Raw genomic sequence first — 72089 nt, 5'->3', positions numbered from 1 at the left:
CTCTGAAAGTAGATCTTCCTGTGTCCTGGAACAGAGATATTGCCTTCTTCATTTGGCCATTGCATGGCCTCAGAGCAATTGGCATGGCCCTCAGTGGATTTCCCCACCTGACAACACTTTACTAAAAGGTAGGCATGGATTTTTTTGCATCGTGTAATTTAGCCTATTAACTGTGTTTCTTTCTCTGTGGATGCTGCCAGACCTGCTGAGTATTCCAAGCTTTTTATGTTTTGATTTCAGATTCCCAGAACCTGAGGTATTTAAGTTCCACAATAAATGTGCAGCACAGAAGGTGGCCGTTCAGCCCCTTCATGTCTAAATTGCATATACGTGGCCATCCAACGGTGGCACATTGGTAATGTCACTGGACTACTCATCCAGTATTACTAAAGTTCTGTAAACATGGGCTCAAATCCCAACAGGGTTTGGAGGGATACGGGCCAGGCACTGGCAGGTGGGACTAGATTGGGTTGGGATATCTGGTCGGCATGACATCTCTATGACTCTATGGGTCTTTCAAGACATAGATGCTGTCATACCGGCTGAGCATTTCCTGTACAGGTACTCCCCACTATCCGAAAGTAGAGCATTGCTACGAAGCCTTTCGTAAACCAAAATGGCACAAAGCGAAGAAGCATTAACTTATATGGGAACAATTTTGCCTTTTCTCGTAAAAGTGAAAATCATCTTTAGATTTTTTTCGGTTGCAAACACAGGAATAATGTGGGTCTTTCGTAAAAACGAAGTGGCGTAAAGCAAACTTTTGAAAAACAGGACATACCTGTACTTTTATTATTGATCAATCTGTTCAGAGTTGTCAGTACACACCACTGGAGCAGGTGGGGCTGACCATCTAACTCAGAGCCCCCTCTTCCTGCTTTCTCCCCATACCCTTTGATCCTAGCTCTAAGAACTGTATCCAACTTCTTGAAAACATCATCGTTGGCGGTCCCTCGCAGACGAGGTGACTCTCTCCCAATCTCAGGGTGAGTCTGTAGGTGGCGGTACAGTCCAATGTAACTTCTGCAGACTCTGCCACACTTGGGCAAAAGGTGTACATGGGAAGGGTAGGGTGGGGTGTTGGCATAGCAGCACACTCTTTATGTCTTCCTGGATGCTCCTCCTCCACTTGGACGGTCTTGAGCCAGTGATTCACAGGTGTTGGTGGGGATGCTGCACTGCACCAGTGAGGCCTTGAGGGTATCGCTGAAGAGCTTCCTCTGTCCACCTGGGGCTTGTCTGCCATTTCGGAGCTGGAAGTAGATCACCTGCTTGGGAAAGCTTGTGTCTCGTGATCGAGGAAACGCTTCTTAAAAACATTCAGTATTTTGACCTTAACCACTTTCTGTGGCAGAGCGTGGAGCGATGTCATCTAGTCGTTTCATGGTCAAGCTTCTGGTTCAGGCATCTATGTATCAAGGGTCACAGACTCAGGATATGGGACAGTCCATTTAAATGTAGAAACAAAGAAAATAGGAGCAGGAGTAGACCATTCAACCCTTTAAGGTTACTCCACCTTTCAATATGGCCATGGTTTATCTTCCAACTCAGTCCCTGCTCCCACTTTCTTCCCATATCCTTTGATTCTTTAAACCCTAAGAACTATATCTATCTACATCTTGAAAACAATCAGTGTTTTAGCCTCTCTTTATTGAAATCTTTCACTGGGGAGAGGCAATGGCCTAACAGTTTTGTCACTTGACTGATAATCAGGGTAATGTTTGAAGGACACAGGTTCAAATTCCATCCATGGTGGAATTTGAATTCAATGTAAAAATCTGGAATTAAGAGTCTAATAGTGACCATTGTTTCAAATGCCCATCTGGTTCATTAGTGAACTTTAGGGAAGGAAACTGTTGTCCTTTCCTGGTCTGGCTGACATGTAACTCTAGACCCATAGCAATGTGGCTGACTCTTATGGATGAACTAGTCAGCAACCCACATCCTGTCAATGAACAAAACAAAAAATCCCAAGGCATCTGCCAACATTTGCCTCCCTCTCTTGTTTGAGATGGTTCTCTACTGACTGACTTGGGAACGTTTCATTGTTTTCAAACCTCTCCAATGGTCTCAGCCCTCTGTTACCTCTTTACAAATGCTCAAAGACCCCAGTTTTCTCCCCCCACGCTGGTGTCCTTGAGCTCCCTGGATTTTAATCACCCCACGATTGTTGACCTTGCCAACTCCTGCTAAACACTCAACTCCCTCCCTAAATCACACCTCCTCACAATCTCACTCGCTACCTATAAGATGCACTTTGTGACCTAGCTGTTTGCTTTCTTACACCAACCTGAAGTCCTCCTTAAATCATTCGATGTTTCATCGTGTTAATGATGTTATTTTATTGCAAGTTCCTAAGTGAATTTTCCAGTTCTCAAGCAGTAGCCCATTGGCAACTGGAATTCAATGGTTCTGGAAATGGAGATGCCTATTACAGAAATTCAGTGAACTTTTTAAGATTTGACATTTCCATTGGGCAGGTCATTGGTGAAGGGACTGGCATTGTTGATGCCTGCAATTCATTGCTGGGGGGCACCTGCGGCTTTACTTCTGTATCGTTGCCTATTGTGACAGCTCAATGAATCCCTCTCATGTGAAAAGGAAAGGAAAACTCCTTGATGTGTTTGCTGTACGTTGATCTATTTTAATTTCAGTTGTGCATGTGAATGAAGACTGAAAAGGCTTGAAGAGTAAAATGAAATCTGAATGAACTGACTATTAAACTCAGCGTCACTTCAAGGGCAGAGAGGGAATGGATAAAAAGAAGAGTGTGATTCTTCAGTTGCCCAAGTAAATAAATGTCACTTAATTCAATGATCTTTGTCATGTTTATTTTTAAAAATGACCTTGAATGTGCTCTGAACCCGAAGTAAAATCTAACCATGGATTGGAATCAGCGAGGCTGCATTGTTGATCCATCTTGGCAGCTGCTAGAGATGTTCTGTGTATCTTATCACAGAATAACAGAATTGTATAGCACAGCAGGAGGCCATTTGGCCCATCGTACCTGCACTGGATCTTGTGCTGATCTCCTGCCCTTTCCCCATCTCCCTGCACACCATTTCTAACTAAATAATCATCTATTGACACTTGAATGTCTCAACTGAACCCACCTCCACCACATGTCCATTACCTTTACTACTGTAAATGCAGGTGTCCTTCACTCAGGTGTCATAATTCCCATGAAAAGTCATCAACCCGAGATGTTTACTCTGTTTGGCTGTTCACCATTGCTGACTGCTGACCAGCAACACTTTCTGTTATCTCCAATTTCCAGCTCCACAGAATTTGTTTTGCTTTTGAACTCAGACAGATTGAGATCTCATCAACACCAACATTGATCTTGAGGACTGGAATGATGCCTGAATGAAATCACCTTTGGAGGTTCAAATCAGAATGAGTTCTGAAGATTGAAATGCACTTCTCATTTCAATTTTCTCTGGTGCTAACCTGTTCTCCATCTTATCTCTTTGCACATTCATTCTTTTAATATCTTCCCATTGCTTCACTGACATTTTCTTTCCAATGACTTCTGACAATGCTCCACTATCTCTTCTATTCTGGGCCATCACGTGTTCATAAAGGAGTTTGTATTAATACAATATTTTTCTTTATTTGTGTCATATCATCCCACTTAAATGTTTTTGTAATTCAATCAAATAATAGGGAAATTTAAGAGATCTCAATGTGTTGATACTTAATTAAAGATGGATTGAAAAGTTTACTATCAACTGAGCCAAAGCGATATTCCCAATTTGTAGGTGACTAACACATGATTTACAAGATTAAGATTGTACGTTGCATATCAGTCTTCTTCATATTTTGGAAAAAAAAAATATTTGAAATAAAGGCTTCTTTACTACCATTAGTTTATCATGCTTACATGATTTGGCTTTGGAATTCTAGTGTTTTTTTTATTTCAATAGCGGGGTTCGAACTTTGATACTTGTTCCATGAAGGAAATAATTAAAATACATTCCATGATTCGCACCTTTCATGAAATTGATCACCATTACCTCAGCACTTAGTACAGAAGTTACATCAAAGAAGATTGATATAGTGGGTGTTTGATATAGTGCTGCATAACAGATCTGTGAGCTAAATTAGAGTTCATGGAATAAAGGGGACAATAACAATGTGAATACCTAATTAGCAGAGTGATAGGAAGATTTTGAGTCACATTCTGCTACAAATGTTTAATTTATGTTCCAATCTTCATGTGACTTCTATTCCACTGACTCCATGATTCATCACATAAACTGGAGTATTGTGTGCAGTTTTGGAATCCACATTACAGCAGAGATGTGATAGCACTGGAGAGGGGCAGAAGAGATTTACCAGGATATTATCTGGGCTGGAGAATTTCAGTTATGGAAAGAAATTGGACAGACTGGGTTATTTTCCATAGAGCAGAAAAGATTGAGAGGGAACCTGGACTGAGCTGTATAAAAATATGAGGGGTGATATTTTTCAGGCTGGAAGAATGGAACAGCATCTCCAATACCATCACACTGAGCACAGTGGCCCCCCCAGGGCTGTGTGCTCAGTCCACCACTGTTCACCCTGCTGACATACGACTGTGCGGTGATGCACAGCTCGAAACACATCATCAGGTTTGCTGATGACACGACCGTAATTGGTCTCAGCAGGAACAAGGAGTCAGCATATAGAGAGGAGGTGCAGCGGCTAACAGCCTGGTGCAGAGCCAACAACCTGTCTCTGAATGTAGACAAAACAAAAAAGATGGTTGTAGACTTCAGAAAGGCACAAAACAACCACTCGCCAGTGGACATCGACGGCTCCTCTGTAGAGTCCGTGAAGAGCATCAAATGTCTTGGCGGAGAATCTCACCTGGTCCCTCAACACCAGCTCCATAGCCAAGAAAGCTCAGCAGTGTCTCTACTTTCTGCATAGGTTGAGGAAAGCCCATCTTCCAGCCCCATCCTGACCACATTCTACAGAGGGTTCATTGAGAGTACCCTGAGCTGCTGCATCACTGCATGGTTTGGGAATTGTACTGTTTTGGATCGTAAGATAGTGGATAGTGGATAGTGAAGACAGCTGAGAAGATCATCATGGTCTCTCTTCCCTCCATTACAGACATTTAAACTACACGCTGCATCCGAAAGGCTAAGAGCATTGGGGAAGACCCCACACACCCCTCACTCAAACTCTTTTTCTTCCTGTCATTTGGCAGAAGATACCGGAGCATTCAATCTCTCATGACCAGACTGTGCAATAGTTTCTTCCTCCAGGCTCCTGAACACTGTATGATCACATTTTATTCCTTCTGAAATTTGTTGCAAGACTTCTCAAGTTTTTTATTAGTGTTCATTCATTATTACACTGTAGTTTCTGTTATTGTTGTTGTTGTTGTTCATGTAGCACCTTGGTTCTGAAGGAACATTGTCTTGTTTTTACCATATTAGTTATATATGGTAGAAATGACAAATAAAACTACTCTTGACTTGATATTAGTGATCTGCTCTTTGGTGTGCAGGGGACAGTTCCAAAGTTTGCGAATGATATGAAATTTGGCAGCATTGTGAACAGTGAGTCCGATGGATTACAGCTTCAAAGGAACATCAACAAATTGCTGGAGTAGGCAGATAGATTGCAGTGTAGTTCAAAGTGGAGGATTGTAAGGTGATCCATTTGGTGTAAAGGATGTGGAGAGACAGAATAAAACAAAGGATACAACTCTAAAGGATCTGCAGGAAAAGAGAGATGTGGGTGGATAAGCACATAGGTCGGTAAAGGTATCAGGGCAAGTTGGGAGGGTCGTTAATAAAACATATGATGTACCCTAGGCTTTATTGATAGCGGTACGGAATATGAGAGTATGGAGGTTATCCTAAACTTATATAAGACAAAAGTTAGACTTCACCTGGAGTATTGGGCTCAGTTCTGGGCACCATATCTTAGGAAAGATATGAACATGTTGGAGAAAGTGTAGATGAGGCTTATGAGAATGGTTCCATCAATGAGAAACTTCAGCTACAGGTTGGAGCAGCTGGGGCACATTGTTCCTTGGTGAGCAGAAAGCAAAATAGAGATTTGATAGAAATTTTCAAAATCACGGAGGGGTCTGGTCAATGTACATCAGAAAAATATGATGAGAGAAAAGACATTTCAGGTCACAACGGGGGAAATATGTTGAGGAATTCAAGAGAGCATTAATAAGACCAGGAGATGGTGGGAGCCGAAGTAGGCAATTCAGCCCCCAACTCCTCTACCATTTACTGAGATCATGACTGATCTGATAATCCTCAGCTCCATTTTCTGGCCTTTTCCCCAAAACTCTTAATTTCCTAACTGATTGAAAATGCCTGTTTCAGACTTGAATACTCTACCCAGCCCTCTGCAGTAATATCTTTCTTCAGGTAAAGAGCCCAAAACTGTTCTCAGTATTCCAGCTCTGGTCTGACTAGTGCCTTGTAGAGTTTTAGCAAAATTTCCCAACTATGATTCTCCATTCCCTTTGAAATAAAGGCTAGCATTCCATTTCCCATCCCTATGACATGTTGAACTTGGAAACTAGTTTTCTGCAATTCATGGTGAGATCTCCTAAATCCCTCTGCTCCGTAGTTTTCTCTATTTAAATAATATATTCAGCTCTTTGGTTCTTCTGGTCAACATACATGACTTCACATTTCCCCACATTATACCAGGTTTCTGTCCACTCACATAACTCTGTCTGTATCTGCAGACTCTTTACGTCATCCTTAATACTTGATATCCCACCCATTTTTGTGCCATCTGCAAACTTGGCTATAGAACATTCATATTTCTCATCCATGTCATGAATATATATTGCAAATAATTGTGGCCCCAGCACTGACCCTTTTGGTATTCTACTAGTTACAGGATGCCATCCTGAAATTACACCCCCACCCTTTCAGTTTTCCATTAGTTAACCAGTCCTCTGTCCATGCTAATATATTGTTCCCAACATCATGGGTTCTTATTTTAAGTAGCTTACTCTGAAGGACCTTATCAATCACAAATGTTTCTAGATGGACCATGGAAAGTATTCTATCCAGATGCATCACAGCTTGATACAGCAACTGCTCTGCCCAAGACCATAAGAAAGTACAGAGAGTAGTGAACACAGCCCAGTCCATCACACAAGCCAACCTTCCATCCATTGACTTCATCTCCACTTCCAGCTGCCTCAGGAAGGCAACCAACATCATCAAAAACCCTTCCAACCTTGGTTATAATCTCTTCCAACTTCTTCCATCCCGGCAGAAGGTACAAAAGCTTAACCACATATGTCCCAATAGAGTTAGGAACAGCTTATGCCCCCACTGTTATTAGACTTCTGAATGGGTGTCTTAAATTTTAAATTTACTGTTGATCTCACTCCTTGTGCACCTTCTCTACAGCCATAACATTGTATTCTTGTATGACTTGTTGAACTGTTTTATCACCCTAATGCAGTACACCCAGTCTGTCTGTACTGAGGAAAATTGCTTTCACCCAGAGACTGGTGAGTTTCTGGAATTCACAAGGTGGTAGAGGCAGGAACCCTCAAGATATTTTAGAAGTATTTAGATGAGTGCTTGAAACACCATTGCTTACAAGACAAGAGGCCAAGTGCTGGAAAATGGGATTAGAACATATCAATGCTTGATAACTGGCATGGAATAATGGGCCAAAGGGCCTTTTCCCATAATGTTAAAAACTCTGTAACTCTATGACCTTAAGCACAATGCGCCACACAAGGATTTATTAGAACAGTCTGCTAAAAGCTTAGTCAAAAATGTGAGAAGTTTCTTATGGAGTGGCAAAACCAAAGAACAGGTATGAGAACATATTAGGTCATGCCAATGCAATTACAATTGGGGATGTACGTGTGTCTAGAATTGGAGAATGTAGGAATCTCAGAGAGTTGTTGGTTACAGAGGTAGTGAGGGGTAAAACCCTGGAGAAAGCCACAATTATGTTCCAACTGGCACTGAATCTGGTTTTTAAGAAAGAATAAAGTGAACACAACTATCTTGTTAACACTGCTTTGGTGTTTCAGTCTTTCTGTTTCTAGTACAGTTGGTACTATTCTTCTGAAGAGGGAATTGAGACAGGTTGTTGCGACCTTGTTAGGCTAATTAAACCAGGCCAGTAGCGCACTGATCAATGTGCTGCAGTGCTATCACTGTGCAATTTGGTGTTGAGTTGCGTGCGACAGCATTGTCTTGATATTCCGATCACCTCATGAAAATTGTGTCTCTGGATTAGCAAGTGTGCAGCAGGGTATTGATTTTCTTTGTGAAATCTTGCTGAGCTTGTTAAGTGGTTGTGAAAAGCCTATTGAGAATCAGAAGTTTCCAACTTTTTAATGTGCGTGCCAAATAAAACTTAGTGTTAGAGAAGCTGCTTGGTTATTTACTGTGGGTCAATTGAAGGTGTCTCACCTCTAAGGCAAAAGGTTATGAGTTCAAGACTCACTCTAGATATCTGAATACAAATGTGCAGTGTTGAGGGAGTACTGTACTGCCTGGAGTGCATTTTGCTAAGGGAGGCCCAGTCTGTGCTCTCAGGTTGATGTGAAAATGCCGCTATTTCTAATAATACTGGGAAAGTTATCACTGTTGTCCTGGATAATATTTAACTCTCAATCAGCACCACTTTGCTGTTTGTGTACTTGCTGCATGCAAATTAGTTACTTCTTTCTGGTTCTCATTCTTCACAATTTGTGCGTTGTCATATTTTGTCTTTACCAGTTACTTTCAGTGTAGTGACTGTTATGTGGATAAATGCTGTGCCTGTGCCACGTAGAAGCAGTCTGCTATTGAGAATGAGATGCATTATCTTTCGCAATGTTGGGCGAAAGAGAATAAGGTGATGATATTGGTTGGGGGCAGTCGTTGATTATGTTAATTGAAGGTGGAGTAGTTCGTGATAATAATTTCAGATGGAATTTTAATTACATGATCAAGAGAATTCTATATTTGCCTCCAGGCAATACAACTGTAACATTGAGTGTGAACTGAAAAAGTATGGACAATACCACCTGAGACAGAAGGCATTTGGTACACTTGCCTTTATTGGTCAGTGAATTGAGTATAGGAGCTGGAAGGTCATGTTGCTGCTGTACAGGACATTGGTTAGGCTACTTTTGGAATACTGCGTGCAATTCTGGTTTCCCTGCTATTGGAACGATGCTGTGAAACTTGAAAAGGTTCAGAAAAGATTTCTAAGGATTTTGCCAGAGTTGGAGTGCTCAAGCTAAAGGGAGAGGATGAATAGGTTGGAGCTATTTTCTCTGCAGTGTCAGAGGCTGAGGGGTGATCTTACAGAGATGTATAAAATCATGAGGGAGTGGCAAAACCAAAGAACAGGTATGAGAACATATTAGGTCATGCCAATGCAATTACAATTGGGGATGTACGTGTGTCTAGAATTGGAGAATGTAGGGGAAAGGTTTCCTCAGGTGAGGGAGTCCAAAACTAGAGGGCATAGGTTTAAGGTGAGAGGGGAAAGATATAAAAGGGACCTCAGGAGCAACTTTTTCATGCAGAGGGTGGTGCATGTATGGAATGAGCTGCCAGAGGATGTAGTGAAGGCTCATACAATTACAACATTTAAAAGGCATCTGGATGGGTATATGAGTAGAAATGGTTTAGAAGGATATGGGCCAGAAACTGGCAAATGGAACCAGACTTATTTAGAATTTCTAATCGGCAAGGATGAGTTGGACTGATGTGTTAGTTTTCATGCTGTACCTCTGACTCTATAACTTTATAAGTGAACACTTCAGTTCATCATTGCTAAAGAGGTCCTTGAGGTTCAATCTTTTTGTCTTGTGCTTATTAGGATCAAAATGGGAGAGACCCAAATTCTGAAAGGAACTAAAGATACAGTGAGAGAAGACAGTGCTAATCGATTGAATGGTTAGCATAGCAATATAATAGGAACTGTTCACTGTTTTACTGTTTCTGATCTGTAATTCTGTGACTTATAAAAAACATTTAGAAAACTGATTAAATTTAAACATGGCAAATTGATTAAGTATCGCCACGGAGACACAGCAGAGATTAATTGCACCCATAGCCCTTTCCTCTTTCTTTGAAAAAGGTGAATGTGTGGGCGCATTCCTTTTGCCCGCAAAATAAAATTGTTCCACGTGTGAATAAACATTGCTTCAAAGCACATGCCAGTGAACCACCCTGTCAGCCCAGCTAATAGTTGCTGATCCCTTCTGAGTTTGATTTTTTTGTGTTTTCAGTCCTGGTGAGTACAAGACAAAAAGCATTGACTTCATTTCTCTTTCTAACAACATCAGTTACACTTATAAAATAAAGCTGACAGCATTATTTAAAAGACATAGCCAAATCCAACGTTGTTTTGATAGTAGCCTTATAAACAAACACTTCTACACCATTTATTGGCCATCTGCAGTACGCACCATTTAAAAGTTTTATTAAATTCATGTATAAAATTTTCTTGTGCAATTATTTCTAACCTTAACAAATGGAAGGAAAAGGAAAACAAAATCAAACATTCCAGGGTTATAAAAAGGTCAGGATAAACACTAATGATCACATCAGAAGAAAATATATGCAATCTATTTGAGTTGACGAGAAAAATCCATCAAAAAATTCGACAAGGAGAACAAACATTTATGGCACTAAAAATTAATGAGAGATTGTACAATTAATGTCTATGATTGGGGAATAAAAGAATGTGCTTAGTGTTAGCCTATCCTGAAGATGGATTGCATACGGAGTGCTGAATGACTGAACTCTAGCGTTGCTGAAGGATAAGTTGCATTGATTCAATGTGGATAAAAAGAACTAATTTACCGGTCCCCACGCACTGATATTAAATTTGATTTAACCCTACATGGGAGACAATGAGGCTATAGAATTCATGCTTAAATTACTTTGCTATGATCGCTATTGTAAGCACCAGACTTAATCAGGCAGCAGACTGGGAAAATAATAATCTGTGTCCTGTTCTCATTTTATCTTTTAGGAAATAAATGAGCTGGTGGAACAATTGCAGGGAATTAGTTGCTTGTGTGCACCCAGGGCATATCTGCTAACATAATACAAAGAGCTGGTGATTGCAGCCCAGTGAATTTCTGAGTAAATGCACCAACTCGTGAGGGAGACAGACTAGGAGGTCTCAGGTTCAATCTCTGCTGAGACAGCTGATCCCAGCAACTGGAACACTAATAATTATACAGTCAGCCTGACATAGGTAGTAGGGAAATGTGAGAGTCCATTATAAAAGATTTAATAGCAATGAACTTAGAAACCAGTGGCAAAATTGGACAGATTCAGGGGATGGAATTAAGAAAGGGAAAAAATGATTGACAAATCTACTGGAGTTCTTTGAGAATGCAACTAGTAGAGTTGATGAGGGGGAGCCATTGGAAGTGGATTATTTATATTTTCAGAAGGCTTTTGAAGAAGTTCCTCATAAGAGATCAGTATGCAAAATGAAAGTGCTAGGATTGAGGATTGGATCTAAATTAAAGAATTGGGGATTGGGGATAGTTTATTGAGATGGATAGAAAACTGTTGGCAGACAGCAACAGAGAGTACCAATCAATGGGTCTTTTTCCAAAAGATAGATTGTGGTAATCCATGATGGAGGACGGGAAAAATTGTGGCTGTCAGACCTACTCCTTTTTTGAGGGGTTTTCGATGTTGGAGATGATTTCCTTGAATTCTAGGAGCAGCAATTACTGTTTTATATGCTGTTGCATTGCTTTGAAACTTTGGAGGGAAAGAAACATCAAAACAACGGCACATTTAAAAGGGAGAAGGACTGACAAAAGGTGAGCACATGGTCAGTGAAGGACAGAAAGAAAGAAACCTACACTGCTAATTGACACAGCAGTGAATCTGCTCAGTTACTGCCTTTTCTCTTTGAATTCATGTATCTTTGGACATCGGAGTGTATCTAGGAAAACTGAACAAACAGCGAGATTCACAATTGATCTTAGAAGAGCCTGTGTGGGGAGCTCACAGCACAGGAACAGGAATCTCTAAGTGCATAGTTTGTAACATGTAACTGTGTTGTCAGTCTGCAGCAGTGATTAGAGTGGTTATATGTTTTATTGAAATCTGTCTTTTGATTAATTTTTTAAAATATGGACCATAAGTACTAAGTTAGACTGGAGCACCTTCTTTAGAACAAAAAGATGGCACTATTTTCTGGGTCTCTAGATTGTGAAGGAGCAAAAATAGCCTTTAGGAAAGTGATATGCTCCTCTTGTCGGATATGGATGTTTAGGGACAATTTACATGTCTTTGAGGATTAGGTCTGCAGGAAGTGTCTTTGGTTGCAAGTCCTATCAGATCAAATGGATTGGTTGGAGCTGTACAGGACTATGGGTAGGCCATTTTTGGAATATTGCATGCAATTCTGGTCTCCTTCCAATCAGAAGGATGTTGTGAAATGTGAAAGAGTTCTGAAAAGATTTACAAGAATATTGCTAGAGTTGAAGGATTTGAGCTATAGAGAAAGGCTGAATAGTAAGGGGTTGTTTTCCATGGAGTGTTGGAGGCTGAGGGGTGACCTTATAGAGGTTTATAAAATCCTGAGGGGCATGGGGATAGGATAAATAGACAAAGTCTTTTCCCTGGGGTGGGATTCACAGAACCAGAGGGCATAGGTTTAGGGTGAGAGGAGGAATATATAGAAGGGACCTAAGGAGCAACTTTTTCATGCAGAGGATGGTCTGTGTATAGAATGTGTTGCCAGAGGAAATGGTAGAGGCTCATACGATTGCAGCATTTGTGTGGAGCTGCAGAAAATGGGGAGATAGTAAACAAGTATTTTGTATCATTATTTACTGTGGAAAAGGATATGGAAGATATACTGTAGAGAAATAGATGGTGACATCTTGCAGAATGTCCATATTACAGAGGAGGAAGTGCTGGGTGTCATGAAACGCGTAAAGGTGGATAAATCCCCAGGACCTGATCAGGTGTACCCTAGAACTCTGTGGGAAGCTAGGAAAGTGATTGCTGGGCCACTTGCTGTGATATTTGTATCATCGATAGTCACAGGTGAGTTGCCAGAAGGCTGGAGGTTGGCTAACGTGGTGCCACTGTTTAAGAAGGGTGGTAAGGACAAGCCAAGGAACTATAGACCAGTGAGCCTGACCTCGGTGGTGGGCAAATTGTTGGAGGGAATCCTGAGGGACAGGATGTACATGTATTTGGAAAGGCAAGGACTGATTAGGGATAGTCAACATGGCTTTGTGTCTGCGTGTTCCCACGCGTAATAGTGGTATCTATGGAAGAGATTGAAGTCCTGAGTAGAGGTCTCAACTTCTGCCCCACCACCAAAATGGACCCGTTGGTTCTGGCAGCAGACACAGAGGAGTTCGTCAGACGAATGAGACTCCGGGAATTCTTTCAAGGTGCCGGCAGTGATCCCACTGAGCCCACTGATGAACTAGAACAGTCATCACAGGGATCTGTAGAGGAGCGACCAAAGAAGATGTCAACATGGACCCCACCGGAGGGCCGCTGCCCTGGGCTTGACGTGTATGCTCAAACTGTCAGGAAATATATAAATGTCAGATTCATCAGCCGTACCCATAAGGTAGAGCAAAACATCACCTGTTCCCAATGCAATGCCATCCAGGCTCTCAAAACCAATCACAACATTGTCATCAAACCAGCAGATAAAGGATGAGCCGTTGTCATTCAGAATAGAACAGATTACTGCAAGGAAGTGTACCGACAACTGAACATCCAGGAACACTACAGGCAACTACCAGCTGATCCGACCAAAGAACATACCCGAGAATTAACCGCACTGATCAGAACTTTAGATCCAGTCCTTCAGAGTTCCCTATGCGCCCTCATCCCACGTACTTCTCATGTAGGCGACTTCTACTGCCTTCCAAAGGTACACAAAGCCAACACACCGGGACGTCCCATCGTGTCGGGAAATGGGACCCTATGTGAGAATCTCTCTGGCTATGTGGAAGGCATCTTGAAACCTATTGTACAGGGGATCCCCAGCTTCTGTCGCGACACTACGGATTTCTTACAGAAACTCTGCACCCATGGACCAGTCGAACTGGGAACATTCCTCGTCACAATGGACGTTTCCGCACTCTACACCAGCATCCCCCACAAGGATGGCATCGTAGCAACAGCCTCAGTACTCAACACCAACAACTGCCAGTCTCCAAACACCATCCTACAACTCATCCGCTTTATCCTCGATCATAACGTCTTCACCTTTGACAACCAATTCTTCATCCAGACACACAGAACAGCCATGGGGACCAAATTTGCACCCCAATATGCCAACATTTTTATGCACAGGTTCGAACAAGATTTCTTCTCGATGCAGGATCTCCAACCGACATTGTACACCAGGTACATTGATGACATTTTCTTCCTCTGGACCCATGGTGAGGAGTCACTGATAAAACTACACAGTGACATCAACAAGTTTCATCCCACCATCAAACTCACCATGGACTACTCTCGACTGTCTGTCTCATTCTTAGACACGTGCGTCTCCATCAAGGATGGACACCTCAGCACCACACTCTACCGCAAACCCACAGACAACCTCACAATGCTACACTTCTCCAGCTTCCACCCAAAACATATTAAAACAGCCATTCCCTATGGACAAGCCCTACGCATACATCGGATCTGCTCAGATGAGGAGGAACGTGATGGACACCTGGAAGTACTCAAGGATGCCCTCACAAAAACGGGGTACGATGTTCAACTCATCGACCCGCCAGTTCCGACGTGCCACAGCAAGGAACCGTAATGACCTCTTCAGGAGACAGACAAGGGCTGCAATTGACAGGGTACCCTTCGTTGTTCAGTACTTCCCAGGGGCTGAAAAATTACGCCATGTTCTTCGTGACCTGCAACACATTATCAATGAGGATGAGCACCTCACCAAGACCTTCCCCACACCTCCACTACTTGCCTTTAAACAACCGCCAAACAGATCATTGTTCGTAGCAAACTGCCCGGCTCTCAGGACAACTCCATACAACCCTGTCACGGTGGACGCTGCAAAACCTGTCAGATTGTGGACATAGATACCACTATTACGCGTGGGAACACCTCCCACCGTGTACATGGCAGGTACTCATGTGACTCAGCCAACATTGTCTATCTTATACGTTGCAGGCAGGGATGCCCAGAGGCATGGTACATTGGGGAAACCGAGCAAAGGTCTCGACAATGGATGAATGGACCCCGCACAACAATCAACAAACAGGAGGGTTCCCTCCCAGTTGGGGAACACTTCAGTGGTCCAGGACATTCAGCCTCGGACCTTCGGGTGACTATCCTCCAAGGTTGACTTCGGGATAGGCAGCAGAGGAAAGTGGCCGAGCAGAGGCTGATAGCAAAGTTCGGTACCCATAGGGAGGGCCTCAACCGGGACCTTGGGTTCATGTCACATTACAGGTGATCACCATTGCACTACACACACACACACACAGATATTCCTACACACACACACACACTCTCACATGCACACGGACACAGATACACACAGACGCGCACACAGACACCCACACACACCCTTATAGACACACAGACTCCCACACATACACCCCCTCACAGACTTAAGACACTCTGCACTCACTACACACACACACACATACTTTCTCACACTCACAACCCCCACCCCAGACAGACACACACACAGACAGACAAAGACCCACATGCACACATATATTTTGTGTGGTGAATTTTTTTTTGGTACTTTCAGAGTTACATTGCACTTTGCTCAAAAACCACATAGATTCATCACTGTATTCTAACAGATGAAAGGCTTAACAGACAATCAATTCTTCAATGTATAATTTCAGTTACATCACACTGCAAATTTTTGCTATAAATTCTGTGTTACGATTGAGCCCTCCACAATCGCCTGATGAAGGAGCATCGCTCCGAAAGCTAGTGTGCTTCCAATTAAACCTGTTGGACTATAACCTGGTGTTGTGTGATTTTTAACTTTGTACACCCCAGTCCAACACCGGCATCTCCGAATCATGACTCCTATTGGAAAGATGTTGTGAAACTTGAAAGGGTTCAGAAAAGATTTACAAGGATGTTACCAGGGTTGGAGGATTTGATCTGGTTTGACCTGATCAGGTCCTGGGGATTTATCCACCTTTACACGTTTCAAGACATCCAGCACTTCCTCCTCTGTAATATGGACATTTTGCAAGATATCACCATCTATTTCCCTGCAGTCTATATCTTCCATATCCACATGTGTTTATTATGGAAAGAGAACAGAGAAGTGCAGTTAAAGCAATAGCTTGAATTGTTAACATTTGTACTCTGTAACTGCATTTGATCTGAATGCTGTATTGTAAGGAACATTTGTATTTTCATTAAATGTCTGTAGATTTGTTTTCGAAAAGAACTTTTAAGTGTTCGCTCTCATTTAAAGGGATAGATTGCTATTTATTCATTTTATAAGAATTACTGGTGATCTGGTCTGAAGAATTACTGGTGACCCTTTACCTGGAAGTTGTACCAACAGAAGGAAGTTATGGCAGGAGCTGCATAGCCAAACACAAAGGAGTGCTCAGAGCAAAGGTCAGCCACAAGCAAAGCAAATGGAAGCTGAAGACACAAATTCAGACACAGAAAGAAATTAGTCAGAGACAGAAAGGATTCTTGTGAGGGGAAGAAACAAATGAATCACAAAAAGCGGTCAGTTTTTCTGTTTGACAGACAGGAGCTCCTGGAAATATTACACCAGCTGGATAAAAAAATCTAAAATCTAGAAACCTGTGTATTAGTACAAAAAGGTTAAAGAACTGGGGAGGGGGCATGGGATGGTGGGGGTGGCAGAGGTCAGGGAGAGGGTGGGGTGGATCCCCAGGAGTGGTCAAACTGAGAACCATATTTTATTGGTTGATTGGTTGACAATGAACTCTGGAAAGCTGTAGGATCAGCATCCGAGGGAAAGAGGGTTTGTAGATGTATACCTTGCTGATATTAAATCATAACCTGAAACTTAAAGGTGAAAGCTGCGTTGGATGGGACTCCTGAGCTTCACTTTTGGACTGAAGAGCAACATGCTGTCTAAGTCTGTAGCTACATGTCTATGGAGGCTGATGCAAGTCATACAATACTTACCTTTGTTTTAGCAATTGCTTAAAGTGAAATTTGTACACAGTCCCCTACTGTATTCACTGTATACCCATGACTGCTTTGCCAAATATCAGACGAATGCCAATTATAAGTTTGCTGATGACACTAACATAGTCGGTCGAATCTCAGATGGCGATGAAACAGACTACAGACGGGAGGTGGAAGACCTGGAAAAATGGTGCATTGAGAACAACCTAGCCCTCAATGCTGGCAAAACTAAGGAAATCACTACTGACTTTCGGCGGGATGTTACTCATTCCCCCCTACACATTAACAGCACAGAAGTGGAACAAGTGGAGAGTGTCAAGCTCCTGGGAGTGGTCATCCACAACAAGCTTTTTTGGAATCTTCATGTGGATGCACTGGTTACAAAGGCCCAACAATGTCTCTTCTTCCTCAGGCAGCTGTGAAAATTTGGCATGATGGTGAATACCCTTGCCAACTTTTATAGGTATGCCATTGAGAGCATTCTCTGAGTGTATCACTACCTGGTATGGCAACGGTGCCATTCAAGATCGGAGACGGTTACAGAGAGTGGTGAACTCAGCCCAGACAATCACAAAGGCCAACCTCCCATCTATAGAATCCATCTACCAGGCCCGCTGTCAAAGAAAGGCCGCCAACATTCTCAAAGATCCATCCCACCCTGGCAATGATTTTCGACAACTTCTACCATCGGGGAGAAGGTACAGAAGCCTGAACACACACACCAGCCAGTTTTGAAACAGTTTCTACCCTACTATTGTTAGAATAGAACATAGAACATAGAACATCGAACATCGAACAATACAGCGCAGAACAGGCCCTTCGGCCCTCGATGCTCCGCCGACCTGTGAACTATTCTCTGCTCGTCCTCCTACACTATCCCAAAATCATCCATGTGCTTATCTAAGGATTGTTTAAATCTCCCTAATGTGGCTGAATTCACTACATTAGCAGGTAGGGCATTCCACATCCTTACCACTCTCTGCGTAAAGAACTTTCCTCTGATATCTGTCTTAAATCTATCACCCCTCAATTTGTAGTTATGCCCTCTCGTACAAGCTGACGTCATCATCCTAGGAAAAAGTATTTCACTGTCTACCCTATCTAATCCTCTGGTCATCTTGTATGGATTCACAAACTCTTAGTATTTACCAATACCTGTGTTTTGGTTTTTGCCGCTGTTTACCTATTATTTACTTATCTATGCTATTTAATTCTGTGATCTACCTGTATTGTTCGCAAGATAAAGCTTTTCACTGTGCCTTGGTACACGTGACAATAAATTCATTTCAATACAAACACAGTTGAGAGTGTGGTCCTTGAAAAGCACAGGAGGTCAGGCAGCATCTGAGGAGCAGGAGAATCGATGTTTTGGGCATAAGCCCTTCAACAGCCCCTCATTCCTGATGAAGGGCTTATGCCCGAAAAGTCAATTCTCCTGCTCCTCGGATACAGCTTGACCTGCTGAGCTTTTCCAGCACCACACTCTCGATTCTGATCTCTAGCACCTGCAGTCCTCACTTTCTCCTCCATACAAACACAGAAATATATGAATCAGGATCAGAGGTAGACCATTTGACTGCTCAAATTTGATCTGTGGTTTAATGAGATCATTGCTGATTTGCTAACATTTTGAATTCCATATTTCTATTTACTCTGGATAACTTTAGATTCCATTGTCTAGCAAGAATCTGTTTACCTTTATCGTCTCCATTTAAGTAAGACTCTATATTTTTATTCTTCCTGCCAAATTTTCCCACTTTTTACTTTTCTGCCAGATCTTTGCCCACTCACTCAATATATCTACAACCCTCTGCATCCTGTTGATTCCCTCTTAACAGCATACTTTTCCACCTAGCTAATTTAGCCACTGTGCCTTTGTTCCCTCATTGAATTATTGGTATAACTTGTACAATCTTCTGCCCCCAGTACAAAATCTCATGAGATTTGACTTGTCATATCCTGCCAATTTGAAAATGACCCATTCCTGTATTGTCTCTGTTTTCTTTCCGGCAGTTAGTCTATTTTCTAGATTGATATGTTATTCTATTTCATACAATAACCTTGAAGCATCATTTGCCTGTCAATTAATTTTTGAACTTACTTTGAGTGGCTTGAGTGTTGTTGAATCAGCACTCATCCAGGAAAATGAAGAGTATTCCTGACCTGAGTCCAGGAGATTGTAGTCAGGCTTTTGGAAATCAGTCAGTAAGTTCCTCATTGCAGGATTCTTAAACTCTGACGTGCTTCTTTAGCAATTGTATTTATATGCCTACTCCAAATCAATTTCTGATTGATGGCAACCCCCTGGATGCTGGTGGTAGGGATTTAGTGATGGTAATTTCATTGAATATCAAGTGGTGATGGTTTGCTTCTCTAAACTTGGAGATGGTCATAGCCTGGCACTAGTGTGACACAAATGCCACTTGCCTCACTTCAGCCCAAACCTGAATATTGTCCAGATCTTGCTGCATTTAGACCTCGATTACTTAAATACCTGAGGAGTCATGAATGGTGCTGAATATTATGCAATTGTTGGTCAACATTCACATTTCTGACCCTATAACGAAGGGAATGTCATCGATGGAGCCAGAGGAGAAGGTAGGGTCTCAGACACTACACTGCAGAACTCCTGAGGAGATGACGCCACACTGAGATGATTGACCTCCAAAAATCACAACCAGCTTCCTTTGTGCCAGGTATGACTCCAATCAGTAGAGAATGTTTACTCATTGGCAATTCCCATTGACTCCACTTTTGTTAGGGCTCCTTGATGACATATTGAGTTAAATGTGACCTTGATATCAAGGGCTGTCACTCACCTCACCTTTGGAATTCAGCTCTTGTGTCCATGTTTGAATCAAGGCTGGAATGAAGTCAGGAACTGAGTGTGCCTGGCAAAACCCAGATTGGGCATCACAGAGCAAGTTATTGCTGAGCAAAAGCTTGATAGCAGTTTGATGACCCATTCCATCACTTTATCAACAATTGAGAGTATATTGAGTGGTAATTGGCTGGTTTGGTTTATAATTCCACCATGGGGATCCTAGCAAAATACTGATTGATAGTCAGGGTTAATACATTCATTAAAATGTTAATTACGGTAGCTTAGTTGGACAGCATTTGAATAGTGTTGAAAGCCTTTCTCCTCGCACTCTTAAGGACAAGTACACAGATGTCAAGCACACCAATAATTTATGCTATTTATTTATTTATTTATTTATCCTACTTTTCTACTGTATTCATTGATAGCCACTGATTCTAGTTTTGAATGCTAATGCATTGAATTTGTATGAATCATACTATAGTAACATCTGGATTCATTGGATTGATTTCAAATCTTCCAGTGTCAAGATTTATAAAAAGTGCCTGGAACTTCCATGTAACGGTAAACTATCCAACTCCTCAATTGTTCATTGTTTATCATCCTCTTCAGTGTGGAACTAATACAGCAGTGGAGATTTCAATCTGCACTAAGTTGATTGATCTCAGATGGACTCAGGATATGGGGGGGAGGGGAAGTATCAGTTGAGTCTCAATTGTAATGTCAGAAGTGTATACTTTTGCTGGTGATTGCACAATGTTTAGCACCATCTGTGACTCCTCAGAAACTGATGCAGTCCATGTCCAAATTCAACAAGATCTGGACAATATCCAGGCTTGGCCTGACAAGTGGCAAGTAATAGTCACACCACACAAATGCTAGGCAATGACCATCACCAATAGAATCTTCTAGGAGAAAGTGAGGACTGCAGATGCTGCAGATCAGAGCTGAAAATGTGTTGCTGGAAAAGCGCAGCAGGTCAGGCAGCATCCAAGGAGCAGGGGAATCGACATTTTGGGCATGAGCCCTTGCCTGAAATGTCGCTTCTCCCGCTGCTTGGATGCTGCCTGACCTGCTGCGCTTTTCCAGCAACACATTTTCAGCTCAGCATCACCAATAGAGCCAATCTAACTCCTGCCCCTTGACATTCAATGGTGTTATCATCACTGAATACTCCATTGTCAACATCCTGGGTAATATCATTGACCAGAAACTCAACTGGAATCATCACCGAAACACAGCGGCTACAAGAGCAGGTCAGAATCCAGAAATACTGTGGTGATTGACTCACCTCCTGATTCCTCAAAGCCTGTCCACTATCTACAAGGCACAAGTCATGAATGCAATGGAATTCTCCCAATTGCTTGGATAATTGCAGCCCTAACAAGACTCTTGACTGGTATTGCATCCACAAGTATCCAATCCCTCCACCACCGACGCATAGTAGCAGCAGTGTGTGCTACCTACAGGATGTAGTGCAGAAATTCACCAAAGATCCTCAGACAGCACCTTCCAAACCCATGACCACTTCCATCTAGAAGGACAAGGGCAGCAGATATATGGGAACACCACCACCACCTTCAAATTCCCCTCCAAGCTACTCACAATCCTGACTTGGAAATATATCACTGTTCTTTCACTGTTGCTTGGTCAAAATCCTGGAATTCCCTCCCTAATGATGTTGTGGGTCAACTCCACAACAAGTGGACTGCAGCTGTTCAAGAAGGCAGCTCAGCCCCACCTTCACAAGGCCAACTAGGGATGGGCAATAAATACTGGTCAGCTAGCAATACCCATAATCTCAAAAATGATTAAAAGAAAAAAACTTTGCTGCTTCGGACAGCCTTCCAATAACAACTGTTTTCAGTTTTGGTTACCAAATATTTGGAAATAAATATTTACTTTAGAGAAGTACAGTATGGATGCAAATGAATGAGCTTAGTAAATTATGAAGACAGACTATATGATTATTTTCAAATAACTTGTTTGGACACATATTTACATATGTCTGGGACCTGGACCAAGGTCACCTGTGTAGGAGGTATGGACACTGCCACCGCACTGCATAACTTGAATAGGCTGTATAAATTTGTTCAACTTTAAATGCAGTAGGTTAAGAAGAGATCTTATTGAAGAGATTTAACTAATTAAAGAGATGCAGCAGTGTAAATGCAGAGAAGCTATTTCCTATGGCAGAGTGTAAATTCAGCATTAATTAATCGGGAGTAAAATCAGAGCAAACTTTCTTTCACAAAAGTTAATGGATGAGGAATTTTTTTTTGCTCTGAGGGTGATGAACCTACAGAACTATTTACTATAGAAAGCTGTTGCGGCCAAGTTGATGAATATATTTAGGAAAGAAATAGGTGAATTTTAGAAGTTAACGATATAAAGGAAGTTTGAGGGAGAGTGAGAGCATGACATTGTTCGAGAAGATTAACCATGTTAAATGGTGAGTGGGCTCAATGGGTAGAAATCTTTGAGGAGAAAGTGAGGACTGCAGATGCTGGAGATCAGAGCTGAAAATGTGTTGCTGGAAAAGTGCAGCAGGTCAGGCAGCATCCAAGGAGCAGGAGAATCGACGTTTCGGGCATAAGCCCTTCTTATGATTCCTGAACAAGGGCTTATGCCCGAAACGTCGATTCTCCTGTCCCTTGGATGCTGCCTGACCTGCTGCGCTTTTCCAGCAACACATTTTCAGCTCAATGGGTAGAAAGGCTTACTTCTGCTCCTTTTATTTATATTTCTATAAGAGTGGAATATTCCAACAGCAAAAAGCTTTCATCAATTGAACTTTCCAAGGCAGATATTCGGGACGAGATAAGTGGATGACGGATCATTAGATTAGATTGGATTACATTACATTACAGTGTGGAAACAGGCCCTTCGGCCCAACAAGTCCACACCGACCCGCCGAAGCGCAACCCACGCATACCCCTACATTTACCCCTTACCTAACACTACGGGCAATTTAGCATGGCCAATTCACCTTACCTGCACATCTTTGGACTATGGGAGGAAACCGGAGCACCCGGAGGAAACCCACCCGGATGAAATCATTGAATCATACAGCACAGAAACAGGCCCTTCGGCCCAACTTGTCCATGCTTACTCAGTTTCTTAAACTGAACTAGTCCCATTTGCCAGCATTAAGGTGGTAAATAGTGTTTTTCTCCTGGCTAGCCAGAGTCCAATTGAAGGCCAGCATAGCCTGTTTACCTCATTGCTAAGTGTCAAATTCAGTGATGAATAAATCCTTAATGAGCTAAATTAAATATTAGCTGGAAATGTGTTGCTGGAAAAGCGCAGCAGGTCAGGCAGCATCCAGGGAACAGGAGAATCGACGTTTCGGGCATAAGCCCTTCTTCAGGAATGAGGAAAGTTTGTCCAGCAGGCTAAGATAAAAGGTAGGGAGGAGGGACTTGGGGGAGGGGCATCGGAAATGTGATAGGTGGAAAGAGGTCAAGGTGAGGGTGATAGGTCAGACTGGGATGGGGGCGGAGAGGTCGGGAAGAAGATTGCAGGTTAGGAAGGCGGTGCTGAATTCGATGGATTTGACTGAGACAGGGTGGGGGGAGGGGAAATGAGGAAACTGGTGAAATCCGAGTTCATCCCTTGTGGTTGGAGGGTTCCTAGGCAGAAGATGAGGCGTTCTTCCTCCAACCTTCGTTTTGTTGTGGTCTGACGATGGAGGAGTCCAAAGACCTGCATATCCTTGGTGGAGTGGGAGGGGGAATTGAAATGTTGAGCTACAGGGTGGTTGGGTTGGTTGGTCCGGGTGTCCCAGAGGTGTTCTCTGAAACGCTCCGCAAGTAGCCGGCCTGTCTCCCCAATATAGAGGAGGCCACATCGGGTGCAGAGGATGCAATAGATGATGTGTGTGGAGGTGCAGGTGAATCTGTGGCGGATATGAAAGTTTCCTTTGGGGCCTTGGAGGGAGGTGAGGGGGGAGGTGTGGGCGCAAGTCTTGCACCTCCTGCGGTTGCAGGGGAAGGTGCCGGGAGTGGAGGTTGGGTTGGTGGGGGGTGTGGATCTGACGAGGGAGTCACGGAGGGAGTGGTCTTTACGGAATGCTGATAGGGGAGGGGAGGGAAATATATCCTTGGTGGTGGGGTCCGTTTGGAGGTAGCGGAAATGACGGCGGATGATGCGCTGTACATGGAGATTGGTGGGGTGGTAGGTGAGGACCAGTGGGGTTCTGTCCTGGTGGCGGTTGGAGGGGCGGGGTTCAAGGGCGGAGGAGCGGGAAGTGGAAGAGATGCGGTGTAGGGCATCGTCGACCACGTCGGGGGGGAAATTGCGGTCCTTGAAGAAGGAGGCCATCTGGGTTGTGCGTTTTTGGAACTGGTCCTCCTGGGAGCAGATGCGGCAGAGTCGAAGGAATTGGGAGAATGGGATGGCGTTTTTACAGGGGGCAGGATGGGAGGAGGTGTAGTCCAGGTAGCTGTGGGAGTCGGTCGGTTTGTAGTAGATGTCCGTGTTGATTCGGTCGCCTGAGATAGAAATAGAAAGGTCGAGGAAGGGGAGAGAGGAATCTGAGACTGTCCAGGTGAATTTGAGGTCGGGGTGGAAGGTGTTGGTGAAGTGGATGAACTGTTCAACCTCCTCGTGGGAGCACGAGGCGGCGCCGATACAGTCATCGATGTAGCGGAGGAAAAGGTGGGGGGTGGGGCCAGTGTAGTTGCGGAAGATGGATTGTTCCACATATCCTACGAAGAGGCAAGCATAGCTGGGGCCCATGCGGGTGCCCATGGCTACTCCTTTCGTTTGGAGGTAGTGGGAGGATTGGAAAGAGAAGTTGTTCAGGGTGAGGACCAGTTCAGTCAGTCGAAGGAGGGTGTCAGTGGAAGGGTACTGGTCGGTACGGCGGGAAAGAAAGAAGCGGAGGGCTTTGAGTCCTTTGTGATGGGGGATGGAGGTGTACAGGGACTGGATGTCCATGGTGAAAATAAGGCATTGGGGACCGGGGAAGCGAAAATCATGGAGCAGGTGGAGGGCATGGGTGGTGTCCCGAACGTAGGTGGGGAGTTCTTGGACTAAGGGGAACAGGACGGTGTCAAGGTATGCGGAGATGAGTTCGGTGGGGCAGGAGCAGGCGGAGACAATGGGTCGGCCTGGACAGTCAGGTTTGTGGATTTTGGGCAGGAGGTAGAAGCGGGAGGTGCGGGGTTGTGGGACTATGAGGTTGGAGGCGGTGGATGGGAGATCCCCCGAGGTGATGAGGTTATGGACGGTCTGGGAGATGATGGTTTGGTGGTGGGGGGTGGGGTCATGGTCAAGGGGGCAGTAGGAGGAGGTATCTGCGAGCTGGCGTTTGGCCTCAGCGGTGTAGAGGTCGGTGCGCCAAACTACTACCGCGCCTCCCTTGTCTGCTGGTTTGATAGTGAGGTTGGGGTTGCAACGGAGTGAGTGGAGGGCTGCGCGTTCCGAGGGTGAGAGGTTGGAGTGGGTGAGAGGGGTGGGGGAGTTCAGGTGGCGGATAATATCGTGGCGGCAGTTGGCTATGAAGAGATCGAGGGTGGGTAAGAGGCCAGCACGGGGTGTCCAGGTGGATGGGGTGTGTTGGAGGCGGGAGAAGGGGTCGTCAGAGGGTGGGCGAGAGTCTTGGTTAAAGAAGTAGGCACGGAGGCGAAGGCGGCGGAAGAATTGTTCGATATCATGCCGCGTGTTGAACTCATTAATCCGGGGGCGTAGGGGAATGAAGGTGAGGCCTCTGCTGAGGACTGATCTTTCATCCTCAGAGAGGGGTAGGTCTGGAGGGATAGTGAAAACATGGCAGGGCTGGGAGCTAGGACCTGGTGTGGGGCTGGAGCTGGGTGTGGGGGCGGGGTTAGGTCTAGGGGCGGGGACAGGGATCGGCGTGGGGGCGGGGTTGGGCGTGGTGTCGCCTAAATTAAATATTAGTTTAGTTACTACTATATTGTAAGTATTGACTATCCACAGCACTGAAGGATAGCAATGATAGTTGGGTCCATTGTCACAATGTAGTGTCCCTCCTTCTGGACAAGAAGGTGTGGATTTAAGCCCCATCCAGCCATGGGTCACTGTCTGTGTGGAGTTGCATGTTCTCCCTCTGTCTGTGCAGGTTTCCTCTGGGTGTACTGTTTTCCTCCCACAATCCAAAGATGTGTAGACTGGCTAGATTGGCCATACTGAATTGCCCATAGTGTCCAGGGATGCGCTGGCCAGATGGATTAGCCACAAAAGATTTGGGGTGGGTCTGGATGGAATGTTCTTTAGAGGATCAGTGATGGGTTGAATGGCCTGCTTCCACACAGCGGAGATACTACAACTGGAGAGAAGGAAGATTACTGTCCAGCATAGTAAAATGAGAAAATCGAGACTGGCACTTAAATGAAATAAAGTTACAAAGTCCTTGTGCTTGATCTTGTCAGTAGGCCCCCTATCAGCATTGCACAAGTGATATGAATATGTTGAGATGAAATGACATCCAGAAGTATTTTACAAATGACTACACTTCATTCACAAGGCTGTGACTCATCCGTTATTGCAGCTATTCATCAAGGTGCTGTTTCTTTTCTCATCAGTTGTGTGTAATACATGCTGCAAAATAAATACGCATGAATAGATGGAACTGAGGAAGTGATAAAAATCAAACTTTAGCTTTCAGAGCAGGTACTTACAAATTTGTTTTGATATTTCACATAGCTTTCAGAGTAGATGCCCTTTGAATTCAGAGTGGGTTGAAAGCCCACTTTTTGTGGAAAATTTACAAGCACAAACAGTCATAATCACCTTAATGATATTGCTAGCATTAGGTAATTAATGGAGTCACTTAAATTCAGATCTTGAGTTAAAAATGGGGAGGAAAGTCTCAGCACTTAAAATGGAAAGGGATTCAAGGAGTGGGGGGGTGGGGTGTTTATGCTGATAACCTATTTCCATCTGCTGAAGGGACCCAGAACAAGAGGTACAATCTTAAAATTGGAGCTAGTGTCCTCTTGTGTGAACATAATAAAAGCACTCTTTCACACAAATGGAATGTAGAATTTTATTCCCACAAAATGCTGTGGATTTTGGGTTTATTGTATGTTTCAAAGATGAGTTTGATCTCATGCCCAGTTGAAATGAAGAATCATTGACTTGAGACATTGGGCTGAATCTTACAATTGTTTTTGGCTAAGTCTGACTTGTTTTGGGTTTTTAATGGGGATTTCTGCCCCAAGATCTAGGGAGTAGACTCTTTAACTGGCTTGACTCAAGAACTATACCCTACCCCCTCACCATCATGATGTCTGTCACATCTAGGTGCAGCTCCATCTTACCACAAGCTAATTACAGAACATCTTGTAACCAGGATATCCTAGAATTGGCCAGCATTCCTTGCACCCGTGCCATTATTAAAAGACGGTTGTGTACACTGTCAGTCCAGAACTTCCCTTCATGGTTCCTGAGAGAAGCCCTTGACATGGTGGTCAGTGCCTCGCTTTGAGGGCAGGGACCTGGAGCTCCTGCTGGATGAGGGTGGTACACAAACAGGACTTCCTTGTCCCGCAGACCCAGCACAACATCAGACCATGTCACCCTCGTCTGAGGTTGGCATCCAGGTTAAAGCAATGCTGTCTGGAGGAATATCAAGAGAAGAAGGAAGGAGGTCAATGTCTTTCTCACTTAATAAGTGCCATCATGTTTTCTCTCATAACACACATTCACTATATCTCTGCTACTCTACCCACCAAGGTTCATGCTCCACCACCTTCACTATTGCCTGCAGAGTCTTCCCTCACTCACTGTCACCCACCATGACCCCTGACCCCATATGCCCTCTGTTATACTCACTCACTCAGTACACCTCCTCGCCTGCACCACAGCTCACTCCCCACCTTCATCTGCCTCAACACCTGCCTCTCTCTTATTCCAGGAGGCACACAATTGAGCAGAAAGAGTTAATGTGGGTGTTGGGCGGCCCGATATTTTGTTCCTCACTGCTTCTGAGGAGACAATTCTCACTCTGACCATCCTGAGTGGCTGACTGACCATGTCAAAGCTCCTGGACTGCTATTGGAGGCTGCCCTGGACTTACTGCACTGACAGCTCCTGACTGAAGGCTATCTTCTTGACTTGACTGATGACTGCTGACAGCTGTGCCTGCTCTAAATAGCAAGGCAGAGTAGTGTGTGCCTTGTATCCATGGCTGAAGGGGGTGAAGCACAAAAACTGTCAAGGCAATGCAAGTCAAGGAGTAACAAAAACAGAAGTTGCTGGAAAAGCTCAGCAGGTCTGGCAGCATCCGTGAAGAGAAATCAAAGTTAACGTTTCAGATTCAGTGACCCTTCCTCAGACCTGCAAGTCAAGGAGAATCCAGGTAGACTCAATGAGTGTGCACTATGGCAGCAAACGAAGAGCCCAGAGTTGCAGTCTGGTCCTGTCCGTGAGCTGGGTGTGTATCCCTGAACACACAGTGTCATTGTTGCAGTATTATAGTGAGAACTGTCAGAAAGTGAGCACTGCAGATGTTGGAGATCAGAGTCGAGAGTGTGATGCTGGGAAAGCACAGCAGGTCAGGCAGCATCCAAGGAACAGGGAAATCGAGTTTTTGAGCATAAGCCGGGATTCCTGATGAAGAAGTTATGATTGAAACATTGACTCTCCTGCTCCTCGGATGCTGCTTGACCAGCTGTCCTTTTCCAGCGCCACACTCTTGAATGAGAACTGTCAGTCAAGGCCAAGTTGCAACAGTCCCCTGTAAGTGCATTGCAGTATGAACTGATGGTTCATGGGTGCTATTATATGTTGGATGGCACTGTCCATAGGCTTGGGTATATGTCGCTAGTGCCCATGGATTGTGCCCTGTGACGTCAGTGCCTGATGTCCAACATGGAGCTATTTCGGACCAAGTGGTGAACTGAAGTCACTGATTATGGTTTCCAAGTTGATTTTTCTTGATGTCAATTTTGTTCAGCAAGTTTGGTTAGGTAGGAAGCTGCATATTAATGAGGTGAGCTGGGCTGTCAGTAAGGTATTTAACAAGCAATAACCCTTCTTAATAGGCAACTTTGCTGCATCACCTGTGTAAAGCAGAAAGGATGGAGCAAGATGCTCCTGACATTGAGATGTGTCTCACCAGACTTCTCATCCAATTCTGCTATAAATCTCACCAAATCCCACATCTCTAAGCCCCCACTAAAATACTCCCCATAGTATGGGGAGTGTGTACTATCTACAGGATACACTGCAAAAATTCACCAGAGATCCTCAGGCAGCACCTTTGAAACTCACACCCACTTCTATCCACAAGGACAAGGGTAACAGATACACCACCCCCTGCAAATTCACCACCAAGCCACTCACCCTCCTGACTTGGAAATATTTCACGGTCACTGGCTCAAAATCCTGGAATTCCCTCTCTAAGGGCATTGTGGGTCAACCCACAGCAGGTGGACTGTAGCGGTTCAAGAAGGCAGCTCACCACCACCTTCTCAAGGACAGCTAGGGATGGGCAATAAATGCTGGCCCAACCAGCGACACCCACATCCCACAAATGAATAAAAAAAGTTCCTCACTTTACAGGTGCTGCCTGACCAGTTGAGAATTTCCATCATTTTCTCTTTCAATGTGTATTTTGAACTAATCCTATGTGATGTCAATTTTCAATTGTTTTACAAACGTGCCTGTTTCTATCAGCAAGGTATTGTCTCCCCTTAAAGAAGGTAATATTTTTGCTCCTGTTTGTTCATTTCTGTGTAAACAATATATCACAAAAAAAACAAATGAATAGATTTTGCCAGCTAAAGCAAACAAATAGAGTATGTCTTTAGCAAGGAGAAAGTGAGGACTGCAGATGCTGAAGATCAGAGCTGAAAATGTGTTGCTGGAAAAGCGCAGCAGGTCAGGCAGCATCCAAGGAGCAGGAGAATCGACGTTTCAGGCATGAGCCCGTCTTCGATTCTCCTGCTCCTTGGATGCTGCCTGACCTGCTGCGCTTTTCCAGCAACACGTTTTCAGCTATGTCTTTAGCAAGACCTGTTCTTTTTGTTGATATTGTGGTTCCCAATCCAAATCATGGAATTGTTTAAAATATTATTGACATTATGACATAGACTGAATTGATTTTCTTTTAGAATATTGAAAGTTGTTCTAATTCAAATATTTTTGCATGATTTAAATGTTACGGATGATCACAGCTGTCAAAATGTGTACAGGGTTTTCAGAGCAGTTTATTGGCTATAGATTAGACAAGAGTTCACCAGAGAGTGGAGTCTTTTAATTTTTTTTCAGTATTTGAGTTTCAGAGCATTGACTAAGGCAGGGAAAAGCCTTAAGGAAGAATTGTGGAATTTTCATTAAATGTAAGATAGTGCTTATGTTCAAACACAGACACAAACGTTCTATTTTTTTTTTTCTCTTTTTATTATATTTTAACCCCCACACTACCACCTAAGTGCGGTAGTGCTTATTTTATCCCCAGAACCCATGGTGTGTGTGTGCAGGTGTGAGACACAGTGAAAGACAAAGTGCACGAATCTTTATTCAATTTCCACCACCAGGAAGATAGGAAAACACCCGGGTGGCCAGTGACAAACACTGCCCTTCACATCAAAGGGCAGTGCTGTGTGATCAAAAACAGTGAAGGGGACGGTAGGGACTAAATCAAAATAGAGTTGGAGGGAGAAATGATGCACTCCACTCCCTGCGGCACCCACCTCTCCCTGAACAACTCCAGGGTGTTGGTCGACACCGCGTGCTCCTTCTCCAAGGACACCCGGGCTCTAACGTAACCGCGGAAGAGGGGCAGGCAACACAAACGTTCTATAAGCCATTGTATTACTTAATCACTTTTAATCATGTGACTCTCCTTTTCTTTATTCATAAGAATGAATGTAACTTGATTCAGTCCCTGTGAGCTGATGTTGTTTCATGGTGATGGTATGCAACATTGAAGAAGGAATGGCACCCTTACTGAAGAACTGCTCTATGAGTTTGAGATCAAGAAGGCAGGATAGGAAGGTTGTGCCAAGAACAGGCACCCTGTAATTGCAAAAATCTACAAAGTAATTTTTTTTAACTGTGCTAGAGCTGTGAGGGAACTGTACCTGTTGTTTCTGTGAACGTTAAGATAGGGGAGTTGGAGATAAGACCCTAGACAGCAACCTGTTTTTCTACAAAGACAATCTTGAACAGAGGCCAGAGAAAATACAATTGGTAATGGCTTTGAACAGGACAGAGATGTAATTAAAGTAACAGTTAAAGGTATCAAATCCAGCTATTCCCTTCTATAGCACACAGACATAGCACAGAAAAGGTTTTGAGAGAATCACACTGCTGCAGGTGGATCAAACAGTTTCTTGCACTGAAGACATGTCAGCGGATGTCACTGAAGACAGCTGCCTCGGGAGATTTCTAAGCAACCAGTGTCATTGTGAGTACAGGTATTTTCTAAACAACCTGTTTGTTGATGTTATTACGCATCTGTGGAGCATGTAGGCCTCCTATATCAGAGGTAGAGACATGACCACTGTACCACAAGAGTCCTTGTTGTGACTATATTTCTAATCTCTTTGAGATTAACATTCAGAGATGTTATTGCACACTTTTAGATGAGGTGGGAGTTGAACACAGGCCTTCTGGCTCAGAGGTGCAGACACTTCCACCTTTACCTTCATAGTCCACTTCAGCTCTGGTATGGTGTGCATTTTAAAAATATTGATTCACAGAATGAGGGCACCTTTAGCCAGGCCATCATTTATTGCCCTTCCCTTATTGTCCAAAGGGCAATTAAAAGTCAACCACATTGTTGCGTGTCTGGAGTCACATGTAGGCATAACATGGGCAGTTTCCTTCCCTAAAGGACATTAGTGAACCAGATGGGGGTTTCCCCTTTATAATCAACAATAGATTCATGATTATCATTAGACTCTTAATTCCAGAATGTTCTGGGGTGGGATTTGAATCCAGGTCCATGAACATTACCTGGGTCCCTGGATTAATACGTGAGTGATAATACCACTAGGCCATAACCTCCCTCATTTGAAATCAAAGATAAGTTCAATTAATCAGGATATTGCATATAGATATTTTTAATCAACCTGTTCAGACACATTGTGACATGATCTGGGGCAAGTGGGACTGAAAGCAGGCCTCCTGATCCAGACTTAGAGATACTACCACTGTGCAATGACAGCCCCTCATTTTTTGTACATAATATTACTTCATAATTTAATAAAGGTCGCCATAATAAGAATGGCTTCCAAGTTGCGTAGAATTGATATCTGAGAACGCTTAGACCCAATAAGGATGGCTAAGAAAAGTTAACACAACTTAGCAGAGGGATATAATGTACTCAGTACACTCTTCACTTGCCAAGTATATCATAAGGTCTCCAAAGGGATGCAATTTTTAGGCTTTCAAAACCTGTACGAACATAAAGAAATAGTAAGGATAGAAAATTCAGTTATACTTAGTTTGTCACAATTGCAACATCCACTAGAAAGAAACGCATGTGAGTTTTGTATCTGATCTCACAAACAGGCAACATTAATAATGGGGGTGGGGGGGGGGTAGAAAGAAAGAAGAATTATGCTTTAACATTGACCCTATAAAGGTCCCCAAGAACCTTATATCTTTCCATAAGCTCATGTCGCATTCTTCTAAATTCCAATGATCTCAGGCCCTTCTCAACCTCTCCTCATGTGGAAATCCCTTCTCCAATCTGCAACTGACCGAGTGAGCTTTCACTGGACTGTCTCCAATGCCAGTAGCTTTCCTTACGGTGGGGGTTCAAAACTGTTCACAGTATTCTCGCTGTGATTCAACTAGTATTTTGCATAGTTGGAGCAAGACCTCATCATTTTTATACTCCACTCTTCCATTCTTCCTGCCAAAGTACATAACCTCACATTTTCCCACATATGTTCCCACATTATGTTCCATCTGCCAAGTTTTTAACTTGTCTATATCCTTCTGTAGACACATTGTGTTATTCTCACTATTTGCCTTCCCATCTATTTTTGTCTCATTTGCAAATTTGATTTCCATCAAACCTAACTTCAATTCACTTCCATCATCTAAGTCAGTGAATGTATATTGTAGATAACTACAGCAGTGAGCTCTGTGGTCTTCCACCAGTTACAGATTGTCCATACTGAAAATGCTATCATTCTCAATAATCCCCCCTTTCACTCAGAATCACAGACTTCTGGCTCAGACAGAGATCATTTGGCTTGTATCTGCTCTTCAAATGAGCATAGTTAGGCAGTATGATAGAGCACATGGATTCAGCAAGACTTGTGAATGTATTTTGAGCCTTTTTTTATTGTGGAATGTGGGTGTCACTGACTGGGCAGCATTTACTACTCTTCCCAGTTACCCTTGAAGGTGGTAGTGAGCTACCTTCTTGAACTGCTGCAGTCCACCTGCTGTGGGTTGATCCACAATGCCTTTAGGGAGGGGATTCCAGAATTTCGACCCAGCGATGGTGAAGGAATGGCGACATTTTTCCGAATCAGGATGGTGAGTGGCCTAGAGGGGAACTTATAGGTGGTGGCGTTCCCATATATCTGCTGCCCTTGTCCTTCTAGATGAAGTTGTCATGGATTTGGAAGATGCTGTCTCAGGATCTCTGCAGTTGAATTTCTGCAGTGCATCATGTAGAAAGTGCATATTGCTGCTCCCGAATGTCGATGGTGGAGGGAGTAGATACTTGTGGATGACATGCCAATCAAGTGGGCCACTTTGTCCTGGATGGAGTTGAGCTTCTTGTGTGTTGTTACCACCTATTTAAATGGATATTCTCACACAAAGCTCCATGGCATCTTAGTGCAGATATTCTACTTTAAAGTATAACTGCTGACTTCAAATGACAGAGACAGATGTTTAACCAACTGGTGAACTTAGTAATATAGAAATATAGTAAGCCATTTGGCCCTTCAAGCCTACTCTGCCATTCAATATGATCTTGCTTGATCCTCCATCTCAATGCCATATTCCTTCTTTCTCCTCTTCAAAATGTAAAAACTTGTGTATTCCTTTCTTGAATATATTCAGTGACATGGCCTCCAGGGCTTTCTCTGCATGAGAATACCATAGGTTCACTATCCCTTGAATGAATTCTCATTTCAATCCTAAATGGCCTAAATATCCTGAGACCATGACCCCTGGTTCTAGACTCTCCAATAAGGGAAAACATCCTCCTCCCCTGCTTCTAAAGTTATGGGCCAGACCAAACCTCCTCAAATCATGTCAAGGAGGTAGCTTAAACCCTAACTTTGTCTTATTTTAAAAACAAGTGCCAAGCATTGCATTTCAGTTGCAATTCAATGAATCAGACTACCAGGCTTGAAGCAAAACATGCTTTATTCATACACTATAGCTCAAATACACATAAAATAAAATGAAAAAATAATTGTCTTAACTGTAACTCTATCAAAATACTTAACAAAGTAATAAACTACTCATTAACTGCTCCAATATAGTAACATTCCACAAACACACCCTTGCCAAAGGCAAATTCAGTAAAATAGATTGCCTCGCATGCAATTCTAGCTGCAGGAAGAGAGCCCCAGCTTTTAGCTGTAACAGGGAGAGGAATAGGAGCTTCCACATCCAGCTTCAAGATTCTGGCAACCACAACTGAAAGCTAAAACTAAAAATTCTGATCCTACCCATTCAGGCTGCTTCTATTGTTACAACCTTAAAAAAATTCCTTAAGTCCTCACAAGCTGTTTACTTTCTTGGCATTGAGTAGAATGCTTCACATCTCTGTCTCAACCTTTCTTCATAAAGAAAGCCAGGACAAAGTACACCCTTAAAGTCATAGTATCATCATACTAGTCTGTCCAGACCTGTTAGAATTTTATATGTTTCAATAAGATCCACTTCCTTCCTTCTAAACTCTGCTGAATACAGGTCACGGTTAACTCAATCTTTCCTTGTATGATAATTCTGTCTTTTCAGGATTCCATCTTCTAAACCTTTACTGCCCTCCCTCTCCAGGAAGTACATGCCTTCTTAAGGAGACCAAAACTGTATACAATATTCCAGATGTGGTCTTACCAAGGCCCTGTATAATTGCATTAGACTACAGTATATAGGAGCAGAATTAAGCCATTCAGCTCATTGAGTCTGCTCTGCCATTTGAACGTGGCTGATAAGTTTCTCAAACCCATTCTCTTACCTTCTCACTGTAATCCTTACCAATCAAGAACCCTATCCATCTCTGTCTTAAATACAGTCAATGACTTGGCCTCAATAGCTTTTTTGAGCAATGGGTTCCACTGAATAACCACTTTCTGGTTGAAGAATTTCCTCCTCATCTCAGTTCGAAAGGTTCGTCCCTTCACTCTGAGGCTGTGCCCTCAGGTCCTAGTCTCTCCTATCAGGAGAAACATCTTCTCCATGTCCATTCTATCCAAGCCTCTCAGTATTCTGTAAAGTTTCATTCAGATGCCCCCTCATCCTTCTAAACCCCATCGAGTACAGACCCAGAGTCTCCAACTGCTCCTCATAAGACAAGTGCTTTATTTCTGGGAACATTTTTGTAAACCTCTTCCAGACCCCCTCCAATGCCAGCACATCCTTTTTTTATGAGGCCCAAAACTGTTCACAATATTTCAAATGTAGTCTTATCCAGAGTCTTATGCAGCCGGAGTACTACATCTCTGCTCATGTATTCCAGCCCTTCAGAAATGAATGTTAATATTGCATTTGCCTTCCTAACTGCCAACTGAACCTACACGCTAATCTTGAGAGTCTTGGTTCAGGATTCTGAGAGTCTATTTGTGCTTCAGATTTCTGATACCTTTCCCCATTTAGAAAATACTCATCTCCTCTATTCTTCTTGCCAAAAATGTATAACCTTACACTTTCCCAAATGGTGTTTCATCTGCCACTTCTTTGCCCACTCTCCTAATCTTTCCAAATCCTTCTGCAGCTTCCCTGCTTTCTCAACACTACTTGTCCCTCCCATTTTGTGCCATCTGCGAACTTAGCAACAATGCCCTCAGTTCCTTTGTCTAGATTGTTAATATATAACTGCAATAGTTGTGGTCCCAACATGGACCCCTGCAAAACTCTGCCAGCTGCCATTTTGAAAAAGGCCCCTTCATTCTTAATGTCTGCCTTCTGCCAGCCAATACTCTAGTGTCTTGCCCCTAAGACTATATTCCTGATGAAGGGCTTATGCCCGAAACATCGATTTTCCTGCTCCCTGGATGCTGCCTGACCTGCTGTGTTTTTCCAGCATCAGACTCTGATCTCCAGCATTTGCAATCCTCTCTTTCCCCTAACACTATAGGCTGTTATCTTATTTTGCAGCCTCCTGTGCAGCACCTTGTCAAAGGCCTCCTCAAAGAATTATAACAGATTTGCCAGGTATGATTTCCCCTTGATGAAGCCATGCTGACTCAGCCCTATTTTACCTTGCACTTCCAAGTACTGTACGATCTCAGCCTTAATAATGGAATTTAAAATCTTACCAATGACTGAGGTGAGACTAACGGACCTAGTTTCCTATCTTCTGCCTCCCTCCATTCCTAATCAGGGGTGTTACATCAACCGTTTTCTGGTTCTCTGGGACCCTCCCTGACTCCAGTGATTCCTGAAAGATCACCACCAATGCCTCTGCAATCTTCTCAGCTATCTCCTTCAGAACCCTGGAGTGTGATGCATCCACCTTTAGATCTTTCAGCTTTCCAAGCACCTCCTCCTTAGTGATGGTAACGACACTGACCTCTGACCCCTGACTCTCGTGAAGTTCTGGTATTCTGCTGGTGTCTTCCACAGTGAAAGTTGATGCAGAGTACTTATTCAGTATTCTCCTCCATATCCTTGCTCCCCATTACTACTTCAGTAGGAGTACTGCAACTGCAGCAAGAAATCATTACTTCTGAGGGAATGACACTCTCAGATGGCTGAATCTGGAGTGAATCTGCCATTATTAATGATGAAACCAAATAGGTATTGTTCTGAAGAAAGGTTACTCAACGCGAAACGTTAATGCTGATTTCTCTCCACAGATGCTGCCAGACCTGCTGAGCTTTTCCAGCAACTTCTGTTTTTGTAGGTATTATTAAAAATAGGCTGAAAAATTTGCATGTTCCTGGACGTATCATCATGTGGAGTCCCATCTCTCATTGTCTCTCCCTCTGGCAATCTCACTGTAGGTGGACAGGCATGTTGATCCTTTAAGGCACATTGTTTTGCTAAACCAGTTGGAAAATTAATGCACTTTCCATTATCTGGTTGAAAAATTTTTGATGGCCTTGCAAAGCAGTGTTCATTTTCTTTCTCTATTATTTGTATAATAAACAGAAAAAAACTTTAATGCCCCTATGAATTAGAATCCCTACAGTGTAGAAACAATTCCTTCAGACCAACAGGTCCACACTGGCCCTCTGAAGAGTATCCCACCCAAACCCACTGCTCTATATTTACCCCTGACTAATGCACCTAACCTACTCACTCTTGAACACTGTGGGCAATTTAGTATGGCCAATTCACTTAACCTGCACATCTTTGGATTGTGGTAGGAAACCAGAGCAAACCCACGCAGACACAGGGAAAATGTGCAAACTCCACACAGTCACCCGATGCTAGAGTTGAACCCAGGTCTCTGGTGCTGCGAGGCAGCAGTGTTGACCACTGAGCCACGGTGAACTTCCTTCTTAGTTGACTTGGCCACAGCAGAATTGTGGAGATTAATCTTTCATTCTTGCCTCAGCTCGCCTTCTCTGCTGATATGTCCATCCCTGCCTTTTGCCTATACACGGAGAAAGTGAGGACTGCAGATGCTGGAGATCAGAATCGAGAGTGTGGTGCTGGAGAAGCTCAGCAGCTCAGGCAGCATCTGAGGAGCAGGAGAATCAATATTTCCGGCATGAGCCCTTCATCAGAGTTTATGCCCGAAACGTCAATTCTCCTCCTCCTCGGCTGCTGCCTGACCTGTTGTGCTTTTCCAGCACCGCACTTTCGACACTGTTAATCTAGGAACCCAGGTAATGTTTGAGGACCTGGGTTCAAATCCCACCACAGCAGATGTAGAATTTGAATTCAATAAAAAATCTGGAATTGGGAGTCTAATGATAATCATGAATCTATTGTAGGGAGGAATCCCCCATCCGGTTCACTAATGTTCATAAGGGAAGGAACCTGCCCCATGTCACTCTTACATCTGATGAAAAGCTCTTGCTCCTTGGATGCTGCCTCACCTTCTGTGTTTTTCCAGCACCACACTCTTGACTTTTGCCTCTACTCTCCTGCTTTCCACATATTTTCCACCCTCTGGAAACCTAAGCTCATCTAAAACTTACTGCCCATGACTCACACCCAATCCCATTCACCCTTTAACCTTGTATGAGCCTATCTTTCCATGACTACGTCCCCCTCTCTCCCAATAACCTCCTCCAGGAGTAACACTCCAGTCCAACACCGGCATCTCCAAATCAGGAATAAAACACTTTGAGTTATGTGTAGCCCTCCAATTCTTGACTCCTGCTATTCCCAAGTTTATTTATTCCAGCATTGTTAGCCATGCTTTAACCTGTCGAATCCCTTCGTTTTGCAATTGCCTCCATAATTTTCATTCTGCTCAGATCTCCCTCCTCAAGGTGTGTATTTCTTAAAACCTGCTTCTTTGACCAAATGTTTGCTTATCTCCACAGCTGGTTTTGTGTCAAATTAATTTTTTGGGACATTTAACTGCTTTTAAAAACACAACGAAAGTGCTGGGTGTTGTGTGCGAAGCCAGGATAATCCCAAAGGTTTGCTAATGGCTTATCTCGCTCCTGAGAATTCACAGAAGAAACAGACAAAATGTAGTTTTCTGGCTGTGTTTGCCCTCTAGTGGTGTGAACAGCTCAAAGTGAGAGATGCAATGAAAGTGCAAGCCTCTTCAAAAGATAACTAATTATTCTTAGTCAACCTGTCCAGTCAAACTTCAATGGTAGGTGGGGCGTGAGTACAGACCTTCTGGCCTAGAAGTGGGAGATAGGAGAAAGTGAGGACTGCAGATGTTGAAGAGTCAGAGTCAAAAAGTATGGCGCTGGAAAAGCACAGCAGATCAGGCAGCTTCCGAGGAATGGGACAGTCCACATTTTGGGCATAAGCCCTTCATCAGGAAATGGGATGTAGAAGTGGGAGCGACTGCACTGAGTTTTCAATGGACTGGAGGTTTGCCAGAAGTGGTGTTGGTTTGAAGCAGCATCAAAGCAATGACTTGTGCATTTCAACTGTACACCATGCCATCAGCGTTTCAGCTGGAGGCTCACTGATGATGTTACCTAGTATGGTGACAAAACGTTTGAAAACAAACCTTCCAGCTCAGTAAGCAAACCTCCATCCAGAACCTCAAACTGAGCTATAAATCTTCTCAAAACTTGCTCATCTCAACTGTCTGTCAAACTCAGGCCTTAAAATTCCATGGCAAATGGCTCACCAGGGCACTTATTATGACATTACCAATGAGCTAGCGTCAATCTTGATCCTCGGCTGGTGTACAAAACTTGAAACCCAACACCAAGCCCAAACTCTACATCAATGTATCGTACAACCTTGGGACCCCATCATATGGCTAATAGGTCAAAGGGCAATTAAGGATGGGTTTCAAATGTTTGGGACACTCACATCATGTGGAAATAGTAGAAATGAAACAAGGATAATTGAAAACATGTAGGAAATTATTGGAGTAAAGCTCAGGATTGAAGATTCCTGCTTAACACTTGGCTCCTCTGCTCTTCAAAAGAAGGGCATTTAAGCTTTTGTCAAGCTATTTTGTTTGGCTAGTTGAGAGACAGCGAAAGATTTTAATCACCATCCTAAAATTTCTCAAACCATCTCACAGACAGTAGTCATGTTTGAAGTGCACGGTGGCTCAATGCCTCACAGCACCAGGCCAAACGATTATATTGTGGGAGAAGACAACCCACAACCCATAATAGGTCCCTCAAAGGGACCTATTCTAACTCCTACGTATTATGTTCTTATGTTGTTTCCAAATAGCATTGTGATATCTTTTATGTTCACCTGAATAAGCAGAAGGCATTTTTGTGTTTCACTGGGAAATCAGCAGCGTTAGTAGAACAGCACTTATTCAGTGCTATGATTAAGTGATATCGACTTGTATGCAACTAATGACAGCCACTTGATACTGAAATCATTATGTTTTCCTCTCTAACTTATTCCTATTATTGCTACAGGAAACCTATTGTAGTGTATGGCAGAAGGAAGCAAAGGAGAAAGTGAGGACTGCAGATGCTGGAGATCAGAGTCAAAGAGTATGGCACTGGAAAAGCACAGCTGGTCAGGCAGTATCCAAGGAGCAGGAAAGCCGATGTTTCAAGCATAAGCTCTTCATCAGGAATGTAAGGGTCCTCCAAGGTGGCTGAGAGATAAATGGGAGGGGTGTGGGGCTGGGGCGGGAAGGTAGCTGGGAATGCGATAGGTGGATGATGGTGGGGGTGAAGGTGGTAGGTCAGAGATGAGGGTGGAGCAGATAGGAGGGAAAGGAAATGGACAGGTAGGACAGCTCAAGAGGGTGGTGTCGAGTGGAAGATTGGATTTGGGCTAAGGTGGGGGAAGGAGAAATGAGGAAACTGGTGAAATCCACATTGATCCCATGTGGTTGGAGGGTCCCAAGGTGGAAGATGAGGCGTGCTTCCTCCAGGCGTCGGGTGGCTAGAGTTTGGTGGTGGAGGAGGCCCAGGACTTGCACGTTGTTGGTGGATTGGGAGGGGGATCAATGTGGATTTTGAGAAAGAAGCAAAGGATTAACATTCAAAGTACTTAGTTTTCCTTTATGAAGAAAATATAGCTTCAGATTTACTATTTGAGGTACTTACAGAAAATCAGGTAAAATCAGGTTGGCAGTGGAATGCAAGAAAAGGAATTTGTGGAATGTCTATGAGATAGCTTTTTGGAGCAGCTTGTGATGGAGCTCATTAGGGAACAGGCAATATTTTGCAGTGAGGCAGACTTATTAAGGGAGCTTAGGGTGAAGGATCCCTTAGGAGGCAGTGATCATAATATGATTGAATTTACTCTGCAGTTTGAGAGGGAGAAGACAGAATCAGGGGTAATGGTATTACCGCTGAATAAAGGCAACTACAGAGGCATGAGGGAGGAGCTGGGTAGAATTGACTGGGAAAGGAGCCCAGTAGGAAAGACAGTGGAACAGTAATGGCAGGAGTTTCTGGGAGTAATTCAGAAGACATAGCAGGGATTCATCCCAAGGAAAAAGTAGCATGGACGAATAAGGCAACTATGGCTGACTAGGGAAGTCAGGGATAGCATAAAAAAGAAAGCATACAATGTGGTGAAGGGCAGTGGGAAACCAGAAGATTGGGAAGCTTACCAAAGACTAAGAGAGGGCAACACAAAAAGAAATAAGGAGGGAAAAGATTAAATATGAGGGTAAGCTAGTCAGTAATATGCAAAGGAAGAATGTAAGAGTTCCTTTAGATATATATAGGGCAAAAGAGAGACAAAAGTGGACATTAGGCCACTGATAAATGACGCTGGAGAGATAGTAGTGGGGAACAAAGAAATGTCTGAGGAACTGAATAATTTCTTTGCCTCAATCTTCACAGTGGAAGACATAAATAATATCCCTAATATCCCAAAAATTCAAGAGAGTTGTGGAGGGGACGCAAAGTGAGTATGGTGGCCAACACCAAGGAGATGGTGTTAGAAAATCTGAAGGTGGATAAATCATCTGGATCAGGTGGACTACACCCCAGAGTTCTAAGGGTGATAGCTGAAGAGGTAGCAAAGGCGGTAGTGGTGATCCTTCAGGAATCACTGGAATCAGGGATAGTCCCAGATGACTGGAAAATCACTAACGTGACACCCCTATTTAAAAAGTGAGTCAGGCAAAAGATGGAAAATTACAGACAGATTAGCCAAACCTCAGTCATGGGTAAGTTCCTGGAATCCATTGTGAAGGGTGAGATTTCTGAATACTTGGAACTGTATGGTAAAATAGGGCAAAGTCAGCATGGACACATCAAGGAGAGGTTATGCCTGACAAATCTTCTAGAATTCTTTGAGGAAGTAATGAACATATTAGACCAAAGAAAGCCAAAGGATGTTATCTACCTGGACTTCAAGAAGGCCTATGACAAGGTACCGCACAGGAGGCTACTGAGTTAGATAAGGGCCCATAGTGTCAGAGATAAGATGCTAGTATGGATAGAAGTTTGGCTGTCTGGCAAAAGGCAGAGATTTGGGATAAATGAGTCCTTCTCAGGATGGCAATCAGTGATAAATGGTGTTCCGCAAGACTCAGTGTTGGGACTACAAATTTTCACTTTATACAGTAATGATCTAGATGAAAGATGAGGGCATTCTGGCTAAGTTTGCAGATGATACAATGATAAATAGATAGTCAGGTGTCATTGAGGAGACGGGGAGGCTGCAGAGGATTTGGACAGGTTAGGAGAGTGGGCAAAGAAGTGGCAGATGGAGTAAAATGTGAAAAAGCGTGAGATCATGCATGACTGTAAGAAGAATAGAGGCATAGACTATTTTCTAAATGGGGAGAAGATTCAAAAGTCTGAAGTGCAAAGAGACTTGGGAGTTCTAGTCCAGGGTTCTCTCAAGGTAAACTCGCAGGTTGACTCAGTAGCTCAGAAAGAAAATGCAATGATGACATTTATTTTGAGAGGACTTAAATATAAAAGCAGGGATGTACTTCTGAGGCTTTATAAGGTTATGGTCAGTATTTGGAGTATTGTTTGCGGTTTTGTGCCCCGTATCTCAGGAAGGATGTACTGGCCCTGGAGTGTATTCAGAGGAGGTTCACGAGAATGGTCCCAGGAATGAAAAGCTTAACATATGAGGAACATTTGAGGGTTTTGGGTTTATGCTCAATGGAGTTTAGAAGTATGAGGGAGGGATCTGATTAAAACATAAAGAATATTAAATGGCCTGGACAGAGTTGATGTTGGAAGATGTTTCCCTTAGTAGGAGAGACTAGGACCTGAGGGCATAGCCTTAGAGTAAAGGGAAGACCCTTTAGAATGGAGATAAGGAGAAACTTCTTCAGCCAGAGAGTGGTGAATCTGTGGAATTCACTGCCACAGCCTTCTGTGAAGGCCAGGTCATTGAGTATATTTAAGACTGAGATAGATAGGCTCTTGAGTATCAAGGGGGTCAAGAGTTACAGGTAGAAAGTGGAAGAATGAGGTTGAGAAACCTATCAGCCATGATTGAATGGCGAAGCAGACTCGATAGGCAGAATGGCCTAATTTCTGCTCCTTTGTTTTATGGTCTTATAAAAAGGAAATGTTTCCCAATGCCTATTCCTGCTTCCATTATTTTAGACAATTTATTTTAAACTGAAGCAACTATTATACCAATGCTATGTGTTGTCTTTTGTAATTTCTGAGTTGATATGATGATGAAATATTTTTTGTTTTCCAGCTCACCATTCTGCTGGGTTGCATGATGGGAAGTGTTCATCTACATTTTATGCTCAGGTGACTGGAGTGAGACTTGAACCCATGATCAAATGAAGAAGGTGAAATGGGAACCATTGAACCATGGCTGACATCTAACAGCCCTTCAGAAGCAATCAATTATATAAACTGATTGAGGTATCATTAAATGGTATTATTAGCCCCTTAACTCTTTAATTAAGTAGTAAAAATTGATCCAAGTCACCAGATAGGCCATAGAATCATGAAGCATGGAAACTTTGGTCCAACTGGTCCATACGGACCATGTTCCCAAACCAAACTAATCCAACTTTCCTGCATTTGACCCATATCCTTTCAAACCTTTCCTATTCATGTATTTATCCAAATGTCTTTTAAGATCTTGTGAAATCACCACCGCCAGGTAGCATTGAATCAAGGCAATGGGAATCTTGCCTACCAGGAGTACTACATTGTCTCTTTAAGGGAAGATCAGCTGGTTGCCTCTTGGGGACTTAAGTGGCCAAGGATGGGCCTTCCTTGGGAGCAAAGACATCCAGTGGGAATCCCATCCCCCATTCCTCCACCAAGAGCGGTTGGTCAATCAGAGGTTAACCCTGTCCAGTGCAGACAATGTGAATGGGACTATTGGCAGCTTCGCACCCTTGGAAAGACCTAGAACTACTGAGGGAGGGCATTAAACTCTGACCATTATTCCAACTTCCAGGTAACAACTTCATGGCCCGGTGATGAAGCAGGGAAAGAGTTTGAAGCTGACCTGGCCCTCCAAAGTCTTTCAGACTTATTCTTGGATTGCGATAGTGAATCTCGATGTCAATGGCCATTGTGTTATGAAACAGATCAGACCCTCTCCAACTATTTTAAGATAATAGCCTAGACCCTAACATTTTCTGATTTTAAAGACAAAAGTAAGCGTCTGATCCAGATGCAATTTGACTGATCAAACTACTCGACGTTAAGCAAAACACCATTTATTTAAACATTACAGTTAAAATACAAAAAAGGAAAGAGGAATTTAGAATAACTTAACTCTATTGGAAAACCAAACAGAATAAGAGATACAGTAACTATTACTAATTAACTGTTTCACTAGAGTAACATCCCATAAACACACCCCTTGGCAAAAAGGAAAATTCAGACACAGGAGAGAAAAACATCAAGAGAACATTCAGATAATAGTAGCCAGGAGACATCCACTGAAGCTTCCAGCTCTGTTAAGACCCCAATAGCTGCTGATGCTACTGCAAAATACCAAAAATACCAAAGGAATCTGGATCTGGCCACAACCGTTCAGGCTGTTACAAAAAAAGTTAAATCCTCCATGCTGTTAACATTACCCCAACTGCTCGAACCCTGTGCCATACAACTTCTTTTTAAAAAAAACTAGGAAAATATAACCTCCAAAGCCACAGCATTGTCACAGTTGGCAATGCAGAGCCACTCCCTATCCGCAACATAACCACAGTGACGTGAGTGAGAACAGATGGGTTTCCAATGGAAATAAACCCATGGAGTGGAAGGAACCAACAAATATCTTTACGAAGATGTCAACTGTGAAATTATGATCCTTATATTAGCTGGTATATATGAATAGAGAGGTACATTTTACAGCATAAAGGATGGAATCTTGGAGAAAATAGCCTCTCTTCCTGTTGAACATTTACACATTTTGCTTAAACCAGAGTGAAATAAATTTAGGGTGAAAATTAGACACGTTAGTTTACTTCCTCCCTAGGATCACATCGTAAATTTTTCCTGTCCTTTGCACTTGCACATCCTTAAATCCTGCTGATTCCAGAAGGCTGATGTACTCAGAGGCCATTCGTTCTTTCCCTTCGGTCTGGACCAACATATTCAGAGAGTACAGTTGGGCAGTGACAGGGCCACTCCGGTCCTCATTTAGCAATGCTTCAATCAGCAATACTCCACTGCCTAATTCAGAGAGATATAAATCGCAAAAATTAATGCATCCTTTTGAAAAGAAATCCTTTTCTCCAGTGCAATTGGTAAAGATTCCTCTTGCACCTACCAATATTCTCCTGCCTGGATTTTCAGCTTGAGCATTCGCTACAGGAATGGAAACTTGTGTATCTTTTCTCTTATTCATTCACAGCACGTGGGCGTTGCTGGCTGGCCCAGCATTTCTAGTTGCCCTTGAGAAGGTGCTGGTAAGCTACCTCCTTGAACTGCTGCAGTCCACGTACTGTATTTTGCGAAGCTGGAAATTCCAGGATTTTGACCCAGTGACTCTGAAGCAACAGTGATATATTTCCAAGTCAGGATGGTGAGCGGCTTGGAGGGGAACTTGCAGGTGATGGTGTTCCCATGTGTCTAGTTGCTGCCCTTGTCTTTCTAGACAGTGGAGTTCACATATTCGGAAGGTGCTGTTTAGGGAGCATTGGTGAGTTACTACAGTGATTCTTGTAGATGGTACGCATGGCTGATACTATACACTGATGGTGGAAGGAGTGAATATTGAATATGTTAGATGGATTACTTTGCAGAATCATAGAATCACAGAATCCCTACAATGTAGAAGCAGGCCAGTCAACCCATCGAGTCCACCCCAACCCTCCAAAGAGCAGCCCACTCAGACGGACCCTTACCCTGTAACCCTGCATTTTCCACGGTCCATCCACCTAATCTGCAAATCTTTGGACAGCAGGAGGAGACTGCAGCACATGGAGGAAACCCACACAGATACAGGGAGAATGTGCAAACTCCACACAGACAGTCACCCAATGGTGCGATAGTGTCTTGGATAGTATTGAATTTCTTGAGTGTTATTGGAGCTGCACTCATCCAGGCAAATGGAGATTTTCCCATCAAACTCATTACCTGTGAACTGTAGATGGTGGATGGGCTTCGGGGAGTCAGGAATTGAGTTACCCACTGAGATTCACCAGCCTCTGACCTGCTCCTGTAATTATATGGTGAGTCCAGTTCAATTTCTGGTCAATGATCATGTCCAGGATGTTGATCGTGTGATAGTTTTCAGCAGTTCAAACACTTGCTCCCAAAAGTTCATCAAATGAGCACTTTTTTTTGTATTCAGTTGAAAAATCAAAGTTAAAAATCACATAACACCAGGTTACAGTCCAACAGGTTTATTTGGAAGTACAAACTTTCGGAAAACTGCTCCTTCGTCAAAGCTATTGGGGCAGGATCATAGGACACAGAAGATCTTTTTACTATAAATTCTGTGTTCTATGAACCTACCCCACTGGATACCTGATAAAAGAGCAGCGCTCCGAAAGTTTTTAGTTCCAAATAAAACTGTTGGACCAAAATCTGGTGTTGTGTGATTTTTAACTTTGTCCACCCCAGTCCAACGCCGACACCTCCACATCTTGAAAAATCGAAGATGTGCAAGGTCATGCTTTCTGCCAAATATACTCAAGTGCCCTTTAATATTCTGCATTGTTCTGAGTAAACCTACCTGGTTTACAAGCTTTGTTAACCCTGCTGAGAAGCTTCAGGCATTTGTCCTCAGTCCAGTCATGAATTATTCTAGCAAGAATGTAGAGGTCAGCATCAGGTATAGGATCTTTGAAGAAGTCTCCTGTATTTGAAAAGGGTGTAATATTAGGACGACAGTATATTGCCATAGATGCCCTTTAGAAAAAAATAAATATAGCTATTACAATGATCTGTCTTCCTTTCTTTAATTCACTGATGCTTACCCATTTCCAATCGTCCTTGATAAATTGATAACAAGTCACTATCTTGATTATAACTGATTTGATTTAACTTAATTGTCACATGTACCGAGATACAATGAAAAATAGTATTTTCATAGAATCCCTACAATATGGAAGCAGGCTATTCGGCCCAACAAATCCACACCGACCCTCTGAAGAATAACCCACCCAGGTCCATTCCCCTGCATTTACCCCTGACTAGTGCACATAACCTACACATGCCGGAACACTATGGGCAATTTAGCATAGCCAATTCACCCTAACCTGCACATCTTTGGGCTGTGGAAGGAAACCAGAGCACCTGGAGGAAACCCACACAGACACGGTGAGAATTTGCAAACTCCACCACAGACAGTTGCCTGAGGCTGGAATTGAACCCAGATCCCTGACACTGTGAGGCAGCAGTGCTAACCACTGAGTCACCTTGCTGCCACTTTGCATGCTAACCAGTCAAATTATACCTTACATAAATACATCAGGGCAATAGAACAGAATGCAGAATACAGTGTTATTGTTACACAGTGGGTGCAGAGAAATATTAAATTTAATATGAGAGGTCTGTTCAAAAGTCTGACAACAGCAGGGAAGAAGCTGCTCTTGAATCAGTTGATACGTGTTTTCAAACTTTTGCCTGATGGAAGAGAGCATAACCGGGGTGGGAGGGGTCTTTGATGGTGTTGGCTGCTTCCCCGAGGCAGTGGGAAGTGTCGACGGAGTCAAGACTGGTTTTCGTGATGGACTGGCTGCGTTCACAATTCTGTAATTTCTTGCAATCTTGAGCAGAGCAGTTGCCATACCAAGCTGTGATGCATCTGGATAGGATACTTTCTGTGGTGCATCTATAAAAATTGTTAAGAGTCATTGTGGACCTGTCGAATTTCCTTAGTCTCCTGAGGAAGTAAAGGCATTGGTGTGCTTTCTTGACTGTAGCGTTGACATGGATGGACCATGATGGATTGCTGGTGATATTTACTTCTAGGAACTTGAAGCTCTTGATCACCTTTGAGTGGTTTGCTCCACCATTTCAGAGGTCGACTATGTTGGAACAGTGCCATTTGTTTTCTCAGTAACTGAATTGAAACTCCTGAGCTGCTATGATGTGGCTTTGAAATTTTGTTTTTGGTTCATTAGTTAAGTCCAGCTACACAATCATATGCTGCTGTAACACAAGGAATTCTCAAGTTAGACTCTATTATGTCACCATGCTCTTACCAGATCATAAGGGTGCTCTCTCATTAGCCTGGTGATGATTTAACCTGAGGGCCACCATACCTCAGATGAGGGGAGAGATTGAGAAGAAACTACTTTCCCCTAATCATTTCCACTGGCAGTTCAAGAGGATGTTTCCTGACAAAGATTTTTGCATTAAAAGGGAAATCGGCTTCCCAGAAGGAAAAGCCAGTAAAACTGGTGAATGGGACATACGGTTCAGCTTGTCTTTTATACTTCAAAATGAAGAGTCATGGAGTCATACAACACAAAAACACACCCTTCGGTTCAACCGGTCCGTGCTGACTATAATCCCAGACTAAACTAGTCCCACCCAGCTGCACTTAGTTCAGATCACTCCAAACATTTCTTATTTACGTACTTATCTAAATGCTTTTTAAACATTCTAACTGTACCCATATTCATCATTTTGTAATATTCTAGAAGCTGTTCAGTAGTCAATGGATTTGTGGCCTATGAAATGTTGTAAATCTCTTGGAGTCATACAGCACGGAAATAGACCCTTCAACCCAACCAGTCCATGCTGATCATAATCCCAAAAGTAAACTAGTCCCTCCTACCTTCTGGCCCATATCCCTTCAAACCTTTCCTATTCATTCCTTTTCTCCAAATGCCTTTTAAACATTGTAATGATATATCTATATCGATCACTTCCTCAGGAAGTGCATTCCACACGCGAACAACCCTCTGTGTAAAATATTAGCTTTTCACGTCTTTTATGAATCTTTCTCCTCTCCATTTAAAAATGTACCCCCTTGTCTTGAAGTCCCCCACCTGTGGGAAAGACACCTAACATTAATGTTATCTATACCCCTCATGATTTTATAAACCTCTATTAGGTCAACCCTCAACCGCCTGTGCTCCAAAGAAAAAAGTATGATCAGTACATTCATTTCTGAAAACTTCTGGACTTTTTTAAAAACTGAATTTTTCCCTCTGGATATTTCTTTTAGGGAAGTTTGTAAAGGTCAATCAATTCATATCTTGCCACTGATACCCATATCCAGAGATTGAATTTGGTTTGTAAATCTGAATGAAGTGAGGGAGAAAATAACGTTTAAGCACTTGGAACATCCAAGCTGACATTGAGCTGAGAACTGTACTGAGAAATGCTACATTGTGATATTCAGATAAATGCAGGAACAGATGCTTGGGGATTGAATTGGGGGGGGGGGGGTGGCAGGGGCATCTCATGGCTTGAAACCGGGGAGTTAATACAGAGCAGGAAGGTCTAAATGTTCTAAATTCAGGGGGTCCTGCAGCTCCAGGCAGGTGGAAGTGTCATTTACTCAAGAGATTGAACTACAATGGAAGAGGTTGTGAACCAGATGGGACAATAGGTGAGTAAAGTAGCTGGTCAATACTAACTGCCAAAAGTGCCTAGTTTCCAGGATGTATAGGTCTAAAACCAATGCCACATTTGTCCAAAAATTACCATTACTACACATATTCCATATTTTACTGAATTAAAAGTAGCATACTAGGAGATCAGAAAATATAGAGAAAGGCAGTTTGTTCATAACCTCCCACCGATCGATGATAGCATACTAGGAGATCAGAAAATATAGAGAAAGGCAATTTGTTCATAACCTCCCACCGATTGATGAACTTGCAGGCCACTGAATGATTAATACAAAGACCCAGTAGCAACATGACTTGATGGTTATGTTGCAGGTACTTGTTAAAATGCAGACTTCATAACAAGGGATGGGTGCAGGGAATGGATCAATGTTTGCGACTGTACCAAGGGAGAGACAGCGCCATTGTGATAATGTCAGTAGGTTAATAATAAACCAGAGTCAGGAGACATCGGTTCAATTCTCATCACAGCGGCCGGTGGAAATAAACGAACAAGTTTGGAGTAAACACTCGTCTCAGTCATGGTAACCATGACAATTACCATCGATTGTTATAAAAACCCATCTGGTTCATTCAAGCCCTTTTAGGGAAGGAAATCTGCCATATTTACCAATTCTTGATTAGTTGACACCAAAGACACACCAATGTGGTTGCCTATTAACTGCTCTCTGCAATTTCAGCTCAAAATGGTCAAGGATGAATTCACAGCCCATGAAAATTAAAAAGACATTTCCAGATGGAGTCCTTTATTTAATCACAATTGAAGAACTGAAATTGTGACGACGCTGTGGCTTTATCAGATTTGTTTTGTCCTGGTTTCTTTTAGAGAGGTAGATTGGAGGACAGATGCCGAGCAGTCTATGAGAAGAAATACAACTTTTGAGGCCTTGGGGTCTTTTTAATAGTTGGAACAATAGAAGCAACGATTGGGTGTGGTCAAGCTTTCACAGTTCCAGGATTTTTAGTCAGCTTTCAGCAGTTGTTGCTGAGGGTTCAGAAGTGTTGAAAGGCAGACTATCTCTCCCAGCTGCTACACTCACTCTCAGAATTGTCTTTTGGGTTTTCTTTCCCCCTGGATAGGAAAACCATTTTCTAAATTTGCCTTTTTGCCAAGGCTGTGTTTATGGGATGTTACTAGCTTGGAACAGTTAATTAGTAATGGGTATTGTTCTATTAGCCTGTTAAGTTTTTCACTAAAATTAAGTTTTTTTAAGTTCTTCATTCTTTTGTTGAATTTTAACAATAGTGCTTGAATTAAATTGTATTTTGCTTAAACATCGAGTAGTTTGACCAATCAAATTGCATTTGGAACACAGCACTTCATATTTCCTTTCAAATAAGAAAATATAAGTGTCTAGGTGACCTTCTTAATATATTTTGAGGTGGTCCAGTCTGGTCCATAACAAAACACAATGTGGAAATGCACAAGATCTTTCAAAATGTTGGCGACTTGGATTTTTATGGACTACTTTCTAAACGGTGAGAAAATTTGTAAAGTCAAAGTACAGAGGGATCTGGGAGTGCTAGTCGAGGATTCTCTAAAGGTAAACATGCAGGTTGAGTCCGTGATTAAGAAAGCGAATGCAATGTTGTCATTTATCTCAAGAGGGTTGGAATATAAAAGCAGCGATGTGCTACTGAGACTTTATAAAGCTCTGGTTAGGCCCCATTTGGAGTACTGTGTCCAGTTTTGGTCCCCACACCTCAGGAAGGACATACTGGCACTGGAGCGTGTCACACGGATGATCCCTGGAATGGTGGGTCTAACAAATGAGGAACGGCTGAGGATCCTGGGATTGTATTCATTGGAGTTTAGAAGATTAAGGGGAGATCCAATAGAAACTTACAAGATAATACATGGCTTGGAAAGGGTGGACGCTAGGAAATTGTTTCCGTTAGGCGAGGAGACTAGGACCCATGGACACAGCCTTAGAATTAGAGGGGGTAAGTTCAGAACAGAAATGCGGAGACATTTCTTCAGCCAGAGAGTGGTGGGCCTGTGGAATTCATTGCCGCAGAGTGCAGTGGAGTCCGGGACGCTAAATATCTTCAAGACAGAGATTGATAAATTCTTGATGTCACAAGGAATTAAGGGCTATGGGGAGAATGCGGGTAAGTGGAGATGAAATGCCCATCAGCCATGATTAAATGGCGGAGTGGACTCGATGGGCCAAATGGCCTTACTTCCGCTCCTATGTCTTATGGTCTTATGGTCTTTATCTTCTAATTTTTGGATTTTTAATCTTCAAAAGCAGAAGGTGTTATAGTGCGCTGATAGATATAAGATTCTTTAGGTAGACAGGCAGGAGGCTGGAAAAACACAGCAAGCCAGGCAGCATCAGATGGTGGAGAAATCAACGTTTCAGGTGTAACCCTTCTTCGGGGCTGTGGGTAGGGGTTAGGGAAGTTGCAGATAAAGTGGTGGTGAGGGGGCAGGGTGGTGTAGTAGGGATAGGTGAACACAGTTAGAGGGTAAGACCTGATTGGTCAATGGGAGGAATGAACCTGGCTAGTGGCTAGAAGGAATGGTAGATCAGAGGAATGGAAGGGAAGGGCTAGGAAGGGAGTCAGGGGATGGGAAGGGAGGTTATTTGAAATGTTGCATCCTCTGGGCTTTAGGCTGCTCAGGAGGAAGATGAGGTATTGTTCCTCCAACTTGCGATTTGATTAGTTGTCGCAGTAGCGGAGGCCAGGGGTGGTCATGTTAGAAAGGGAGTGGGAAGGGGAATTAAAATGGGCAATGACTGGGAGGTCAGGTTGGCCCCTGTGGGCCCGGTTGAGATGCTCAGTGAAACATTCCATTAGTTTACATTTAGTCTCCCTGATATAGAGGAGACCACATCGGGAGCACCGGAGACAGTAAACTAGGTTGGAGGAGAGGCAGGCGAACCTCTGTCTCACCTGGAAAGACTGTGTGGGGCCTGGATGGAGGTGAGGGGGGTTGTGTGCCATCAGGTTTTGCATCTTTTATGGTTGTGGGGATTGTGAGGGGGTTGAGGGGGAGAATGGCGCAAACCAAGGATTTACGAAGGGAACAGTCCTTCGTAAGGCAAAGAGGGGTGGGGAGGGGAAGATGTCCTTAGTGGAACAGGATTCACATTCTGTATGGAAATGCTGTAACGTAATCTCAAACTTCATCCTTATCCTCCCACCAGGATCCTCAATCCTTTCCCTATCAAAGTGCCCAGTCAGGTATCTGTGTTCTTCATGAGACTGCTTGTAGTTCCCAGCAGCTGCCACTACTGAGTTCTGGCACTGCTGAGACTACTCAGTTGGTGGTCAATGAGGTTAGCTAGCAACTCTTGATTTCCCATTCCTGAGCTGCAGAAGTTCAACCATTACCTGCTTAAGGTTGCTTTCAAAATTGGCACGGGGTCTTTGTTAAAGGCTTTGAAGAGTAGGCAAGCCTTTCACACCCCTCCCAATTCCCTGAGATTCAGCCCAGGGTTCCCAAAGTTGCCCCATTGGTGTGTTATCTCACCTCATGTCTGGGTCTGTTTTGGCCTATGATTAAAATCTGTTAGCAACAGAGAGACAAAAGCTCCATTGTCACTACACCATGGACATCATGAAATGTGTAAACAGTGTAATCTAAAAATTACCATCGAGCAATTCCTATGGTTGTATGTACCTTCATGAAATGCAATCCGCCTTTCATCTGGAGGCACAAAGTGTTTTCTTGTCATTTCGAGGACTTTGGGAAGGTCATAGATAGTTACCCTTGACTGTGGATATGCAGAGTTGCATTCCTTGGCTATTGCACCAGTACATCCTGCAAAACAGACAAAGAATAAAACCAACTAGGTAAAGGGCTTTTGCCCGAAACATCGATTTTACTGCTCCTCGGATGCTGCCTGAACTGCTGTGCTTTTCCAGCACCTCTAATCTAGAAAAGAATAAAACCATTCAAACAATCCCCCTTTAAAGTAAACATTGGTATCGTTTTATAGGTTTCTTTTCATCACTACATTTGGATCCTGGATGTAGCAATTATATAAGTAAAGTTATATCAAGGTCACGAATGACAGGTTTATCACTATATTGTTAAGCAGAATTAGAGGAAATCTCTCTCCACTGGCTGGAGTTATACATAGCAAAAAGGAAGAAGGTTGTGTTTGCTGGAGGTCAGGCATCTCAGCTACAGGACATTCTGGCAGGAGTTCCTCAGGGTAATGTCCAAAGCCCAACCATCTTCAGCTGCTTCTCTCCTTCTCTCCATTATAAGGTCACTTGTGGAAATGCTAGTTGATGATTGCACAATGCTCAACACTATTTGTGACTTCTCAGCCACTACGGCAGCCCACGTGCTCAAATGCAGCACGAACTGGAAAATGTCCAGGCCCAAGCGGATAAGTGACAAGTGACATTTGTGCCACACAAATGCCAGGCAATGACCAGCTCCAACAAGAGATAATCCAACCACCACCCTTTGTCATTCAATGGCATTACCATCACTGAATTCCCCCACAATCAACATCCTTGGTGGCACCATTGACCAGAAACTGAAAAGAACCAGCTAGCTAGATACTGTCGCTACAGAGCTTAGACAGGGGAGCAGCTAGTTCTGGCATAAGTCTTCAGTACTCTAACCAGAATAGGACTGGGGCCCATAGCCTTTACAGCATCCAGTGCCTATAAGCTGTTTTTCAATATCACATGGAGTGAATCAAATTGGCTGAAAACTGGCTTCTGTGATACTGGAGATTTCAGTAGGAGGCAGAGATGGATCATCCACTCAGTACTTCTGGCTGAAAGTGGATGCAAATGCTTTAGCCTTGAATATGGGTCATTGGAAACTCTAACTCTGTTTTCTCTCCACAGATGCTGCCAGATATGCTAAGTTCCTCCAGCAATTTCTGATTTTCCCGTTATTCATTTTATTTAACCACAGCTTTATCTTTTGCACTGATGTGCTGGGCTCCCGCCATCTCCATGCCCCCCCCCCCCCTCCCCCCCTCCCCCCCTCCACCCTCCGCCTCAGTCAGCACAGGGATCATTGAAGCTTCCTCTTCCTCCAGTGAATCATCTAACTGTTCACCATTCACGACTGGATACCGTAGAACAGTGGAGCCTAGATCCAATCCATTGATTGTGGGATCACTTAATTCAATACATCGCATGTTGTTTTTACTGTTTTGGCATGCAAATATCCTGGGTTTTAAGTATGCTTGGTGCTGCTTCTGACATGACCTGTTGAGGTAACTGGATTAGTGGTGCTGGAAGAGCACAGCAGTTCAGGCAGCATCCAAGGAGCTTTGAAATCGACGCTTCGGGCAAAAGCCCTTCATCACTGTTGGGTTGTGGGGCAATTGAAATTTATGCTAGACATATTTCCAGAATTGGGGGGAATGAGGTGATCTTAGAAACCATCACAGAGGTATGATTCGGAGATGCCGGTGTTGGACTGGGGTGTACAAAGTTAAAAATCACACAACGCCAGGTTATAGTCCAACAGGTTTAATTGGAAGCACACTAGCTTTCGGAGCGATGCTCCTTCATCAGGTGATTGTGGAGGGCTCGATCGTAACACAGAATTTATAGCAAAAATTTGCAGTGTGATGTAACTGAAATTATACATTGAAGAATTGATTGTCTGTTAAGCCTTTCACCTGTTAGAATACAGTGATAGTTTCACTTCTTTCATGTGTAAATCACAAAACCCTTTTTTTTGAAGTTGCATTCTCGGGTTAGCTGTTAACAATGGTGATAGCTAGACAATATGTTGAAGGTGTTGGCCCCCTGTGTTCTCTGTCTATGACCTGATGTTTAGATTGATTCCAATCTAAAAAGTGAAATAACAGAGTTTTACATAAATTCATGCAGTTTTTGAGCTCAGAGTTCGACATGAATCTATGTGGTTTTTGAGCAAAGTGCAATGTAACTCTGAAAGTACCAAAAAAATTCACCACACAGAATATATATGTGTGCATGTGGGTCTTTGTCTGTCTGTGTGTGTGTCTGTCTGGGGTGGGGGTTGTGAGTGTGAGAAAGTGTGTGTGTGTAGTGAGTGCAGAGTGTCTTAAGTCTGTGAGGGGGTGCATGTGTGGGAGTCTGTGTGTCTATAAGGGTGTGTGTGGGCGTCTGTGTACGCGTCTGTGTATATCTGTGTCCGTGTGCATGTGAGAGTGTGTGTGTGTGTAGGAATATCAGTGTGTGTGTGTGTAGTGCAATGGTGATCACCTGTTTTGTGACATGAACCCAAGGTCCCGGTTGAGGCCCTCCCTATGGGTACCGAACTTAGCTATTAGCCTCTGCTGCCTGTCCCGAAGTCCACCTTGGAGGATGGTCACCCGAAGGTCCGAGGCTGAATATCCTGGACCACTGAAGTGTTCCCCAACTGGGAGGGAACCCTCCTGTCTGTTGATTGTAGTGCGGTGCCCATTCATCCATTGTCGTAGCCTTTGCTCAGTTTCTCATAGGGTGAGACGCACTCTCTGGCTATGTGGAAGGCATCTTGAAACCTATTGTACAGGGGATCCCCAGCTTCTGTCGCGACACTACAGATTTCTTACAGAAACTCTGCACCCATGGACCAGTCGAACCAGGAACATTCCTCGTCACAATGGATGTTTCCGCACTCTACACCAGCATCCCCCACAATGATGGCATTGTGGCAACAGCCTCAGTACTCAACACCAACAACTGCCAGTCTCTAAACACCATCCTACAACTCATCCGCTTTATCCTCGATCATAATGTCTTCACCTTTGACAACCAATTCTTCATCCAGACACACGGAACAGCCATGGGGACCAAATTTGCACCCCAATATGCCAACATTTTTATGCACAGGTTCGAACAAGATTTCTTCTCTATGCAGGATCTACACCAGGTACATTGATGACATTTTCTTCCTCTGGACCCATGGCGAGGAGTCACTGATAAAACTACACAGTGACATCAACAATTTTCATCCCACCATCAAACTCACCATGGACTACTCTCGACTGTCTGTCTCATTCTTGGACACGTGCATCTCCATCAAGGATGGACACCTCAGCACCACACTCTACCGCAAACCCACAGACAACCTCACAATGCTACACTTCTCCAGCTTCTACCCAATACATATTAAAAGAGCCATTCCCTATGGACAAGCCCTACGCATACATCGGATCTGCTCAGATGAGGAGGAACGTGACGGACACCTGGAAGTACTCAAGGATGCCCTCACAAGAACGGGGTACAATGTTCAACTCATCAACCGCCAGTTCCAACGTGCCACAGCAAGGAACCGTAATGACCTCTTCAGGAGACAGACACCGCCTGCAATTGACAGGGTACCCTTCGTTGTTCAGTACTTCCCAGGGGCTGAAAAATTACGCCATGTTCTTCGTGACCTGCAACACATTACCAATGAAGATGAGTGCCTCACCAAGACCTTCCCCACACCTCCACTACTTGCCTTTAAACAACCGCCAAACCTCAAACAGATCATTGTTCGTAGCAAACTGCCCGGCTCTCAGGACAACTCCATACAACCCTGTCACGGTGGACGCTGCAAAACGTGTCAGATTGTGGACATAGATACCACTATTACGCGTGGGAACACCTCCCACCGTGTACATGGCAGGTACTCATGTGACTCAGCCAACATTGTCTATCTTATACGTTGCAGGCAGGGATTCCCGGTGGCATGGTACATTGGAGAAACTGAGCAAAGGCTACAACAACAGATGAATGGGCACCACACAACAATCAACAGACAGAAGGGTTCCCTCCCAGTTGGTCCTCCCAGTTCCCTCCCAGTTCCCTCAGTGGTCCAGGACATTCAGCCCCGGACCTTCGGGTGACCATCCTCCAAGGTGGACTTCGGGACAGGCAGCAGAGGAAAGTGGCTGAGCAGAGGCTGATAGCTAAGTTCGGTACCCATAGGGAGGGCCTCAACCGGGACCTTGGGTTCATGTCACATTACAGGTGATCACCATTGCACTATACACACACACACACACACTGATATTCCTACACACACACACACACACTCTCACATGCACACGGACACAGATACACACAGACGCGCACACAGACACCCACACACACCCTTATAGACACACAGACTCCCACACATGCACCCCCTCACAGACTTAAGACACTCTGCACTCACTACACACACACACACACTTTCTCACACTCACAACCCCCACCCCAGACAGACACACACACAGACAGACAAAGACCCACATGCACACATATATATTCTGTGTGGTGAATTTTTTTGGTACTTTCAGAGTTACATTGCACTTTGCTCAAAAACCACATGGATTCATGTCGAACTCTGAGCTCAAAAACTGCATGAATTTATGTAAAACTCTGTTATTTCACTTTTTAGATTAGAATCAATCTAAACATCAGGTCATAGACAGAGAACACAGGGGGCTAACACCTTCAACATATTGTCTAGCTATCACCATTGTTAACAGCTAACCCGAGAATGCAACTTCAAAAAAAAGGGTTTTGTGATTTCCACATGAAAGAAGTGAAACTATCGCTGTATTCTAACAGATGAAAGGCTTAACAGACAATCAATTCTTCAATGTATAATTTCAGTTACATCACACTGCAAATTTTTGCTATAAATTCTGTGTTACGATCGAGCCCTCCACAATCATCTGATGAAGAAGCGTCTCTCCAAAAGCTAGTGTGCTTCCAATTAAACCTGTTGGACTATAACTTGGTGTTGTGTGATTTTTAACTAATCACAGAGGTAGGGAGGGATGAGGACGGAACTGGAGTGGGAGCGTATGTAGGCCAGTGAGCCCTCTGTAAAATTCTCTGTGAAATGTATAACATTCATCTCATATTTTAAAGCATGTTAATATTAACATATTAAGTGAGAAGATGATGAGAGGAAACCAAAACAATCTCAATAGCAGGTCATAGACTGGACTAACCAAGAATCAAATCTCCATGATGAGTGGGCTTGGGGACAGTAAAAAAGAGAAAGAAACTAACTAAACATAAAAATCTCAAACGTTGTAAAGTTCCTGAAAGAGAGGATTTTGAAAAAGAAACTTACCGCCAAGATCAATGATGTTAGTAAAAATCGAAAGATCAAAGGCCATGACCACAGCTTTTCCACAAATATTCCATATTGAATTCATCAGCTGCATGAACTTTAGCATTTCCTCCTCGGATCTATGGCATCACAATGTTAGTGTGTTGACACAACTCTGCACAATCAGTGTGAACATGTATGACTTAACTATGGAGTTTTCTTCCTCTCTGTTATTTTAACAGAGAATAGAAAAGCAATTTATGATTGAAATAGAGAGAAATTTCAGAGTGCTTTGGTGTAGAGGGATCTGAATGTTTACAAAAACAAAGAAAAACAGGCCCTTCGGCCCTCCAAGCCTGTGCTGAAATATTTCATGCATGAATCGCAGAAGACTAGTATGCAGATACAGCTGGCCGTAAGGAAGGTGAAATAAGTCCACAGAGGCCGGTATCCCATCACCGAGTCACCCTGACACTGATTCAGCTTCCTCGGAGTGAACAGAACCTCTGTTTGTTTCTATCAGTCCTGTTTCTATCTGTCAGCCAGGGCTCCCTGATTGGACCATTGGAACTCGTATTCAACAAAGTCCACTTGGCTGACCTCATTACAATCGCTACAGAAGGCAAATGGAATTTTGCCATTTATTGCTAAAAGAATAGAACATAAAAGTAGGGAAGTGTTGCTATAACTGTCCAAGGTATTAGTTTAATCACACATGGGTTATTGTGTAGAATTTTAATCCCCTTACGTCAGAGGGATGTAGTTGCAATGGAGTCAGTTCAAAGAAGGTTCACAAGATCGATTCCGCTTTATCTTGTGAACCGCTTGTCTTTCTAAGAAAGCTTGAGCAGTTTAGACTTATATTCTTTGGAGTTTAGAAAAATGAAAGGAGATCTAATTGTGTTCAAAAGATGCTAAAGAGGATTGACAAAGTAGACATAGAGAGGATGTTTCCTCTTGTGGATTAATGTAGAATGAGATGCCATACTTTTAGACGAAGGAGTGGCAGAATAAAACAGATGAGTAGGAACTGTGGAATCCATGACCCCAAAGTATGTTGTGTGGTGAGGCATTAAGCAAATTTAAGGAGGAGACGGACAGGCGTTTTTATTCATTACAGGCTAAAGGATTGTGGGGCACAGGCAGCAAAGTGGAGTTGAGGCTGAGATGAGATCAGTCCATGATCATATTTAAAATGAGCAGACTCAAGGGGCTGAATTGTCTACCCCTGTTCCTAGTTTTGATGTTCTGAAAAAATGCATTGGCAATTATAGATTAGGATAGAGCTTCATTAATAGTTGACTTGAGAATTAAAGCTTTCTTTAAGCTTTTGAAGTGCTAAAGTGAGGGCAATATTGTGGGCTTCAGAAGTGTCATAGGTGACAATATGATCACAGCTTATCATCCAACTCAGGCCCCCCCTTATGCCCCGTTCCCTTACAAAAGTCTGAAGGATTTGACAAGATAGGTATTGAATCAGATCTGAAGCACCCATTACAATGTCAGGATAGGATGTCTATTACTTAGGACTATAATGGGGACAGATTTATTCCCTCATGTTTGAAATCCCCAGGGGTTTATAAATGCCCCATCATTGATTACCTTCAGTGGTGGGATAGATGGCAGTTTGATTGCTTGGAGAACCAGGAATATGTGGAGCAGGCAGGAAAGTGGATTTGAAACTGTGGATTAGCTATGACCATATTGTATGGAGAACTATGTAATCTACACCTGTTTCTGTTTTTTATGCTTTTTCTTATGTTGATCCACTCAACATTTAACAGATTTCAAGAAACTTAACATTTTGTGAGATCAGTTCCAAAGATTAAGGAAAATCCAAAGCATTTTTACAGATATATTAAGGACAAAAGGGTAACTAGGGAAAGAATAGGGCCCCTCAAAGATCAGCAAGGTAGTCTTTATGTGGAGGCACAGAAAATGGGGGAGATACTAAATCAATATATTGCATCAGTATTTACTGTGGGAAAGGATATGGAAGATATAGACTTAAGGGAAATAGATGGTAACATTTTGCAAAATGTCCAGATTAGAGAGGAGGAAGTGCTGGATGTCTTGAAACGGTTAAAGGTGGATAAATCCCCAGGACCTAATCAGGTGTACCCAAGAACTCTGTGGGAAGCTAGAGAAGTGATTGCTGGGCCTCTTGCTGAGATATTTGTATCATCGATAGTCACATGTGAGGTGCCGGAAGACTGGAGGTTGGCAAACGTGGTGCCACTGTTTAAGAAGGGCGGTAAAGACAAGCCAGGGAACTATAGACGGGTGAGCCTGATGTCGGTGGTGGGCATGTTGTTGGAGGGAATCCTGAGGGACAGGATGTACATGTATTTGGAAAGGCAAGGACTGATTAGGGATAGTCAATATGGCTTTGTGCATGGGAAATCATGTCTCACAAACTTGATTGAGTTATTTGAAGAAGTAACAAACAGGATTGATGAGGGCAGAGCAGTAGATATGATCTATAGGGACTTCAGTAAGGCATTCGACAAGATTCCTCATGGGAGACTGATTAGCAAGGTTAGATCTCATGGAATACAGGGAGAACTAGCCATTTGGATACAGAACTGGCTCAAAGGTAGAAGACAGAGGGTGATGGTGGAGGGTTGTTTTTCAGACTGGAGGCCTGTGACCAGTGGAGTGCTACAAGGATCGGCGCTGGGTCCTCTACTTTTTGTCATTTACATAAATGATTTGGATGCAAGCATAAGAGGTACAGTTAGTAAGTTTGCAGATGACACCAAAGTTGGAGGTGTAGTGGACAGCAAAGAGGATTACTTCAGATTACAACAGGATCTGAACCAGATGGGCCAATGGGCTGAGAAGTGGCAGATGGAGTTTAATTCAGATAAATACGAGGTGGTGCATTTTGGGAAAGCAAATCTTAGCAGGACTTATACACTTAATGGTAAGGTCCTAGGGAGTGTTGCTGAACAAAGAGACCTTGGAGTGCAGGTTCATATCTCCTTGAAAGTGGAGTCGCAGGTAGATAGGAAAGTGAAGAAGGCGTTTGGTATGCTTTCCTTTATTGGTCAGAGTATTGAGTACAGGAGTTGGGAGGTCATGTTGCGGCTGTACAGGACATTGGTTAGGCCACTGTTGGAATATTGCGTGCAATTCTGGTCTCCTTCCTATTGGAAAGATGTTGTGAAACTTGAAAGGGTTCAGAAAAGATTTACAAGGATGTTGCCAGGGTTGGAGGATTTGAGCTATAGGGATAGGCTGAACAGGTTGGGGCTGTTTTCCCTGGAGCGTCGGAGGTTGAGGGGTGACCTTATTAAGGTTTACAAAATTATGAGAGGCATGGATTAAGATAAATAGGCAAAGTCTTTTCCCTGGAGTCGGGGAGTCCAGAACAAGAAGGCATAGGTTTAGGATGAGAGGGGAAAGATATAAAAGAGACCTAAGGGCAATTTGTTCATGCAGAGGGTGGTACGTGTATGGAATGAGCTGCCAGAGAAAGTGGTGGAGGCTGGCACAATTGCAACAGTTAAGAAGCATTTGGATGGGTATATGAATAGGAAGGGTTTGGAGGGATATGGGCCGGATGCTGGCAGGTGGGACTAGATTGGGTTGGGATATCTGGTCAGCATGGACGGGTTGGACCGAAGGGTCTGTTTCCATGCTGTACATCTCTAAAATAGCATGCAGTTAATTCATGGAAAACTCTAATTTCAGTGCATATCAAAGACATGTGCACAGTGCAGGAAAGAGACAGCAAAGTTATTTCACATTCTGTTAACAGATAGTTCAGCTTTTTTTCCTTTTGCCCTGTTGAATTGTGGTTGTTAAGGAGTTTGAAGAGCAACACAGAACGTTTTAGGAACTTACCGATAGAGACTTTCAAACAGCTCCTGCGGAGAAATACCAAACGCTCTCTCATACTGATTTTTCCCTTCCCTGAAGTGAAATATTGAAAGAGAAATTATACTGCAGAAATATAGAATGTGAGATAACTCTTTAATAAGACAATAAAGCATTAGATTTGGTGAAGTCCAACAGTTTCTTTTGGGATGTACAACCGTAGAATCTTACTGCACAGAAGATGGCCATTTGGTCCATCATGCCTGGGGTAACTCTATGAAAGATCTATCCAATTGGTGCCATTCCCCTTCCCTATCATTTCCCAGCCCAGCAATGTTTCTTTTTGCTGTTCAACTCTGGATCCACCAATTTTTTGCCAACTGCCATCACATGTACTGCCAGCATCCATTTAGACAGCTCGTATGTAGATCGTGACCATTGGTCGGGTGAGAAAAGAAGTGTGGCCTCATCTTCGTGAGGCATTGTCATTTTCTGCTGCCCTACATGTTACCAGCTGGTTCTGGGCGAGCATGGCTGAGCTCAATGGAGATTGCATCCTTGGGCAGAATTCAGTGAGAATGTGGCACACTGTACAAAAACAAAGGCCAAATACTGTGATCGCTGGGAATTTGAAGTAAAACCAGGGAAATGCTCAGCAGCTCACCTTCTGGGCCTCCATGAATCCAGGAATGAAGTGAAATGTCTGGAAAATCTTTGCGATGATTACCTCCAGACATCCAGGTTCCATTTGGGAAGGCTCTCCTACCCCGCCTCCTTTTAATATCTTTCATTGATCTGATAGAAATCACTGAAGGGTCCCTTCCCTTTTGGGCTGCATGTACAGTACAGATTGGGGAGGCCTTGTGACTAGTGCATCTTCTTTCATTCATTAAGAGATCCCTTACTATTGAGGCGGAGATCTTCTCAGATGCTGCCAAACTTGCTGAGTATTTCTGTTTCCATTCTAACACTGCAATAAGCTTTGTTCCTAAGGCAGAAATGACTTTGTTTGATGCTACATAAACCTTTCCTCTTCTTTTGGGGTTACCATGTGTTTTATCATCTCTCTTACCAACACCTTCTCTGAAAAAGTGAATGTGTCACCCCCAGCTATACCTACACCATTTCCCAAACTGAGCCAATTACAAAGGGATGTGTGAGAACAACATGAAATGTTTCCCCTCTCCGTTGGCAAACACATTACCGGAGTGGTCAGTTACCTATCTGCCAGCCTAACTGTGATTAGCTACTGCAATGCTCAATGCAAAATCCACTAAAGTTTCAACGTGTCTTAAAATACAAACCTAAATTATAATGGCAAAGGTAGCTCTAATGAACACACAAAGCTAAAAACAAAGTCTCTCTCACCTGACAGCATCATTCAGGAAGGCAAAGCAATGGTAGATAGTCTGTGAATAATAGGCCATTGAATAGTACAGTGTTCTGGGACTCGCCTTGGTCAGGTAGATTTGTGACAGGTCTGTATTACTGTACAAGACTGTGAATTGAAGAACAAATGATCATATTTATTCATAATCACTTTCCTGTGTGGTACTTGACTTACAAACACTTGAATTTCTTTTTTAGATAGATTTATTTACTTTAATTCTAGCAAATTACATTCTATTTCTGTCCAAGATGAATATATTAACTATCATGCATTCTGTACTAATACGGGATCTTTAAGCGATACCCATTCTGGTATTAATCAATGCTCCCTTGGTGAGTAAACAAAACAAATACTATTGATATAACCTGTGATAAAGATAGATAGGGTACTCCCTAAACAGCAACAGGACAAGATACAGAAGGAGAAAGCAAGATCACCTGGGGCAGGGGAGAAATGGCAATTGCTCACTTCTTACAGTTAGGAAACTTTTCATGGGTTGGGTTCAAAGCATTATCACATTCTTCTTCCACTCAAACAACTGATTCTGTGAAAGACAGTGGCATCTCTGAGAGTGAGAATCAATTAGACTTATGAAAAGAATTCTTGGTTGGAGTGGGCTTTTGTTGCCAATTTCTAGTTGCCCTTGAATTGAGGAGCTAGGCTTTCCAGGAAGCAGTTAAGAAGCAAATTACATTGAATTTAACCTTTAATTAATAACTGAGACCATGAGACCACAATATGTAGGAGTAGAATCAGGGCAAGATGTGGTACTGGAAAAGCACAGAAGGTCAGGCAGCATCCGAGGAGCGGGAAAATCAACGGTCCGTCGATTTTCCTGCTCCTCGGATACTGCCCGATCTGTTGTGCTTTTCCAGCATTACACCCTCGACTCTGATCTCCAGTCCTCACTTTTGCCAGAATTAGGCCATTCAGCCCACTGAGTCTACTCTACTATTCCACAGATTATGGCTGATCTGATAATCCTCAAATCTACTTTCCTGTTTTGCTCCCATAACTCAGTTCCCTTAATGATTAAAAGTAGGTCTCTCTCAACCTTGAATATACATAATGACCTGACCTCACCACCTTCTGCAGTGAGGAATTCCACAGATACACCATCCTCTGAAAGCAAAAATTCCTTATTAAAACAGCACTGAAAACCCCACTATCAACATCCTGGGGGTTATCATTGACCAGAAACTCAGCTGGACTCACCACATGAACACAGTGCCTACAGGAGCAGGTCAGAGGCACAAGTCAGGAGTGTAATGGAATGCTCCCCACTTGCCTGGATGACTGCAGCTCCAACAACAATCAAGGAGCTTGACATCATCCAGGACAAAACAGCATGCTTGATTGCCACCACATCCACAAGCATCCACTCCCTCCATCACCGTACTGTCTACAAGATGCACTGCAAAAGTTCACCAAAGATCCTCAGACAGTACCTTCCAACCCACGACCATTTCCATTTAGAAGGACAAGGACAGCAGATGCATGGGAATACCACCGCCTTCAAGTGCCCCTCCAAACCACTCACCATCCAGACTTGGAAATACATTGCTGTTCTTTCACTGTCACTGGGTCAAAGTCCTGCAATTCTCTCCCTATTGGCATTGTGGGTTAAGGATGTGTACTGCAGCGATTCAAGAAGGCAGCTCATTATCACCTTCCAAAGGGCAGCTAGGGATGGGCAATAAATACTGACTCAGCCAGGGACACTCACATCCCACAAAATGAATTAAAAGAAAAGCACTGACAGGAACATGTGACAAGAGGGTCATACCATGTACAGAATGCACAGAAGGAGCTCATTTAAAATTTAACATACTTGCACTGCTCTAAATACAAACAAGTGTCCTATAAATTGTTAATCCTGTGATTTAAGATGCACACTTACACAAGTATACAAACACGTAAACATACTCAAAATAAATCGGTCACTAAAAAGTATGCGATTACCTTCGCCTTGGTGCCCTTTGACTTGCAGCAGCTGTAGTCCAACACAAGCAGTGAGGAGTCTGTCCATGCCATCAGCACTGGTGCCAAGCCTCTCTGCCACTGCTTTGGAAGAGAGTGCCTCTCCATTCTCCAGCAGATCAAATACTCCCAGCTCACAGGCAGTAAACATAGTCTACAGACAGAATTGGTTTGGAGGTGGGTGACAGCAGTGTGTCAGTTAGTTTCATCCCTAACCTCTTGCGCTCTGCATTTAATACTTTTCTTCCAAACTAGCAATAAAATGGAGGCTGTGTCTGCATGGTAGACTAATTAGCAAGATTAGATCACATGGGATCTGGGGTAAACATCCAAGTAGATACAAAATTGACTTGAACATAGGAGGTGCAGGATGGCGGTGGAGGGTTGTTTTTTGAACTGGAGACCTGTGACCAGCAGTGTGCTGCAGGGATTGTTGCTGGGTCAATTGCTTTTTATCATTTATATAAATGATTTGGTTATGAATATAGGCGGTATGATTAATAATTTTGCTGATGACAGTAAAATTGGTGGTGTAATGGACAGTGAAGAAGGTTATTTCAGAGTACAACAAGACATTGAACAGATGGGCCAATGGACTGAGGTGTGGCAGGTGCAGTTTAATTTAGATAAATGCGAGGTGTTGCATTTTTGGAAGGTAAACCAGAGCAGGACTAACACAGTTAACGGAAAGGCCTTGGGAAGTATTGCCGAATAAAGAGATCTAGGGGAGCATAGTTCTTTTGGTATCTCTGAACGGATGAACTACCTGAAAGTGGAGCTGTAGGTAGACAGGGTGATGAAGAAAGGTTTTGGCACACTTTCCTTCATTAATCAGCGTATTGAGTACAGGGGTTGGGACATCATGTTGTGGCTGTACAGGACATTAGAGAGGCTACTTTTAGAATACTGCATTCAGTTCTGGTCTCCCTGCGAGAGGAAAGATGTTAAACTTGAAAGGTTCAGAAAAGATTTAAAAGAACACAGCCAGGATTGGAGGATTTGAGCTATAGGGAGAGGTGGAATAGGCTGGGGCTGTTTTCCCTGGAGTGTCCCAGGCTGAGGGATGACCTTATATAGGTTAATAAAATCATGAGGGGCAAGGATAGGGTGAACAAGGTCTTTCTTTGAGGGTAGGGGAGTCCAAATCTAGAGGGCATAGGTTTGAAGTGAGAGGGGAAAGGTAGAAAAGGGACCTAAGGGGCAACTTTTTCACACAGACAGTGGTGTGTGTATGGAATGAGCTGCCAGAGGAAGTGATAAAGGCTCGTACAATTACAACATTTAAAAGGCATCTGGATGGGTATATAAACAGGAAAGGTTTGGAGGGATATGGGCCAAATGTTGGCAAATAGCACTAGATGAGTTAAGGAAATCTGGTCAGTGCGAGCAAGTTGGACCGAAGGGTTTGTTTCTGTGGTATCCATCTTTATGACTCTATAAGATAGAAAACATCTTTGCGTTACTTGAAAACGTGTGGGAGAGTTTTCCCTGGTACTCTTGCTTAGAATCTCCTGAAACCAGATTACCTGATTGTTACCAAATTGATACGTGTAGGCAGTTTTTATTTTTTTTCTCTCTTCTGAGACGTGCGTATTGCTGCCTGGGCCAGCATTTATTGTCCATTCCTAGTTGTCCTCCAGAAGGTGGTGGTGAGCTGCCTTCTTGAACCATTGGAGTCTGTGCTATAGATTGTTCCACGATGCCATGAGCTAGGGAATTCCAGGATTTTGATTCAGCAAAGCATAGGAATAGTCAAATATTCCAGAGTGTACAGTGAGTAGCTTCGAGGGGAACTTGCAGGGGGAACATGTGATTAATGCACGTTAGTTCATCAATCCAGACCTTGCCATTGTTACTGCCTGACCTTCTGTGTATTTTCAGCCTTTCCTGTTTGAATTTTAGATTTCCAGTATGCATATTGCTTGAGCAACTGAGTTTTCCAGTGAAACTGCAATTTGACTCCATACTGAAAACAAAAAATGCTGGAGGTCACAGTGGGGCAGGCAGTATCCATGGGGAGAGAGAGCAAGCTAATGTTTCAAGTCCAGATGACTCTTCATCCAGAGCAGATGCAAAGTATGGAGAGGGCAGCAATCATACAATGGTAGGAAGTGACGGAGTGCTGGTGGAGAAAGGGTGTTGAACATTCAGATTAAGTGACTCGATACTGCTTTTCCAATTCTGTAATTTGTTTTGAATTAATTTTTCATAATCATTCGCTGACATATGCATTTTAATAAAGAATTTTATTTGCTATTCCTTATCAATGCTGAAAAAGCCTTATCAATTTCTGAATAACACAGACCTCTTCTGTCCATTGGTTCCAATGTTTCTCAGGGATCAGAAGCAGACTCAGTGTATGGGTGTATTTCACACCATTTTAAAAAAAAATTTGCTTGTAGCTAGGCGAGCATTTGTTGTCCAGAGCATAATTAAGAGTCAACTACATTGCTGTGAATCTAGTCACATATTGGCCCAACCACATAAGGCTAGCACATTTCCTTTCCGAAAAGACATTGATGAAGCAGATGGGGTTTTGTGATAATGATTATTAATTATTGATTTTTAATTACATAAATGTGTTGTTCCGATCAAATTTCACCATCTGCCAAAATGGGATTTGAACCCATGTTTCCAGAGCATCAGTCTAGCTGTCTGGTTTACTAGTCCAGTGACATTACTGCTGCCTTCATCAGCGAAACAGCCCACTGGCCCAATTATCTAATACCAGCATTTTGTGAAATACACAAATTTCTTCTTTGGCTACTCCATCTAACCTGACCTGCAAAACCTTCTATTCCTTTCCCCTTTATGTACTCATTGAACTGGCCCTTAAATCCATCCATGCTTGTTACCTTTAATTTCTGAGGTCACAAATTCTACTTTGTAACTACTCTTTGAGAAAGCACATCATGCTAAATTCTTACCTGCATTAATTCATGACTAACTTGTATTTCTGAACAGTACATCTAAACTCTTCTTGAAAGCAGGAAATATTTTCGCTACAGCCAACCTAGCAAACATATCATAAAAATTTATTTTAAGCTACCTGTCAGCTTTGTTTGACAGTTCAACGAGAACATTAGAACATAGAACATGACAGCGCAGGACAGGTCCTTTGATCCTTGATGTTGCTCCGCCCTGTGAACCAATCTGAAGCCCAACTAATCTACACTATTCCATTCTCGTCCAGATGCCTATCTAATATCTGTATCATCGATAGTCACAGGTGAGGTGCCAGAAGACAGGAGGTTGGCTAACGTGGTGCCACTGTTTAAAGAAAGGTGGTAAGGACAAGCCAGGGAACTATAGACCAGTGAGCCTGACCTCGGTGGTGGGCAAGTTGTTGGAGGGAATCCTGAGGGAAAGGATGTACATGCATTTGGAAAGGCAAGGACTGATTAGGGATAATCAACATGGCTTTGTGCGTGGGAAATCATGTCTCACAAACTTGATTGAGTTTTTTGAAGAAGATTGATGAGGGCAGAGCGGTAGATATGATATGTGGACTTCAGTAAGGCATTCAACAAGGTTCCCCATGGGAGACTGGTTAGCAAGGTTAGAGCTCACGGAATACAGGGAGAACTAGCCATTTGGATACAGAACTGGCTCAAAGGTAGAAGACAGTCGGTGATGGTGGAGGGTTGTTTTTCAGACTGGAGGCCTGTGACCAGTGGAGTGCCACAAGGATCGGTGCTGGGTCCTCTACTTTTTGTCATTTACATAAATGATCTGGATGCAAGCATAAGAGGTACAGTTAGTAAGTTTGCAGATGACACCAAAACTGGAGGTATAGTGGACAGCAAAGAAGGTTACCTCAGATTACAACATGATCTGGACCAGATGGGCCAATGGACTGAGAAGTGGCAGACAGAGTTTAATTCAGATAAATGTGAGGTGCTGCATTTTGGGAAAGCAAATCAGAGCAGGATTTATACACTTAATGGTAAGGTCCTAGGGAATGTTGCTGAACAAAGATACCTTGGAGTGCAGGTTCATAGCTCCTTGAAAGTGGAGTCGCAGGTAGATAGGATAGTGAAGAAGGCGTTTGGTATGCTTTCCTTTATTGGTCAGAGTATTGAGTACAGGAGTTGGGAGGTTATGTTGCGGTTGTACAGGACATTGGTTAGGCCACTGTTGGAATATTGCATGCAATTCTGGTCTCCTTCCTATTGGAAAGATGTTGTGAAACTTGAAAGAGTTCAGAAAAGATTTACAAGGATGTTGCCAGGGTTAGATGATTTGAGCTACAGGGAGAAGCTGAACAGGCTGCGGCTGTTTTCCCTGGAACATTGGAGGCTGAGGGGTGACCTTATAGAGGTTTACAAAATCATGAGGGCAGGGATAGGATAAATAGACAAATCTTTTCCATGCGGTTGGGGAGTCCAGAACTAGAGGGCATAGCTTTAGGGTGAGAGGGGAAAGATATAAAAGAGACTTAAGAGGCAACTTTTTTGCACAGAGAGTGGTACCATATGGAATGAGCTGCCAGAGGATGTGGTGGAGGCTGGTACAATTGCAACATTTAAGAGGCATTTGGATGGGTATACGAATAGGAAGGGTTTGGAGGGATATGGGCCAGGTGCTGGCAGGTGGGACTCGATTGGGTTGGGATATCTGGTCGGCATGGACAGGTTGGACTGTAGGGTCTGTTTCCTTGCTGAATATCTCTATAACTCAATGGCCATTTAGATGCCCTTAAAGTTGGCAAGTGTATTCCATGCCCGCACTATTCTCTGAGTAAAGAATGTACCTCTGACAACTGCCCTATATCTATCACCCCTCAATTAAAAGCTATGTCCCCTCATGCAAGCCATCGTCAAGTGAGGAAAAAGGCTCTCACTGTCCAACCTATACAACCCTCTGATTATCTTCTGCGTCAGAATTAAGTCATCTCTCAACCTTCGCTCTAACGAAAACAGCCTCAAGTCCCTCAGCCTTTCCTCATAAGACCATCCCTCCATACCAGGCAACATCCGAGTAAATCTCCTCTGAACCCTTTCCAAAGCTTCCACATCCATCGGTGAACAGAACTGTGTGCACCCCAGATCACATCAATCATAGATTGCATGTACTGTTAACTTTTCTTCTTAAAGGAAATATAGTGGTACTACTCATTTGCTATTTCTGCTCAGTTACACAGATTTTTCCTAATTAATTTAGCTGTCACTTACATTTTCACATCCCCCGTGTCTTTTCATCATTTGCACATCCGATCTACTGGTGTTGAGTTTTGGGGTTTGGTTCTTTGATGTAAGGGGTACATTGGCTCTCTGGGGGCACCTAGATTAATATCCTATGTAACTGCTTTAGCAGATACCCAGCTTTCTCCACCCTTCAGCCGATTCTCAAGAGTTTTCCTGAATCCACAAAGCTTTGAACTCAGTTAATAGCTCTGCATGCCAAACTTGACCAAATATTTTTCTGCAGTCAGACCTTAGCTCTCCCTCTGAAGGTCAGTCAAGCAGGATCCTCTCCTTGCAAACTCAGGCTCGTGTTTCTCCTGGAGTCATCGGAAATAAGATTGCAGAGATATAAAACTAGATCTCTTGATTTGCTATCATCCATTTTCAACAATTGCATAAAGTCAAAATGATTCCAATGCAATCTAATCAATTGACAGGCGTACCTAGAATGCAGTACTATAAATGCCTCGGGGAATGGATTATTTTCCCACCTCTGTGGGATCTCAACCTACCTTAGAAATGAGAAATCCATCCATATAATTTAACAGTTTCTGAGGATATTCAAGTTCCTGTTTGGATAGTTCCATTATAAAATTTGCACCAGCAACTCAATATTTCAGCATTGGATGTTCTCCATTAAATTAGCAGCTCATCGATGTAACTTTTAGAAACTTTAATCTTACAGGCACAACAAAATGATTCTGTTTGGTTCACTGGCTGCTGAGGGACTAATCCCAGATGTCTTTCTAATCAGTTAAGGAGATTATATCTACACGTGGTCTGTTTTGACATTATCACTTTGATAATTAGGTTCCTTATCCTAGCAGGTCGACAAGAGAAAACAAAATGAACTTTTATTTATGGTAGAGCTTCACAAGCCCCTCGTGGTGGATCAGATTATGAAATCTTGGGGTACCAGACACCAAGAATGCTTGCAGCCCCCATGTATTGAAACACAATCACATCATTGCCCCACACTCTTAGATGGGAGTCAGTGACAGTGCCACTAGATTAGCAATCTATAGGAACAAGCTAATTCTCTCGGGACATGGGTTCAAATCCTGCCATGGCAGCTGGTGGAATTTGAATTTAATAAATTTAACCAAT

General features: G+C 43.2%; 1 protein-coding gene across 3 annotated transcripts; it reads right to left on the bottom strand.

Annotated features, from left to right (window-relative positions):
• Positions 1 to 44280: 44280 nt before the first annotated feature.
• asmt (acetylserotonin O-methyltransferase) lies at positions 44281 to 71643 on the bottom strand. Of its 3 annotated transcripts, none has more exons than XM_043692369.2 (8): positions 71495 to 71643; positions 65779 to 65950; positions 63795 to 63924; positions 62454 to 62522; positions 58626 to 58744; positions 53241 to 53381; positions 46759 to 46881; positions 44281 to 45251 (listed from the first exon to the last, which is right to left on the bottom strand). In XM_043692369.2, exons 1-8 carry the CDS (start codon positions 71567 to 71569, stop codon positions 45040 to 45042), a joined length of 1041 nt encoding a protein of 346 aa, XP_043548304.1. In that variant the 5' UTR covers positions 71570 to 71643; the 3' UTR covers positions 44281 to 45039. The 3 variants fall into 3 exon arrangements, with proteins under 3 accessions (XP_043548304.1, XP_043548305.2, XP_087844519.1); XM_043692370.2 differs by lacking the exon at positions 44281 to 45251 and adding an exon at positions 45346 to 45772; XM_087988393.1 differs by lacking the exon at positions 44281 to 45251 and adding an exon at positions 46167 to 46239.
• Between the last annotated feature and the right edge of the window lie 446 nt (positions 71644 to 72089).

Source organism: Chiloscyllium plagiosum, unplaced genomic scaffold, assembly GCF_037043375.1.
Source record: "Chiloscyllium plagiosum isolate Xiang-an unplaced genomic scaffold, Cpla_swu_hap1 HiC_scaffold_6, whole genome shotgun sequence".
NCBI lineage: Eukaryota > Metazoa > Chordata > Chondrichthyes > Orectolobiformes > Hemiscylliidae > Chiloscyllium > Chiloscyllium plagiosum.
Note: the sequence above shows the minus strand (reverse complement) of the source record. Positions and strands in the feature narration are given on the sequence as shown.

Excerpts from the sequence above, each read along its gene's own strand:
- asmt (XM_043692369.2), bottom strand. The coding sequence starts at position 71,569 with ATGGAACTATCCAAACAGGAACTTGAATATCCTCAGAAACTGTTAAAT. Across the intron at positions 65,951-71,494 it reads ATGGATTTCTCATTTCTAAG|ACTATGTTTACTGCCTGTGA; the intron begins GTAGGTTGAGAT and ends TTCTGTCTGTAG. Across the intron at positions 62,523-63,794 it reads TTCCTGAATGATGCTGTCAG|GGAAGGGAAAAATCAGTATG; the intron begins GTGAGAGAGACT and ends ATTTCACTTCAG.